This window comes from Microcaecilia unicolor, chromosome 14 (genome assembly GCF_901765095.1).
Source record: "Microcaecilia unicolor chromosome 14, aMicUni1.1, whole genome shotgun sequence".
Classification (NCBI taxonomy): Eukaryota; Metazoa; Chordata; class Amphibia; order Gymnophiona; family Siphonopidae; genus Microcaecilia; species Microcaecilia unicolor.
Genome location: NC_044044.1, coordinates 7,942,641 through 8,013,989, shown reverse-complemented (window position 1 = coordinate 8,013,989; position 71,349 = coordinate 7,942,641). Strand labels below are relative to the sequence as shown.

At 44.0% G+C, this 71,349-nt stretch overlaps 1 protein-coding gene across 1 annotated transcript; it reads right to left on the bottom strand.

Moving 5' to 3' along the window:
• Positions 1 to 17,125: 17,125 nt before the first annotated feature.
• On the bottom strand, positions 17,126 to 56,110 carry LOC115458255 (vomeronasal type-2 receptor 26-like). The gene is made up of 5 exons (XM_030188117.1): positions 55,787 to 56,110; positions 50,992 to 51,807; positions 33,431 to 33,658; positions 30,436 to 30,559; positions 17,126 to 18,042 (listed from the first exon to the last, which is right to left on the bottom strand). The coding sequence occupies exons 1-5, from the start codon at positions 56,108 to 56,110 to the stop codon at positions 17,126 to 17,128; spliced, it is 2,409 nt and encodes an 802-aa protein (XP_030043977.1).
• Between the last annotated feature and the right edge of the window lie 15,239 nt (positions 56,111 to 71,349).

Here is a 71,349-nt window from a genome sequence, read left to right as displayed (position 1 = left end):
CACTGTCTTTTAGTATTTTTTCACATGCCTTGTAAAGTGTCTGCATGAGTTTGTGTACACTGATGTCCACATCCATCTGGATTGATTTGTTGACTCCTGAGGCAGGTGCCCTCATGTCGAAACACAGATCTGCATCGAATCCGCCTTGAGTGAATTACTTCAAAAAGGCAGTAAATAAATCCTAATAAACAAAATGAAATAATAAAGATGCTTTTTGCCCTTGAGTTGGAATTGTATTGGTCCTCCCCTACTTTTGTGTTTGCTTTGTTAGGGGTCTTTTACTATGCCACGGCACTGTTTTTAGCTCGTAGTAGAAATCAGCTGGTGTTAAACACTGAGATGCCCATAGAAATATAATGGGCATCCTGGTGTTTACTGTAAGCTAAAAATACTACCATGGCTTAGTAAAAGTGCCCCTTAGATAATAACTATCCAGACATTTAAAAAAAACTGTGAAGCAGTTAAGAGGAAGGTGAGAAAACTGGTATGGGATTTGTATCAAAAGACATTAGAGAAAATAGTTGAAAGACCTGAATATGTATGCAGTGGTTCACAAACCTGGTCCTGGAGGCACCCCAGCCAGGTTTTCAGGATATCCACAATGAATATTTATGAGAGAGATTTGTATGCAGTGGAGGCAGTGCATGCAGATCTCCCTCATGAATATTCATTGTGGATATACTGAAAACCTGGCTGGGGTGCCTCCAGGACCAAGTTTGGGAACCACTGCCCTAGAGGAAAGAAGGGATAGGGGAGATATGGTACATGTGTTTAAAAACTTAAGGTTTTAGTATACAAACAAATCTTTTTTAGAGATGGATAAGTAGAAGAATTAGAGGACATGAATTGAAGTTGTAGGATGGTAGACTTCAGATTAACAAGATTTGAACAAAGTAGGAGCTAACACTTACGGAACTATGAGTAGTAAGTACAAAAGTGAGGTGCATCCAAAGAGCATATCAGAGTCTTTATTGTAAACAAGCTGGAAAATGACCTGACACGGCCGTGTTTCGGCACTAAAGGCCTGCCTCAGGGGTCAGGTAAATCTATATAAAACATGAACATGAAACAATAATCAAAGGAGATATACAAACTTATGATATATTAATGTTTAGATAATTGAATAAATAAATAACAATTATTTAAAGAATGCATTAAATAACACTTAAATGACGCAATTAAAAATTCACTTAAATGAAGTTAAAAAACAGTGCTATAAAACATAGCATTAAAAATTAAAAACAAATATATACAATTTGTTTGAATAAATTATGTAGTAAAATGTATAAATGTATGGATGAAGGAAATAATAGGTATTAATAGAAACCTTTATAGAAAATGTAAAAGTTGCACCTTTAATGTTGAGGTGAAACATTTAACAAAAGAATATTGTCAACATCCAAGTCATTGAATCTAGATGAGAACATAAAAATAACTGCATAAAACAGCATTTTAAACAAGCTATATAAGTTATATTTAGAGTGAACAATAAAAAAGTATGGCATCTCTAAGTGGTGTGGATAACATAAATGATGCACTGACTAATATAAAACAAAGTTAAAGCTTAAACGTTGTTCCTAGTGGTACTAGCTTATACACAATTAATATGAGGAAGTGCTACTGTAAAGGCAATGGTTTAATAGAAAGAATAATGTCGAATTATGTATTGGCTAAAGCTTGCCTAAAAAAGTGATGATTAAGTAAATATACTACTACTACTACTACTACTTAGTATTTCTATAGCGCTGCCAGGGTTACGCAGCGCTGTACAAGTTTAAACATGGGGAAGGACAGTCCCTGCTCAAGAGAGCTTACAATCTAAAGGTAACAAACTATGTAGTCGGTGTAGGTAACATGAATGGGGAGGTGGTTAGGCGCCAAAAGCAAGGGAGAAGAGATGGGCTTTGAGTAAGGACTTGAAAATGGGCAGGGAGGGCGCATGGCGTATGGGCTCGGGAAGTCTGTTCCAGGCATAAGGTGATGCGAGGCAGAAGGGGCGGAGTCTGGAGTTAGCGGTGGTGGAGAAGGGTACAGATAGGAGTGATTTGTCCTGAGAGCGGAGGTTACGGTTGGGAACATACGGGGAGAGGAGGGTAGAGAGGTAATGGGGGGCTGCAGATTGAGTGCATTTGAAGGTTAAAAGTAGAAGCTTGAACTGTATACGGCAGCGGATCGGGAGCCAGTGAAGTGACTTGAGGGGAGAGGGGTGATATGAGAGTATCGGTTCACGCGGTAGATAAGACGTGCGGCAGAATTTTGGACGGATTGAAGGGGGGATAGGTGGCTAAGCGGGAGACCAGCGAGAAGGTTGCAATAGTCAAGACAAGAGGTAACGAGCGAGTGGACGAGGGTTCGGGTGGTCTGTTCAGAGAGGAATGGGCGAATTTTGCTAATATTATAGAGGAAGAAGCGACAGGTCTTAGCTGTCTGCTGGATATGGGCAGAGAAGGAGAGGGAGGAGTCGAAAATGACTCCGAGATTGCGGGCTGAAGAGACGGGGAGGATGAGGGCGTTGTCAACAGAGATGGAAAGTGGGGGAAGAGGAGAGGAGGGTTTGGGTGGAAAGACAAGGAGCTCAGTCTTTGCCATGTTCAGTTTCAGATGCCGGTTGGACATCCAGGCAGCGATGTCTGAAAGGCAGGCCGAGACTTTGGCCTGGGTTTCGACGGTGATGTCGGGAGTGGAGAGGTAAAGCTGGGTGTCATCGGCATAGAGATGGTACTGGAAACCATGTGATGAGATCAGCGAGCCCAGGGAAGAGGTTTATATCGAGAAAAGAAGCGGTCCAAGGACAGATCCTTGAGGAACCCCAACAGAGAGCGGGATGGGGGTGGAAGAAGAGCCATTAGAAAATACTCTGAAGGTGCGTTGGGAAAGATACGAGGAGAACCAGGAGAGGATGGAGCCCTGGAACCTGAATGAGGACAGCGTGTCCAGAAGTAAATTATGATTGACGGTGTCAAAGGCGGCAGATAGGTCGAGGAGGATGAGGATGGAATAGTGACCTTTGGATTTGGCAAGGAACAGGTCATTGCAGACTTTAGAGAGTGCTGTTTCTGTCGAGTGTAGTGGGCGAAAGCCGGATTGAAGCGGATCGAGGACGGCCTGAGAGGAGAGGAAATCAAGGCAGCGGCTGTGGACAGCGCGTTCAAGTAATTTGGAGAGGAAGGGTAGAAGGGAGATGGGGCGGTAATTGGAGGGACAGGTGGGGGTCAAGTGATGGTTTTTTGAGAAGTGGTGTGACTACAGCGTGCTTGAAGGTGTCAGGGACAGTAGCAGTGGAGAGAGAGAGGTTGAGGATGTGACAGATTGAGGGGTTAACTGTAGGAGAGATGTTGGTAAGCAGATTGGTGGGAATGGGATCAGAGGAACAGGTGGTGCACTTAGAGGAAGAAAGAAGGCGAGCAGTTTCCTCTTCGGTGATCTCGGGGAAGAAGGAGAAGGAGGCCAGGTTAGGTTGGTTGAGGGAGTGGGTTAAGAAGTCACAGGGAGGAGAAGGCTTGGAAGTGAATTCGAGGTTTATCTTCTGCACTTTATCGTGGAAGTAGTCAGCTAGTGTTTGAGGAGAGAGTGAGGGGGGTGGGAGCGGAGGGCACCTTAAGTAGGGAGTTGAGGGTGGCGAAGAGGCGATGAGGGTTGGAGCTAAGAGAATTGGTTAATTGAGAATAGTATTCCTGTTTGGCAAGGAATAGGGAGGACTGGAAGGAGGATAGCATGAATTTGTAATGGGTGAATTCTGACAGGGTGCGAGATTTCCTCCAGAGTCGTTCAGCAGATCGGGTGCAATAGCGGAGGTAATGGATGCAAGGGGTTAACCAGGGCTGAGGATTAATGCGCTTAGTGGGGCGAGAGACAGATGGTGCTAGGGTATCCAGAGCAGTGGAGAGAATTTCATTGTAGGTAGAGACAGCCGTGTCGACAGATTCAGAAGACGAGATGGAAGGGAAGAGATTGGAGATGTGAGAGGATAGGGTAGGGGGGTCGACAGCTTGGAGATTCCTGAAGGCAGTGGTTATAGTTGGGCGAGGTTGAGGGGGAGGATGATGAAGTGTGAGGGTGATTAGGTGATGATCTGAGATAGGAAGGACTGAGGTGCAGAAATTGGAAGGTGAGCAGGAAGAGAAGAGAACGAGGTCGAGACAATGGCCATCACGGTGAGTAGGGGTGGTCGAGCATAGTCGGAGGTTAAAGGAGGATATCAGAGTGAGGAATTTAGAAGCGTAGGAGTTGGATGGGTTGTCAACGTGAATGTTAAAATCAGCAAGAATGAGGGATGGAGATGCGTGATCAAGAAAGACGGTGAGCCAAGCGTCGAAGTCAGTAAGGAATGAAGAGAGGGGCTTATCAGGGGGGCGGTAAATGACTGCAACTCTGAGTGGTAATGGGTAGAATAGCCGGATGGAGTGTGCTTCAATGGACGAGAAGCAGTGAGACTGCGGTAGGAGGAGGGATTGGAAACTACAGGAGGGCGAGAGAAGTAGCCCGATGCCTCCACCGCGGCCATCTGGGCGGGGAGTGTGGGAGAAGAGATAACCTCTATGACAAAGGGCTGCGACTGAGGCAGAGTCATCAGGGGAGAGCCAGGTTTCAGTTAGGGCGAGCAGTTGAAGGGAACGAGAGATGAAGAGATCATGGGTGAAGGGCAGTTTGTTGCAGACGGAGTGGGCATTCCACAAGGCACATGAGAAGGGGAGGGAAGGGGGGGGGGAGGAGGGGAATAGAGACGAGATTGGAGACATCACGGAATCGTTTGCATGGATAGGAGAACAGGTGAGGGGGGCCTGGATTAGGATTAATGTCTCCCGCGGATAGCAGGAGGAGGAGCAGGAGAGTGCGGAGGAGGGTGGGGGAGGTTGGGCGATGAAGGTGACGAAGACGGGGTGCACTCAGGAGGAATGGTGAAGGGTTAATGGCAGGAAGGAGGTGTTGAAGATTAAGGGCTAGGAAGGAGGAGGGGGACAAGAGAGATGGTGAGGTGGTGAGGGATTGGGGTGAATAGGGTATTGCCGAAGCGGGCAGGGCGGGAGGGAACACAGGTGGGCAATGAGTTCCAGCGGTAGACAGCAGTAAGGGGAGGGGAAAAAGATTAGGAAGGGACAGGGCAAGGAAGAGGATGTGGACAGGGGTCATAAGTAGTGATTGCGGTGTAACAGGTGTAAGTGTAGTGACTGGGGTGAGAAGCAGATAGATAGAGCGGAGATCTGGAGGCTTGGAATTGGAGGGGTAGATGGACTGGAGAGCAGGTAAGTCAATGGCTGACAAGTTAGCAGGCAGGCAAATGAGGCAGTGGCTGCCAAGCTTGCAGGCGGGCTGGAGCAAGCCGGTGCGGATGGACAGGGACGAGCCAGGAGAGGCTGGGGGGCAGGTAAGTCAATGGCTGACAAGTTAGCAGGTAGGCAAGTAAATCAATGGGTGACAAGCTAGCAGGCAGGTTGAGGCATGCTGGAGCCGATGGACAGTAACGAGCAGGGAGATGCTGGAGAGCAGGTAAGACAAGGGCTGACAAGTTAGCAGGCAGGCAGGTAAGTCAATGGCTGACAAGCTAGCAGGCGGGCTGGAGCATACTGATGCAGAAGGACAGGAACGAGCAGGGAGAAACTGGAGAGCAGGTAAGTCAATGGCTAATGAGTTGGCAAGCTAGCAGGCAGGCAAGTAAGTCAATGGCTGACAAGCTAGCAGGTGGGCTGGAACAAGCTGGTGCAGATGAATAGGAATGAGCAGGGAGAAGCTGGAGCAAGCAGGCTGGAGCAGATGGACTGAAACAAGCAGGGAGAAGCAGGTTCAGGTGGATTGGAACACGCTGGAGCAGATGTACTGGAGCAGGCAGGCTGGAGCAGGTGTACCGGAGCAAGTAGGCTGGAGCAGATGGGCTGGAACAAGCAGGGAGAAGCTGGAGCAGGTGGACTGGAGCACTGGAGCAAGCAGGGGAAGCTGGATTGGTGGACTGGAACAAGCTGGGATCGATCGGACTGGAACAAGATGGGCTCAGGCGGACTGGAACAAGATGGGCTCAGGTGGACTGGAACAAGATGGGCCCAGGCAGACTGGAACAAGCTGGGATCAGGCGGACTGGAACAAGCTGGGCTCAGGCGGACTGGAACAAGCTGGGATCAGGCGGACCGGAACAAGCTGGGATCAGGCGGACCGGAACAAGCTGGGATCAGGCAGCTGGACTGGAACACGCTAGGGCAGCTGGACTGGAGCAAGCAGGCCGAAGCAGATGAACCGGATCAAGCAGGGAGGAAGCTGGATCAGCAGACTGGAACAAGCTGGGACCGTCAGACTGGAGCAAGCAAGCAGAGAGAAGCTGGCTCTGGTGGACCAGGGAAAGCTAGAGCAGCTGGGCTGCTCTCAGAGCAGCCGATCTGGGCTGCCCTCAAGCAGCAGAGCAATCAGGGCGCTTGTGGAAGACAGCCTCGCGCCACCCCAACAGCCCAGTCAGGAAGACTCGTGGTGCAGGCAGGCGAACTCACTCCGACTCCCAGCCGACACGGTCCCGGGCAGTTCCTGCCGGGGAGCGCGACGGCCGAGGGTGAGCTTTTGGATCGGCGAACTCAGTGCCAACCTCCGGGTCTTTTGCTGTCGTAATTCCCTCTCTGACACGCCTATTGGGATCGCTTCGGCGGCTTGATGGTGCAGCGCGCCTCACGCTAGGCCTACTCGACGGCCTCCGTTCGGTGCTGCGCTGGTCCTCCGGGGAGCATGGCGGCGGCGTGAGAGCTTCGGAGCTCGTGTCGCAGGTTCACCTGTTGCTCGATTGTGGCAGTGAGGTGGTGAGGAGCACTGGGAAGCCGAGCTTCGGTAATTCTCTGATAGAGCTCCTTATGCGGGCGCAATGGGGTTTTTGATGATCTCTCTGGTGCACCGGAATTGGATCGCGGGAGCACAGCCTCATGGCGGTCTCCCGTTTAGGCCGTTGGTTAGTGAAGTCGATCGGCCTCGGTTCAGCTGGATTTCAGTCCAGTCGGGGATGGGTCGAGGTCTCGAGGTGGGTAGGCAGCTGCAATCAGCCTCGGGTTTCGTTCTTCCGTGTTGGAGTTCCGTGAGGCCGTCGCAGTCCAGGCTTCAGGCTTCAGGAGCTCGTTACTGAGCTTCTTCCATGTCGGCCATCTTGAACATCTTGACTAAGTAAATATATGTCTTCCTGCAAAACGCAATGAATGAAAAATGTGTGTGAGGTAATTTGGCTAAGTCACAAAATTCAAAAAATGACACCAAAATGAAGTGGTGTCAACAAACAGGTGCATGCTGCAATATACATAATTTATTGACCATCATGTGTAGGTTTAGAATATGTCCCTCCAAGAAAGGAAAGACCTGAGTAAGAAAACTTTGCCGAGTCAGCTGTTTAAAAAGATGTGCTAAGGATATCTACTAGACGAACAGTGACATGCTATGGGATATAGGGCAATGAGTAAAAATGAAAGTAGTGGCTTGCAGAAAATCTTCTGCAAAGATAATACTGACATGCTGTAGAAGCAACGTTGGGAACAAGTAGAGACAAAGGAACTATCTTGACAGTCTTAAAGAGGTGTGTGTGTGTGTTAGGGCTGTATTGAAAAGTGACAGGAAAAACTGAAAGCTACTAGGAGTGCTGAACCTCAAAACAGCATGGCAACATCAGGGAAAAGATGGTGATAAAAGATCCAAAGAGCACTTACCCTCAATGATACACAAATGTTGGAAACAGAATTCTGGGCTTGATGGACCTTCGATCTGTTCCAGTATGGCAATATTTATGTACTTATGTATATGTACATATGTAACTACATGAGTTGTGCCTGCCTATTTCTAAGTTGTTATGCTAATAGTTTATTGACTTCATTCCCTTCTTCAAAGAAAAACTCTCTTTGTCACCAGCATGTCATAAACTACCTTGACCTGCCCATAGATCTTTCAGTTGTTACCAGCAGTGAGTTAACTCCCTCACTGTAGAATTTAAGTTTTGATGGCATACTGCATTTCTAGTTTCCTGCTGTCCCACAGAATAAATCTCTTCTGATAAAGGCTTTGAAACTATACCAAACTAAACCCAGTGTTGCTTCTGGGATGATATTGCTTTGAAAAATTTCAGGAATTTCTTTATGGAAATCTTGTACTAGATCCTCATTACCCAGTAAGTTCTCATTCAGTCTCCAAAAATCAAGTTTACTGTCAGTGTCAAGCCCTCTACATTTTCATCCATATAGTGGAATAATCTGACCGTATAATAGTGTCAATCCCCAAATATCCTCCTTAGCATTAACCTCTTACCCAATAAAATGTAGTCAACGTGGGAAAAAGAACTGTATGGAATAGAATGAAAAGGTATGTTGCTACTACTACTACTACTACTATTTAGCATTTCTATAGCGCTACAAGGCATACGCAGCGCTGCACAAACATAGAAGAAAGACAGTCCCTGCTCAAAGAGCTTACAATCTAATAGGTAATAGATGTTGCCTATATCTATCATGGAAAATTCTCCATACATTCACCATTCCTAGATTCTGAAAGAAATGTTTAAAAGCTAAATGATTCATTTTCCTATAATGTACCTATGCAGTAAAGTCTAGTTGTGGATTCAGCATAACAAGCCAATTGTTGCTTAAAGGTGTTGTGGTCCACTGTACTGCCAACAGAACAGGCCCCTAGAAATAGGAATCTCAAATATGTTGACAGCAGTTTTTATTCTGGGAGACTTCAACATCTGATACTTGTCAATGCAGTCATAAGTACATCAATAATGCCACACTGGGAAAAGACCAAAGGTCCATCGAGCCCAGCATCCTGTCCATGACAGCGGCCAATCCAGGCCAAGGGCACCTGGCGAGCTTCGTCCTCTTTCTTCCCTCCCCTCCATCCATATGCTTCTCCTTCCTCTCTCTTCCCTCTCCTCCATCCTTGTCCAGCATTATTCCTCTACTCCCCCATCCATGTCCAGCATTTATCCTCTCTCCCCTCCACCCATGTGCATCTCCTCATCTGTCTTCCCTCCCCTCCATCCATGTCCGGCATTTCTCCTCTCCCCTCCATGTGCATCTACTTCCTCTGTCTTTCCTCCACTCCATGTCCAGTCCAGCATTTCTCCTTTTCCCCTGCCCTCCATCTATGTGCATCTCCTTCCTGTCTTCCCTCTCCTCCATACATGTCCTGCATTTCTCCTGCCCTCCCCTCCATCCATGTCCAGTCGACCCCTACCAGTGGAGACTCGCTGCCAGTGAGGCTGGTCACACAAAACAGAGAGCTTTTGATGTTTAAGCCACTTTTGGGGTAGTTCTGGAGGTTCCCCAGCAGGGAGGAACCACATGGTTTCTTCCTTATTTTGAATGCGGTACAGTTGTCCATACTTACTAAACTGTAAACCAAAAGGGAATTGCCACTGACATTGCACACCTTCTTCCCACAGATGTGCAGTAAGAGCACACAACTCACCTCTGGGTTGCAAAATCACAGCAGTTATATCTTATTAAATAGAGATCTCATAGGAATCCCACACAATCGTAGTACTTCCCCTGGCTTTGCGCAGAGTGACTTTCTTCTTCTTGTAGCTCTGGAAACAAGCTACAATATCGGGACCACAGGTTATAACAGCAACTGTGGTTTTCAAGATCTTCAATTTTTTCAGAAAGATCATCAACATTTCTCCCATTTGTCAAGATCAACCATGGCATCCGCCTGTTCCTCCAACCTTGATTCGGCCTCTTCAATGCGATGGCTCAGCTCTGATATCTCTCCTCACAGGTTTGCACCCAGGGCTGTTAGTTCTTCCTGAATGGCCTTAAGGTTGGCTGTTATATCTTTAAGCCAGCTGTGAACTTCCATCATCAGGTTCTCATCTTTCTCAGTACCTGAGTCAATGTTCAGATTAGGTTGGCATATTGGTAGAACGCATGGTCTTCCATTGTGTAGTATTAAGGTAGACAAACTATGAGAGATCTGCCAATGCTTATTGATGCTCATTCCACCAGAGAGGCAGATGCTGTTGCTTAGCTGTGGATTAGGAGGAGAATACAGAGATTTTCTTTTATTTGGGTGAGCATATTAGGAGTTGACCCTGGAGCTGGAAGCAGAAGGGCCTAGGGGCTAGAGGCTGAAAACTTGAACTAGAGGTCATGAATTGAGGTTACAGGATGGTTGACTTAGGAGTAATGTCAGGAAGTACATGTTCACAGAGAGTGTGGTAGATGCCTGAAATGCCCTGTTTGGGAGAGGTGGTAGAGATTAAAAAAGGTGGTAGAGATTAAAAAAAAAAACAACAACAACAACAACAACAACAACAGTGATGGAATTAAAAAATGCAGGAGATAAATACAAAGGATCCCTAGTTGGAGAAAGGATGGCATCAGAACAAAACTTAGCATTGCTTAGGCTGGTACTACAGTAGTTGGGAAGTATGGCCAGTGCTGAACTAACTTCTACTGACCATCAAACATAGCAAAACAGGGCAGATTTCTATGGTCTATGCGATTACATACACTGGCGCTATTAAACCCCCTTGCAGCAGCTCATAGGTTTGCTTGCTGTTCCGCGCAGAGGGAGCAGCAGGGATGGAACGAGCGGACTCGGTCAACAGGCGCGCGGCACCCCCCAGCGGCGTGCACCCAGGGCGGACCGCCCCCCCCCCCCGCTCCCCCCCTTGATATGCCACTGCACATTGAAACTGAGTTTGCTTGGGATAATGTGAGATAAAATGTAGAAAACCTTTTTAAAAACCCCAAACCCGAGGGAATGGATCCTCAGAAGCTTAGCTGAGATTAGGTGGCAGAGCCGGTGGTTGGGAGGCGAGGATATTGCTGGGCAGACTTATACGGTCCGTCCCAGAGCCGGTGGTTGGGAGGTGGGGATAGTGCTGGGCAGACTTATACGGTCTGAGCCCTGAAGAGTACAGGTACAAATCAAAGTAGGGTATACACAAAAAGTAGCACATATGAGTTTATCTTGTTGGGCAGACTGGATGGACCGTGCAGGTCTTTTTCTGCCATCATGTGTTACCTGTTAAGGCACTACCTATCCAGCTGGATGGTGATGGCACAATTGAAAACAAGTTTGGTTGCGTGAAGACTAACTCAAAATAACCTGTTCTGTAGCTGAAAATGTGATCATACCTTGCCTCTGTGGTTATGTTCCATTAATTTGTTAAACGATCAACTGGCTATCTTGAAAGGATTATACAACCTTTGGATGCATGACTAGGGACACAAACATACACTTATTTATTCAATATCACAATTCCTGCTCTAGAGCCACATAACAACCTTTAAGGATGGATAGTGTTCACAATTAACATATAGAGATAAGAGATTTCTATTCTGGCACAGTATAAGTCATAACAAGAACAAAACATAAGAAAACCTATAGACTGCATTAGGGGCTTCTAGCACATTTAGTTATATATAAGCAAAACTGATCTGCATGAAATAAAATATTTATTTTTCTTTTGAGTTTTAAAACCAGTCCGTAATTTCTAACAATCTTATGCTAGCCTCCTCTGGAGAAGAGCCAGTCAAATTTAGGGCAGCACGGGGGCTCGACCCTTCTCTGGAGAGGAACCAATCAAATGTACCATGCCCCCTGTGACGTGATGTTACCATCCTCCTCTGGACAAGAACCAATCAAATTTTTAGCACGCCCCCTGTGACGTGACGTTACCGTCCGCCTCTGGACAAGAACCAATCAAATTTTGGCCAGTACGGGGGCTCCCACTGGTCACGCCCCCTGTGACGTCACGTTACCTTCCTTTGGAGAAGAACCAGTCAAATTTACACCAGTACGGGGGCTCGCCCCTTTTAAGGTGCACGAGATTTTGCGGAAATAGGAGGGTGAGGGAGAATAATCAGTAATCTGCAGCGTTAATTTCCATAAACAGAAAACAAAAAAACAAAACAAATCGGAGGATACATGTAAAATGTTCATATCTCAACGACTGCCAAAAAAAATCTGATGTTTGAAAAATGTTTTGATCGAATCCGGGAAGATCCCGAGGATCCCGCTGTATCCGTTTTTTACCTCTTGCCGGGGGAAACTTTTGAGAGTGCTCTGGAACTGAAGGAAGTCTTGTGAGAGGAACAGGCTTTCAGAGAGACCAAGAGATGCCCTAGGAAACCTTCTTACAACATAAACAGAAGGGAAGGGTGAGGGGGAAATGCTGCACTTGGATAGGAGGGCAGGGAAGGATGAGGGGGAAATATCATAGTAACATAGTAGGTGATGGCAGAAAAAGACCTGTACGGTCCATCCAGTCTGCCCAAAAAGATAAACTCATATGTGCTACTTTATTTGCATACCTGACCTTGATTTGTATCTGCCATTTTCAGGGCACAGACCGTAGAAGTATGCCTAGAGTTACCATATGGCTCCAGAAAAGGGAGGACACATTGATCCAGTCCAGGTTTTGCTTCCATTGAAAGCAATGAAAGTAAAACCCAGACTGGTTCAATCTGTCCTCCTTTTTCTGGAGCCATATGGTAACCCTATTAGCCCCGCCTCCTAACCACCGGTGCTGCAATCCAATCTCTGCTAAGCTTCTGAGGATCCATTTCTTTATTCCTTCATGTTTAACCCACACATTTTTGAATTCCGTTACCGTTTTCATCTCCACCACCTCCCTCGGGAGGGCATTCCAAGAAAACACCAATCTCTGTGAAAAAATACTTCCTGACATTTTTCTTGAGTCTGCCCCCCTTGAAACTCATTTAGATAGGAGGGCAGGGAGAGGGGGAAATGCACATGGATGGAATGGAAGGAAAGGAAGGAAGAGAATGAAAGGCTGCATTTAAAAGGAAGAGAAGAGGAGAGACTGCAAATAAAGGGAAGGTAAGAGTGAAAGCTAGATAGATTTGAGAAGGAGATAGAAGAAAGCTGAATATGAAAGATCAGTGTCAAAGCGACATAAGGCAGGAAGTGAAGAAGAAAGGAGGCCCTGGAAACAGAGTTTAGAGCGCAGACATAGGAAAACAGAACCCGAGATTGGGAACAAGATGATTAGAATAATAAAATCTACAGACAACAAAGGTAGGAAAAATGATTTTATTTTCAGTGTAGTGATTGAATTATGTTGGTGTGGAAAGTTTACATTGATGGCTTTAGTTTGCACTGTACAGGAGAACATACTGTATATTTCTTTCTATTTCTTTGGTGTTGCAGACATGCAGTGTCTGGTATTTCTGCTTTCAGTTTTTGTCTGCATGCTTTCTTGTGGTTCCCTATTTTGTATTATGTGAGAGACATGTTCTGCATCTGCAACTGAGGTGACGGATTCTGCTGGCCTGTGGTGTCTGTGCAGGAATCTATAACAGTCCATCTTGTCCAGTTTCTCAGTAGCAGGTTATATTGGTGCTCTAGAGCCTGTTTTCATAAGTGGGTAGGGTACAGGGCTCTTATGACTTGGTAAATTTCCTGTATAGGTTTTGAGTGCCTTTTTGCAGGGTGTTGTGTTATTTCTCAAAGTGTCTGGCCTGTTTGAAAAATAAAAATGCTCAGGACTAGTGGGATCACCACTTCTGTTGGAGCAGTGCAGGACATACCCAGCCAGTTGGGTTTTACACAATGAATATGCATGAGCGAGATTTTCATACAATGCCTACTTGGTATACAAATCTATCTCATCCATCTTCATTGTAGATATCCCAAAAACCTGAATGACTGGGTATGCCCCAAGGACTGGGTTGAGAAGCCCTGCGGTAGAGTCACCTCACAAACAAAATGCCATGCACTTTAAACAAGTATCTGGCAGTGGAAGGAGCGTGTGCTGTTCCTGAGTTGATTATCATAATTTGAATATTTTTTGTGTGGTCAGTTGTAAGGGGATAGATTCATTGTGGTGGAATATGAAGTTTGTGATACAGAATTGGAGCTTCAAGGTTTATATTGAGATTCTGACAATTCCTGTAAGGAATCCAAACTACACACCCATACAGACCCTTTGCAATACTTGCCATTATATCCTCCCCCCCCCCCCCCCCCCCCTCGGGACTTTGCAACACAGCCTGGATGGGTAGGCTGTTGGAATTCAATACTGTGTACACAATTTGATTCTTTTTTTTCCCCTCCCCCATCTCATATTCAGTTTGAACTAGGTCATGGAAGCATCTTTCGTATCATAAGAGACTCTGCTTAAACAGCAAAGTTAGAAGAGTGGAACGCTTGTGGCTATTCAGGCACAAGTTGATTTTGAATCCTCAGAAAGCTATGGCTGGTTGGATCATGGGTAGGCTTTCCAAACCTCAGTTACCCCTGCTTCTTTAACATCTCAAAAAAGATATAGTGGAATTAGAAAAGGTGCAGAGAAGGGTGACGAAAATGATAAAGGGGATGGGACAACTTCCCTATGAGGAAAGGCTGAAGCGGCTAGGTTTCTTCAGCTTGGAGAAAAGACAGCTGAATTTAGATATGATATAGGTCTATAAAATAATGAGTGGAATGGAAAGGGTAGACGTGAATCATTTGTTCACTCTTTCCAAAAATACTAGGACCAGGGGGCATGTGATAAATCTACAAAGTAGTACATTTAGAACAAATTTAGAACTCAATATCTGGAATTCATTGCCAGAGAATGCATTAAAGGCAGTTAGCTTAGCAGGGTTTAACAAAGGTTTGGGTGGCTTCCTAAAGAAAAAGTCCATAGATCATTATTAAAATGGACTTGGGGAAAATCCACTGCTTATGTCTGGGATAAGCAGCATAAAATGTTTTGCACTTTTTGGGGATCTTTCCTGGTATTTGTGACCTGGATTGGCCTCTGTTGGAAACAGGATGCTGGGCTTGATGGATCTTTGGTTTATCCCAGTATGGCAATACTTATGCATTTCAACTACTCCCATGAACTCATTTTGTTATTTAGGTGTTATTGTAGACTCTGAACTTTCATTTTAAAATCAAGTATCGAGTGTCATAAGAACTAGTTTTCTAGCCCTATGCCATTTCCATTTCCTTCACTGCATTTTGAACCCTTAAACTCTCCATACCTTGGTCCATGCCTTTGCCTTATTATGTATTGATTATTGCAACAATATATATGCTGGAGTAGTCCAGTGTCATATTAAGGGTATACAGATGTTCCAATATACTGCAGCTTATCTGTTATGTGGTGTGAAATGTTTTGATAATGCTTCCCCTGTTTTTCAGTCTACAGTAACTCCCATTTCTTGTTAGGTTTCAATTTAAGATTCTTTGCTGGATACACAAGGTTTACCACTCAGGAATACTATATTACTATTCTCACCGCCTGGTATTACCTCCACCTTGTTGTGCTCGTTTGGAGTTTACCAGGAAATCTGGTTTTCTTCCTTACCCCGCAGTTATGGAATGAATTAGTCTTTCACCATGGCAAGCTATAATTTCCCAAACCTCATAAAGTACCGCAAGCTGCTGCAAGAGGTCACAGCAGCCAATTTGGAAGGGTGTTGCAAGGGGCAGGAGTGAGAGTTGTCCTTCTGCCCGAAGAGACCACTGGAGAGCCATCAGGAATACAGTTAAGCATGAGGGGGCTACCTAGATAGCTTGGTGGTTGGGGGTGGGTGGACTAATTTCTTGCCAAGGGCTGGGTGAGGGGCCGGGAATGAGAGGGCTTTGTCAGGATGGGTGGTAGTGGACTCAGGGGACCAGATTTAAAAATTAAAGCTATGCAGGTGACAATCCAGTATTCAGTGCCAGTACCCGCATCGCTGAGCAGCTTAATTTAAGACAGCTTTGGAGCTGACATAAGTTAGACCACTGAGTGATGAGGGTAGCAGCACTGTATGGGTATTTTCCTGCTATCTCACCTTTGCTGGTTGGAGGCCTCTGTAAGCCTGAACCATCTTTTGCTGAGCTACTATGGATTCTACAGTCTGTGCCCTGAATACAACAGAAACCAGCTTTCTACAAAGGAAAATTACTTTTTGGCACAGCTGTGCTCTTAACTTTATCAAGGACATATGTCTACATGCATTGGCCACCCACCTTGCCTCCCTAGAGCATCCAGAGCAGTGAACGTCTCTCAGGAACAGTGTCTCTGGAAACAACTGTGAACAATGGAGGAGAGATTGCTACAATCAGGCTCATGACTGATAAGTAATTTTAGCTGGATGCTCACAAGCCCTCTTTGTCATGTTCATGGGTTATCTGCTGGACAGATATATGCAATTGGTGATTAGTCCATGTGTCACCTGACTGAGAACAGGGCCAAGGAAGGGGGAGGAGAAAGAAATCAGAATTTCAGGAGGAGAGAAGATAAGAAGATTGGATGGTGGTCTCTCAGAGGAGTTAGAAACCTGTTGGCTTGAACACCAGTGAATTAAATTCCTTGTGATAAAAGCTAACAAGGTTAGTTCAGTTGCGGCTCTGTGGATTTCCCAAAGACTGTGTAACCAGTGCATAGAGCAAAGACAATGAACTTTATTCCTGAACAGGGGTGGGCTCGCAGGTACCCTGCTGGAGTCTCAAAGGAGGAATCAGATTCACCAGCGGAAGTCTGGAACCTATGGCCTGTAAAGGGTGAGAGAAGCAGGATTTTCCTTCCTATAGTACAGGGGTAGTTAGTTTATGGTTGTGGCCTGTAAATGATTAGTTATAAGAGGACCTGTGGTCTTTAGCCTAATTTTGCTGCCAAGTATGTAATCTTATAAGAATATATTACGGGTGTGTAATTCTCATAATCTTCATAATATTTTTGTGTAATACTCAGTCCATAGAGCACAGTATATTTTGGTAGTGTACAGAATTTTGTAACCTGGTTTGCATTTTATCATATTATTATTTTTCTATCTATGATAAATGATGTATTTCCATTTTGGCATTATTCCTTTCATTGGTACAGCCTGTCAGCAGTGCTTAGGGTCCCACAAGAGGTACTGATCATATTCATAGCAAATGAGTCCAAAGTGATTACTACTAAGTGATTTTCTGTTGTCCACCTAAGTACCTCTATAGCACTGAATAATGCTGGCAACCATATAACCATGGGGACCATCCTTGTGTCACCCCCTTGTACCACCCCTGACCTGACCACATTTTTGGTGAACGAGCAGAGATGATATTCAGTGGCACTACCCAGTTTAGTGTCTCTGAATATCAGCAGTTGGGCGGCTCAGAATGATTTAAGCAAGCTGGAGCCTATTTGGCTTGCTTAAATCGCTCTGAACATCAGGTCCAATGTCTTTACAATTTAACTTTGTTTTGAAGTTTTTTTTTTCCCAATTAAATGATCCCTTGTGTTCAGGTCAGGCCTCAGCAGAATAATGTAGCACTTAGGGATAAATATACAGCCCAGTAGCCCAGCATTGGAAGCCAGAATGGCAAATATCTCTACAGCCACCATGTATTTGCCTTTGGTACTCTGATATGCTGGGATAAAGGACACCCAAACACTGCAGAATAACAGCATACTGAAAGTGATATGCTGAGCCTCATTGAAATTGTCAGGCAACTTCCTAACCAGGAAAGCCACAAAAAAACTCAGAAGAGCCAAAAAACCAATGTATCCAATCACACTATAAAATGCAGTGGTGGATCCTTCATTACACTGTAAAATCATCTTCCCTTTTTCAGACTGTGTGTCATAGCCTGGGAATGGAGGAGAAATAAGCAGCCATGTAGTGCATAAAACAATTTCACCCAACGAGCAGATAAAGACTAGGTAGGTGGAGACTCTTGTCCCAACCCACTTGTTTAACCTGCTGCTTGGCTTAGTGGCTTTGAAGGCAAAGAGAACCGTGATAGTTTTTGCCAGCACAGAAGAAACTGCAATTGTAAAAATAATCCCAAAAGACACTTGTCGAAGCAGACAGGTCACTCTTCCAGCAGGGCCAATAAATAACATGGAGCAGAGGAAAGACAGAATGAGGGAGATGAGGAGGATGTAACTGAGATCCCGGTTATTGGCCCTCACAACAGGAGTGTCTCGGTTTTTAATAAAGATTCCAAAAATCATAGCTGTGATGATGGAGAAGAGAATAGCAATGGAAGCCAAAACTGTTCCCAAAGGATCATCATAGGACAGGAATTCTACAACTCTGAGGAGACACTGATCCTTCTTCTCACTCGGCCATTGATCTTCAGGGCACTTTACACAGTTCTCTGCATCTATGGAAGATAATACATATTAACTTTTACTGTCTAAATATTTACATATGATCCATTCAGATATTTTAAGAAAAGGGCAAGACTAGTGTAGATGTACAATGATATTGCTGTGTGAAAATTGAATAAAAATTTAAACATACTTTAGTCTCTATAATCTGTAAATCAGCCTTTCTGTTTAATCATGCTTTTGGAGCTTCTGTAGAGTTTAGCTTTATTTCTCTATTTTGTTTTGCTGGTGATGCTGGAGGAGTAGGCTTTCTTCCTTCTATCTGCTCTTCTCTGCTGTAGAAATTTTCACAAGCTCAAACTTGTTTTTTATCTGTGGTCATAGACCTGATCAGTGAAAGTTCAACTCCTCCACATGTTACATCAGCTGGAATGGACCATAGAAACAGGTCTAGCAAAAGGTCTATTCAAATGACTCACCTAAGGGTGAGAACTTCTTGCATCTACTTCCTTTTGATTATATAAATATTTTGTCATTTAACAATATTCAAAAACATACTAACTACCAGGCTTGAATATTGACCCAACAGAGTTTATTCCTCACTTTCCAAATGTAATACCTGGCAGTCTTTTCATCTGCAATGTCTACTGGTACTTTTGTACCCATGCCCACCACAAGGGAACTGATTAGGGATGTGCATTTATTTAATGTTAAATGAGAAATATAAATGACATTTCCCATGTCATCTCTAACCAGAAAAAATAGGACCAACACAAAGAAAGTTCATTTTGTTTTCTTGTAGTGTTACTAGTTGCCAGGCATGAGCCAGCCTCAAACTAGTGACCATTGAGTTGGAAGCGCTGTCTCCCAGAAGAAGTTTTTTCTGCCTTTTTAGCCTCTGACTGTGTCCTGCATTTATGGAAATCTTATTTCCTCTTTCCTAATTGCCACAGATGACAGGCTTGGGTATTTTTTAGTCACCGCTCGGCTTCTTTGCTGCTTCTACAGTCTTGTTTTCTTATCCATCTATGGATTTGGTTCCATTTTTTGCCTTGCTTCCTGATACCTCAGGATTCTAGCTTCTTGTTAGGCTCTTTCAGTAATCCTTGTTTGCCATTTTTTTTCTTAGATTCACATCTGGGAGGTACAGGGACATTCAAGCATACCTTGAGCAATCCTAGATTTTGTCTTGGTGTTGTCTAGTTTACAAACCTGAGAATGTTCTGTCTATTAGCTGCCCACACCCTGTCTAGGGACTCTCTGAATGAACCAGCTAAAGTAATGGTATTGATAGATTGTTCAATCACCTAATTAAAAAAATCTAATAGAAGGACTCTGCTAAATCTGAGTATCTGTGAATAGCTTAAACAGCGATGTCAAGTTACCCGATTCCAGGAAGGAGACTTTTTGGACAGTCTTGGTTTTAAATGTCAGCAATCAATAAGGGAAACAGGTGGAAACACAACTTCAAGAGATCATTCGCCAGACGTATCTCTCTCTTGGCTTCTTTCAGTTTCCTCCGGTATGCCTTTCCGGGTTCGGCTTCTTGAGTTTTGGTGTATTTCATGAACGCCAACTCTTTAGCCTTTATTTTCTCGGCCACTTGCTTGGAGAACCATATCGGTTTCCTTTTTCTCTTGCTTTTATTTACTCTCCTTACGTAAAGCTTGTGGCTCTATTTCTAGCTTTTTTCAGCCTGGACCACTGTCCTTCCACTTCTTGTTCGTTCTCCCAGCCTATCAGTTCCTTCCTCAGGTATTCCCCCATTTTACTAAAATCAGCACGCTTGAAATCTAAGACTTTGAGTTTTGAGTGGCCACCCTCCACTTCAGCTGTCATATCGAACCAAACCGTTTGATGGTCACTGCCGCCCAGGTGGGAACCCACTCGGACATTTGATACACTATCCCCATTTGTGAGCACCAGATCCAGCGTCGCTCCCTCCCTTGTGGGTTCCGTCACCATTTGTCTGAGCAGAGCACTTTGTAAAGCATCCACTATCTCTCTACTTCTTTCCGATTTCAACAGGGATATATATATATATATTTTTTTAACAAGGATTGGTGTACAGTCTCCCTCCTTGAACTGCTCCAGACACTTAGTCCAAAGAATTTTATTTTCCCATGTTCCTAGCACTGTATGACACGGGGATTGTATTCTGGAACCCTTGTTTAAAAATATATATATATATCCCTGTTGAATTCTTAGAACTACAATCCTGAATTGTGTGAAATTCACCATTTTTATTATACTATCAGAGACTTTTACCAAGCTTACTCCATATCTTGGTTATCCATTTCAGAACTTCTGTGAAACTATCTCAAAGAATATAAAGAGTGCTATTAACTCCTTTGCATGGAAACCTTTTATAACTTTTCAAGAAATTTCTGAGCTTTTCTTTGAAAAAATTGATGGCACTCCAAGCCATTAGCAGAGCTGCCAAACTGTCCAGCTCCAAGAGGGAGATTTTTGATCAGTCCTGGCTATTTGACAAGCCTATCATGTTGTATTATGGGACCTGCAGCATGTATTTCAATGGGTAGAATCAGGAAATATAAATCCCAAACATCTTTGGGGTGCAAGTTCAGAACTAGAATAGGCTAAAAAAATCTCCATCCTGAAAGTGGTAACTTGATAGCTCTGCTTTAAAAATATTCCTTATGAGGTGTCTTAAGTGATTCCTAGCATACCCAGAGGAGGGATGTTTTTACAGACTAGGCCCAGGTGGACTTTATTTGCCAGCTTCTCAAGCGAAAAAAAAAGTCATGCTGGGTTACTTCCTTGTTGAATGAGAACAGCCCACTTCTGTACAACCTAAAAGACTTTGTAACTGCCATGATCCTCATGTTTGGGGTGACCTCAAGTGCTCCAAAGATTCAAAATATGTGACTTTAAGTTGTGTTTCAAAGCCAGTTCCCTCTAAGACTCCTGGTATTGCAGTCCACATTGTACCAACCATTGTTTCAGTGTATCCTGCTTTCAAGACTTCAACTCCTAGTATTCCTATCCAGAGGCTACAGCTATATTTGCTTCAGTGCAATAGGGCTTGAAGCGAATGTAATTGTTTCTGGTCTGATACTACACAAATAGAATCCTTGTTAGGAGCCATGTAGGGGGTGATATATTGCCTGATGCTTGTGCCAGGCAGGTCAATGGAAGTTGAGATTGGTCGGATGATGCTCTTAGGTGGGTATGGCTTGACATCTGGATTTGGGGGTTTTATCAGAGGGTTTGTCTCAAAATGTAAAGGGTTGCATATGTGTTTGCATGCCAAGTGGTGCTTAGATGGCAACTCTGGCTGTATCAAATAAGGCCAGTGCTAGGCTGGCTTCTTTGATCTGAGTCCTGCATACAGCAATCCAGTTTAGGATGGGTTGAAGAGAGCTTTGACGGAAACTCCAGTAATTTGGAATGTGAGGACAGTGCCAGGCAGACTTTTACGGTCTGTGTTCCGCAAATGACAAAGATTCGGAAAGGCTGGAGTGTGCTTTTATGACAACTCTAGTTGATATCCATAAATACATATTTTACAGTATATTCACTTTGGATGGTTGTTCAGTCATTGTTGTCTCGTTTCAATTATTGTAACCTTTCTTTGATCGGCTGCTCTAAAACTTTACTTAATCAATTACAGAACACTGCAGTTAGGCTTATCTATGGTTTAACTGGATCTGACTCAGGGCATAGATATTAGTCCCTGTTACATTGGTTGCCCGTTAAGACACAGATTGATCCATCCATACTGATGATCCATCTCCCTTATCTATCTGAGCTATGACAAGAGATCCTCCGGACTGTTTAAGCATATTAGACATGAGCTTCCTAGATTTATTCCCATGAAGATACAGTTGCTACTTATAATACTTTATTGATGTCATCGCCCTATCATGCAAAAGCTCATTTAGAGATGTTTGAAGGGCGAGCAGGGAATTACGTATTTGAGCAGTCGGATTCTTCCCATACTGAATTTGTAGTTTAATTAACTGTTTTTCTATCCTCAAGATTTCTCTATCCCTAGCTTTGCGTTTAAAGGAGGAACATGTCAAAATCTCCCCCCACAACACTGCTTTAGCCACCTCCCAATATAATAGCAGTTGATATATGTGATCCTCATTATGAAATTGATAATCCACCCACTTATGAAGTAACTGTGCTCGAAACAGGGTAATCCCAAGGACTGTAGGGGTTTTCTCAATCATTGTGAGATAATTTTTGAACTCCAGTCTCGAGACTTTCCTTCCAATAGAACCCGGATAGCTTATATTATGTTATTGTTGTCCGGGTAAGCTTTAGCCTGGGCGTCCCCTCTTTGGGAGAAGAACGATCCGGTGCTTCATGATCTCCTCAGTTTCCTGGACCAATTTAAATGAGTGTTCGAAGAGCCTGGGAAAGTTACCTCTGCAACTTCGGCACTCTTGAGATTAAAGCAGGGAACGCAGACTTTGGGCGACTAGGCCATTCGGTTCCGCACTCTGGCTTCTGAGTTAACCTGGAATAATGAGAGTCTGGTTGCGACCTTCTGGCAGGGGTTGGCGCCCCAAATTAAGGATGAGATGGCTGGCCGTGACCTTCCTACCGGGTTGGATGATCTGATTAGACTCTGCACTACGATTGATATTCGATTCCAAGAGCGTAGCCGAAAACGACGTTCCTTAGAAAGGGTGGGGATTAAAACATCTAGCCCTCAGTGTGTGCCACCGACTGTTAGTGGCCAGGAGGCCTCTCCCCTACCACCCGCAGAACCTATGCAATTAGGACATACTTCCTTCACGATTTAAGAGAAACAGAGGCGTTGGATCCTCAACCTTTGCCTTTCTTGTGGTGATACTGGACACTATGCGGCCAGGTGCCCACTTAAACCTGCACCCTTGGATCAGGGTCTGAAGGCAGGCACTATAGTAAACCTATCTTCTGGCATTCTTCGTACCCAATTCCTAGTGCCAGCAGTGATCGATCTTGGTCACAGAAGAGGAAACTGCCCATCTTCTCTCCTCGAAATGCACCACCTGTTCCTCAGATCCCATCTCCACCAACTTACTTAACACCATCTCTCCTACTATCACCCCCCCCCCCCCATCTGTCATATCCTCAACCTCTCTCTCTCTCCACTGCAACTGTCCAGGACACCTTCAAGCATGCTGAAGTCACACCACTCCTCAAAAAAAATCACTAGACCCTACCTGTCCCTCCAACTACCGCCCCATTTCCCTCCTACCCTTCCTCTCCAAGATACTTGAATGCGCCGTTCACAGCCGTTGCCTTGATTTCCTCTCCTCTCATGCCATCCTCGATCCGCTTCAATCCGGCTTTCGCCCCCTACACTCGATAGAAACGGCACTATCTAAAGTCTGCAATGACCTGTTCCTCGCCAAATCCAAAGGTCACTACTCCATCCTCATCCTCCTCGACCTATCCGCCGCTTTTGACACTGTCAATCACAACTTACTTCTTGACACACTGTCCTCTTTTGGGTTCCAGGGCTCTGTCCTCTCCTGGTTCTCCTCTTATCTCTCCCATCATACCTTCAGAGTACACTTCTCCACCCCTATCCCGCTCTCTGTTGGAGTTCCTCAGGGATCTGTCCTTGGACCCCTTCTTTTTTCAATCTACACCTCTTCCCTGGGCTCGCTGATCTCATCTCATGGTTTCTACTATCATCTTTATGCTGATGATACCCAGTTATATCTCTCCACACCAGACATCACTGCGGAAAACCAGGCCAAAGTATCGGCCTGCTTATCCGACATTGCTGCCTGGATGTCCAACCGCCACCTGAAACTGAACATGGCCTAGACCGAACTTATTGTCTTCCCACCCAAACCCACTTCTCCTCTCCCTTCACTCTCTATCTCAGTTGATAACACCCTCATCGTCCCCGTCTCATCTGCCCGCAACCTCGGTGTCATCTTCGACTCCTCCCTCTCCTTCTCTGCGCATATCCAGCAGCTAGCCAAGACCTGTCGCTTCTTCCTCTATAACATTAGCAAAATTCACCCTTTCCTCTCTGAGCACACCACCCGAACTCTCATCCACTCTCTCATTACCTCTCGCCTTGACTACTGCAACCTACTCCTCACTGGCCTCCCACTTAGCCATCTATTCCCCCTTCAGTCCGTTCAGAACTCTGCTGCATGTCTTATCTTCCGTCTCGAACGATATACTCATATCACCCCTCTCCTCAAGTCACTTCACTGGCTTCCGATCAGGTACCGCATACAGTTCAAGCTTCTCCTACTAACCTACAAATGCACTCGATCTGCAGCCCCTCCTTACCTCTCTGCCCTCATCTCCCCTTACGTTCCTCCCCGTAACCTCCGCTCTCATGACAAATCCCTCCTTTCAGTACCCTTCACCACCGCCAACTCCAGGCTCCGCCCTTTCTGCCTCGCCTCACCCCATGCTTGGAACAAACTCCCTGAGCCCATACGCCAGGCCCCCTCCCTGACCATTTTCAAATCATTGCTCAAAGCCCACCTCTTCAATGTCGCCTTCGGCACCTAACCACTACACCTCTACTCAGGAAATCTAGACTGCCCCAACTTGACATTTCATCCTTTAGATTGTAAGCTCCTTTGAGCAGGGACCGTCCTTCTTTGTTAATTTGTACAGCGCTGCGTAACCCTAGTAGCACTCTAGAAATGTTAAGTAGTAGTAGTAGCATACCGAAGTTTTTCTGGACTCCGGGGCCGGTGGGAACTTTATAGCCGAGTCCCTGGTCCATCAATTTAACATCTCAATACAAGAATTACCTAAGACCATCCCGCTCTTTTTAGTGTATGGGCGCATTCAAGGTTATGTAAGCACCCAGACGGGCCCGGTGAGCTTGTGTAGTGGTGGTCACAGAGAAAACATTTCCCTATACGTCCTCCAGTCAGCCATGCAACCCATTGTGTTGGGTCTACCTTGGCTACAGAGACACAATCCGATCCTAGACTGGGAAAAGGGTGAGATCTTGGACTGGGATGAGTCATGCAGGGAACTTTGTCGGGGGTTCCTGATGTCGGGGGTACTGACAGTGAACAGCAGGACCAAGAATCTGATGCTTGGACAGATATTAATGACTCACAGTCCCAGGACTCTGATGCTGCTGCAGTTGGTCTGAACTGCGTTTACATTTTACCCCAGATCAGTCAGTTCCAAGCTGGAGCCCGCAAGGTGTCCAACCCCCAGATTCCCTCCAACGGGGGCTCTAAGAAGATGCCTCGAGGCGGGTTGTCTCGCTCCTTATCTCGAAGACACAGCTCAGGTCTTAAGGTTCAGGACAGTCCTGATATTCGGAGATCTACGGGCTTGCAGTGTAATTCACAGCAAACCATGGCCTGTAGCCCTACTTTAGTGCTGGGTACTCGATCCGACTCTGTTGACAAAGTCCAGCCTGGTCCTCGACCGACCATCTCACGACCCGCACCTAGTACTGTGGTCGTGGATCATTCGCCTAAACTCACCAGCAGATATCCATGGAAACCTAGAACCTCCGAGAAGTACGGGGAGGCCTTGAGGGGGAGGTACTGTTACGATTTTGCCCATGTTTCAGGCTCTCATTCATCTCGCCCCCTGCTGGCGAGACCTGGTGGCTGCTGAGGACTAACTACTTGCCATTTCCCATGTTCGAGAAGTCAGTCCGGTCCGGGTTATCCAGCCTTCCAGACTGGCTTGGGATTTTTGGAACTAAGCAGCACCCTTACCTGGTGAACTCCCTTGTTGTTTGCCTTTATTAACCACCTGGAAGCTTTCTAGTTTGCCTTGCAGCAGAGGTCCTCAGTGGAGTCTTAGACTGTGAGAGTTTTGTTGCAGTGCTACCTTGCTACTTTTCATGTCAGCTAGACTTTGTCTGTTTTCTGATTTATCCTACTGCTTGCTGCCTGCCCCAGACCCAGCTTGTTCACTGGCTTATTCTTCTGCTGCTGTCTGCCCAAGACCTTGTTTGATTCGTGGACGTTTCTCCTGCTCGCTGCCTGTGCTTCTGTTCCAGTCCAGTCCTGCCCTGTTCGGTAAGTCCTGCTGGCCGCCTGCAGCCAGGGGCTCAACTCCTGGTGAATAGCGGCTAAGCGCAGGTGAAGACTAGGGTTCCTGCTTTGCCTGGTCCAGCTAGTTGCCTTTGCTGCTACTCCTGTCCAGCTACTCCAGTCCGGTCTGTGTCTTGCTGCCTGTTGGAGGGGTTCTCCTGCCACTGCCGGCCATCGGTAGTGGTCCAAGGGCTCACTGTGACAGGCGTGGAAGCGTGACACTTGAATATGATGTCAGTCATAAATCCAAATCTAGGGTATAAATCTTGCCTAACTTGTTTAAAGTCCATGTTGGCATTCTGATACTCTCTTGAGGTTGTGAGAAATTCTTCTTCTTTAAAAAAGTGGAGTTAGAGAGTATGTAATTTTTGTCCACTACTCATATTATTGAATATGTCAGCAATGTATTTTTAAAATTGTAAATTCTAAAAGTAAAATATTAATAATTGCTTTTTCACATGAAGCTCCAAATCTGAGTCACACCAGGAATAGGTACAGTGTCTCGATTTCATTGCTTGGTTCTCGTGTCTATTGCAGAATGATGTCCACGAAGCATCCAAGACTGAACGTATTTTGTTGGCCCAACTATTTTGATGAACATCAGTGCTGATATTGTGGTTACCAACAAAGAAAATCTTGATGGAGTCACAATAAGGTTCATCTGTGAAAAACCTCGCTCACACTCACTTGAGGAAATTGGAATGGTGTCAAGATTAAGCTTTAAACGCAATAATTTATCTGGAATTGTTTTTTCACTCAGATATTCTCGGAGTCCGTGAATCATCTCCCTTTCATTCAGGTGGAACCTTTTGAATAAATTTCTTATTTCTGTTTCACAAAATGTTAAATGCTTCTGGATGTCCTCTTGCCACTGTTTGGGATCAAGCACTTTGACCCATTTAGGTAGATCAGCTTCTTCATCATCAAGCAATCTGTTTGCTATAAAGATTTTCAGGTTTTCATAAAATGCATCTGGACAGATTGGAGGGTCATCTTTCCTATCTTTTCGGTGGAGGGCAGTCCCTTTGAATATGAGACTACTGGCAGCAGTAATTGATGTTTTGTAGTAAGGTCCAGGATTTTGTGTTCTCTCTTCACAAATTTGAATGAGACTTTTAATTTTGTTGTTTGCTCTGTACAGGTCCATATTACATTCTTGTAGATCTAGGCTTAGTTCAGATAGGATTAATGTGTGATGCACTTCAAGAACTAAGTCTAACACACATTCTACAGATGTAATTTTCCTTTGTAGACCATCATACATGCTTCTGTCTTTACTACTACTACTATTTAGCATTTCTATAGCGCTACAAGGCATATGCAGCTCTGCACAAACATAGAAAGACAGTCCCTGCTCAAAGAGCTTACAATCTAATAGACAAAAAATAAAGTAAGCAAATCGAATCAATTAATGTGTACAGGAAGGAGGAGAGGAGGGTAGGTGGAGGCAAGTGGTTACGAGTCAAAAGCAATGTTAAAGAGGTGGGCTTTCAGTCTAGATTTAAAGGTGGCCAAGGATGGGGCAAGACGTAGGGGCTCAGGAAGTTTATTCCAGGCATAGGGTGCAGCGAGACAGAAAGCGCGAAGTCTGGAGTTGGCAGTAGTGGAGAAGGGAACAGATAAGAAGGATTTATCCATGGAGCGGAGTGCACGGGAAGGGGTGTAGGGAAGGACGAGTGTGGAGAGATACTGGGGAGCAGCAGAGTGAGTACATTTATAGGTTAGTAGAAGAAGTTTGAACAGGATGCGAAAACTGATAGGGAGTCAGTGAAGCGACTTGAGGAGAGGGGTAGTATGACTAAAGCGACTCTGGTACAATTGTTCTTAGCTTCTTCACATATTGCAGAAACAGATCGAAAACTAGACACTACCCAGCGAGTGTTTAAAATCTGACCAATTTTCAAAAGCTGAATATCTAGTGGCTTACATTATACCGTAAAGGTATTATGTAAGCCACATTGAGCCTGCAAATAGGTGGGAAAATGTGGGGTACAAATGTAACAAATAATAATAATAGTGTATTTGCACACAATTGTAATTCTCTACCATTTTTCAGCGAAGCATGGTACAGCACATATAGCTTATCAATGAATGATTTGAATCTATTTATTCCTTAAACTGCTTTTACAGCATCATGGACTCACAATTCTAATTTGTGCTTAGCACAATTCCATACAAGAACTGAAGGAAATTTGTCTTTTAGCATTTTTTAACTCCACCATGAGCCCCCAACGTTACATTTGCTCCATCACAAGCAACAGAAACCAAATAATCCTGCAGGTATTCCTCTGTCATACCAATAGACTTGAGATTATGAAGCAAAGAGCTGAAAATTCCTTTTGCTGTTATATCTGGTAATTCAATCAAATCAAGAAATAAATATACTGGTGCAGGCATTCCGCAATCTGTGATAAATACCCGGACCTATACAATCAATGTGGATTTTTGACTAAGGGTTGTTCCTTCCATCAATTATTAATGATATTTTACTTTTAGAATTTACAATTTTTTGAAACAAGTTTTTTCTCATTCCACTACTAATATGATGAACAATGTTGATGCATGCATTTGTAGAGTGACGTATGTGGCCCATGTCAAGACCTTTAAGTTCCTGTACATCTATTTCAGCTTCAACATTTTTAAAGGACTGGTTCTTCTTTACCACTTTGTAAGCTGAGTGAAAGATTTTGGCAATTATCTCTTTCTCACGACCAATAGATTTTATACATACGTTCTCTAGCACCTCTTTGTTGGCTTCTGCCACCAATTTCAAAGCAGCTTTATGAGATGAACTTTCCTTGTGGTCAGATAATTTCTTACGTAGGGATGTTAGCTGCTGCTGTTGTGTTTCACCAAAATAAGTGATTTCATTATTGGCCCACTCTTTTGATATTTTTATTCCCATCTTTTTCTCAATACCAAGAATTCCAACTTTTTGACATGGCTTACAACCAAGTTTTTTTTATTTTGTATAGAGAGCCAATCATATTTTTGGCAAAATTCATTCTTTTGTTCTAAAGTCCAACAAGTAGGCCAATGATTGTCATTATTTTGTTGTGCAATACAAGACGATGATGAAGCAAGTACTTCAGGCTCATTGATTTCGTCTTCATTATCGACTAATTTCCTTTTAGTAGGTATAGGAGATGAAAAGTAACTTATGATTTTTGTCATCATAAACAATTTCTGTAGGCTGTTACAGCTCCAATACACCCAAATGACACAAACCAGACTAGCACTCAGACTGGGAAATAGCAGAAAAGTCTTGTCAAATCTGAACCACACATGTAATCAAAATCTTAGAACCTAACAAACCTCACATGTCATAAAGGCACTAAACTCTGATTCTGGACAAAGGTTCTATTTTTGTTGGACAGTCCATAAAGACACTATCTTCCACTACTTAACAAAATACTCCCTATCCATTCCCATATGCCAGCATCAGCTCTTCCCTTCAAAAAAATATAAACAGGATGGAGTCAGACCAAAGGGCAACTACTAAAATGGTCAGCATGCAAACCACCTGGGCAGGACAAAGCACTAAGGCAAGAACCAGGTAAGGCAGGGCTGGAGCTGTAGACCAGCAGGGTTGTAACTGAAGCTGAAGACAAGCAGGGTTGAAGCAAGCAGGTCTGGAACTGAAGATCAGGTCAGGAAAAGCAGGTCAAATGAAATAGGAGACAACATAAGTCCAGGCATTTACAACTAGGCAGGATACCTGGTGACCTGGAATGAGGCTTGGAATGCACTTCAGAACATAGCAGGGGCACCAGGGAGAGGCTAGAATACTGGGACATCAGACTGAGTCTTGGATAATCTCTGGAAGGAGGCGTGAAAAACAGGGAAATGGTAGCAAATGTATCATTGCAAGAGTAACATACTGCCAGGGAGATAGTCTGGAGAAGCTGTGGAGCCCGACTACCAGAAGGAAAGGTGAGTTGGGACATGGGGGTAGGGCCATGACATCCCTGGGTCAAAGGCCTCCTGGTGCTTGCTAGTATCTTCATCAAGAATTCCTTCTTGATGCTGTAGAAGCCCAATGATTGTTGTAGTCCTCCAAACATGTCTTCTACCTGGGATGTGCCTCTGAAAGAATGAAAAGGAATCTACACATAGAAAAACATTGCTGATGATGGAGGAGTGGCCTATTGGTTAGGGTGGTGGACTTTGGTACTGAGGAACTGAGTTCAATTCCCACTTCAGGCACAGGCAGCTCCTTGTGACTTTGGGCAAGTCACTTAACCCTCCATTGCCCCATGTAAGCCACATTGAGCCTGCCATGAGTGGGAAAGCACAGGGTACAAATGTAACAAAAATAAAATTGATAACTCAATTCAGGATATCTCCTGCATGTGAGCATGTGTACCTCTATTTATATACATTAATTTGATCAGGGTAGATATCCCATGTTTATGAAATGATATGGTGTATTTTATTTACCCAATGTGTTGGAGAATTCTCCATCAGAGCAAGGGACACAGTCAAAGCAGCAACCCATCTTCCCAGGTGGAAGAATTTTTCTGTATCCAGGAACACAGCTTTCAGAGCACACAGAGCGGGGAGTCTGAGGAAAAGAAGAATGAGAGAAATATTGTTATATTCCATATTCAGTAGATGACTTTCTGTGATTTTTTGCTTCTAGATCTTATCTACTGACTGTAAAATCATCATATTTTCCCCTTTTTTAAAAGGAAAGAAAAAAACATACCCAGGCTACCACACAACCACAATCATTTCTGTGCAAAAGATACTTTATACACTGTAGTGACAACTCTATAACTGGGTGCCACATATTAGGTAGCCCAATGGTGCATGCTGAGTACCAACTCTATAATGGCATCTGGTTGCCAAGATGATAGTATAGAATACTAACCGAAACCAACATTTTTTTTACCAACATTACTACTACTACTACTATTTAGCATTTCTATAGCGCTACAAGGCGTACACAGCGCTGCACAAACATAGAAGAAAGACAGTCCCTGCTCAAAGAGCTTACAATCTAATAGACAAAAAATAAATAAAGTAAGCAAATCAAATCAATTAATGTGAACGGGAAGGAAGAGAGGAGGGTAGGTGGAGGCGAGTGGTTACAAGTGGTTACGAGTCAAAAGCAATGTTAAAGAGGTGGGCTTTCAGTCTAGATTTAAAGGTGGCCAAGGATGGGGCAAGACGTAGGGGCTCAGGAAGTTTATACCAGGCGTAGGGTGCAGCGAGACAGAAGGCGCGAAGTCTGGAGTTGGCAGTAGTGGAGAAGGGAACAGATAAGAAGGATTTATCCATGGAGCGGAGTGCACGGGAAGGGGTGTAGGAAAGGACGAGTGTGGAGAGATACTGGGGAGCAGCAGAGTGAATACATTTATAGGTTAGTAGAAGAAGTTTGAACAGGATGCGAAAACGGATAGGGAGCCAGTGAAGGGTCTTGAGGAGAGGGGTAGTATGAGTAAAGCGACCCTGGCGGAAGATGAGACGGGCAGCAGAGTTTTGAACCGACTGGAGAGGGGAGAGGTGACTAAGTGGGAGGCCAGCAAGAAGCAGATTGCAGTAGTCTAAACGAGAGGTGACAAGCCATTCACATGGTATAACTGATGTTATGTAAATAGAGCAGATGTTTTATTTAACTTACTTTATTCCATAAATTATGCACAAAGGGGTCCTTTTACAGAAGGGTGATAGGGGTAGTGCCGGTTTGGCTCACGGTGATTTCAGTTCCTGCCATGTGCCAATTCTGGTACTAGAAAATATTTTTTAATATTCTAGTTCCAGGGCGATACCTAGCAGTAATCAAGCAGTGCACGCACAATTACTGAGAGCTACCGCTAGAGCTCCTACCGCCTTCTAAATATAATAGAATGACAGAATTGGGGCACCATTGGGGTACCTAAATAGGAGGCGGTATGGTATCCCCCAGGAAATGTGAAATTATAACAAAATAGTAGGGGGATCTACAATGAAAAGCATGAAAATTTCTCAATTGCTAAGAGGAAAAGGCCTCGAGAAGCCCCCAGCTAAAACATTGCTGTTAGGGGCTGGACTTCTTCATCATCGGCACAAAACCTCTACATCTATCTTTTTGTAGATAACACGCGGACCATAGACCCTGAAGCAGGTCCACAAAACGGTGGCCACCGTTGGTCGTGGCCGATGTGTTAGAAGAATCCGCACGATACAGCACCGGATAAAGATAAGTACAATCCGGTGTCTTTCAATTTCTAAGTTTAAAGTGAGAGAAAAAGAAAAAAGAAAATAAAAAAATAAAGAAGAAAGAATGACATCAAGATAGATGTAGAGGTTTTGGGCCGATGATGAAGTCCAGCCCCTAACAGCAATGTTTTAGCTGGGGGCTTCTCAAGGCCTTTTCCTCTTAACAATTGAGAAATTTTCATGCTTTTCATTGTAGATCCCCCTACTATTTTGTTATAGTTTCATATTTTAGAAGAGGGTGATCGCCTCCAGTTGAGATCTATAGCTTGTTATCCCCCAGGAAATGGCCATGCAGCACAACCATTTCCTTCCTTAAAACAAAAGAACAAAACCTTTTATTGGCAAAGGTAAAAGGGGGTTTCAGCATGGAATACACTGGGAGAGGTTAGAATAATGGGACATCAGACTAAGGCTTGGATAGTCTCTAGAAGGAGGCTAGAATGCTGGAATATCAGAATGAGGCTTGGATAGTCTCTGAAAGGAGGCTTGGAAACAGAGAAATAGGCAAAAGGGGTATCAATGCAAGAGGGATGCAGTGCCAGGAATGTGGTCTAGAGAAGCCATGGAAGCTGAGACCCAGTGGGAAAGGCGAGTTGGGACGCAGGGGCTCTTCCATGGCCATGCCACATATAAATGTTCCCAGGTGCACATCTCATTCTACAGTTCACTGTCCCCACCGCTCCACTACTCTAGCAACCTTCATGCTGTTCTAAAGGACCTGGCTGTAACATCTGAGGCTGTCATAGAGGCTGGTGAGTACTATTTGTATTCACATTTTGGGGGGCAATGGGAGGGGGTCAGTGACCACTGGGGCAGCAGGGGGTCATCACTTATTCTCTCCAGTGGTTGTCTGGTCATGTATGGCACCTTTTTGTGCCTTATTCATTCTAAAACCAGGTCTTGACCAAACTAGATTTTTGCCCTGGACCTTTTTTTTTTTTTTTTTTAATTTTTTTTTCATTGTGATGAAAAAATGTCCATGTGTTAGGTATGCCCTAATCCTGCCTTCAAAATATCCCCAACACATCTCCTTGTGATTTGGATACATTGAAGATGAGTTGCATAGATAAACGCTTGGAAATCCACTTTTGAAAATATTGATTTGGATGTTTTCGTGAGAAAAACGTCAAAATTTTGCTTTATGATGCTTCTTAAATATTTTTCTGTGTTGAAAATGATCCCCATCGTTTATTCCAAAAAAGAAAAAAAAAATCAATAGATATTGCCATGCCTGATTAAAGTGTGGATTCCATAAGATGGCACTTTGGTTGACAATGAGCTGCTTGCCCCCAGGAGCTGATTGATTGAAGCTTCCAACTTTGATGCTACCTATGGATCCGTCAGGGAGCAGGATCCAGTTTACAATGTCAAAGTAAGCTGGAACATTCCCTTTGTCATCAAAGAAAACCTCATGTCCATCATGAATTTTGAAGTGAACTTCCTTAATGTATTGGTTGAGCTACAAATGGAAAGAAATGGTAGAAAATGGTTATATAAGGTTGAAACTTGACAATTGGTATTAATACTCATTAGAATCAAACTTTTGCCAAATTAAGAAAATACTTAATGTGCCTGTATGTAACTCATACTGAATTACCACAAAAAAGTAGGGATAGGGAGATATAACATTTTTATTTTACATCATTTCTAGTGTCATTCATAGAATATTCAATTTGTTTCATGTTTTCTGGGCATTTTGGGGTCCTTTTACTAAGGTGACTGAAAAATGACCTGGAGTAGTGTAGTCGCAGGTTTTTCAGTGCACCTGTCAAAGAATGCCATTTTTAAAATTTTTGCCGAAAGTGGATGTGCGGCAAAATGAAAATTTTGCGTGTCCGTCAGACCTTAATGCCAGCCATTGATCTAGTAGTAAAGTCTCATGCGGTAACTAGGTGGTAATGACCTACATGCGTCAAATACCACTTGGCCAGTGTCCAATAAGAGCGTCCGAAAATAAAAATTATTTTTCGGAAGCACGTATTGGGCACGTGCCAAAAATGAAATTACTGCAAGAGCCACGCGGTAGCTGGATGATAACTCCATTTTGGTGCACGTTGGGCACGTGTAGACGTTTACACGGCTTAGTAAAAGGGCCCCTTTTTATAATACTACAGGAGCTATATCAACAAGAGTGTGTGTAGTTTTGTAAAAAGGGCACACATCTTTTGAAAGATTGCATACTTTTCTTGAGGAGCACACATTCTTCCTAAAGACTGTGCAGTATTTGCAAAGAGGATGCACTACTTCAGAAAGAGCATACACTCTTTTCCAAATAGTACACATATGTGCATACTCTTTGATAATAAGGAGCACTGTTTGCAAAGAATAGGTCCTTTTTACAAAGCGGCGGTAAGCCCAATGCAAGCTTACTGCTTACTAAAAAGGAACTACTGCCGGGCTACCACAGCAGCTTGGTGGTAGTTCCCACCCCCAGCGTGCTATCATATCCGGCGCTACAAAAATGTATTTAGTTTTGTAATGCCGGTGTGTACTCGGTAGTAATCGGGCAGTTTTGCATCCTGCCCAGTTACCATTGGTTAGCACGGGATCCTGTATCTCCAACTCAATGGGTGGCAGTAAGGGCTGCCCATCCTCCAAATTGGCCATGTGGCAAGTGCTTCTTTCTTTAAAAAAAGAAAGACCTACCTTTTACCCACTGTGGTAAAAGGGGGCCTTGGCGTGCGTCAAAAACACAGACTACCCCCTTTTGCCGCAGCTTGGTAAAAGGGGCCCAATATGTACTATTATTATCAAAGGGAAAAAATCCCAGAAACATCTTTTTCCTTTTTTTTTTTATTTGCTAATTTGTGTTTGTTAACAATATTCAATGACATAGGATATGTCATTGACATTTCTTATGTTCTAAACAACAGCCAATCCCTTCTAAAAGATATAGGTTACATCCTAAATAAGGGTCTGTTTGCTAAGGTGCACTAGCGCTTTTAGCACATGCTAAAATTAGCTCACACTAAATGCTAGAGGCACCCATATATTCTTATGGGCATCTCTAGCGTTAGCACGCCTATAGAGCGGTTTAGTAAACAGGGTCCTAAATATTTGACAAAGAGGGGCATTTTCCAAAGGGACATCCAAGTTGCGATTTGGACGTCCTTGCAAAACGGCGAAATCCAGTGGCAGGGAAACCCGTAATTTCGAAACAAGACGGACACCCATCTTTCATTTTGAAAATACCGTCAGGGATGTCCAAATCCTTAAATTTGGACATTCCGATTTGGACGTCCCTAGACATGGACGATTCTGACTTTCGGCGATTTTCGAAACCAAAGACATCCATGTCAAAAATGACCAAATGCAAGCCATTTGGTCATGGGAGGAACCAGCATTTGTAGTGCACTGGTCCCCCTGACATGCCAGGACAGCAATCAGGCACCCTAGGGGGCACTGCAGTGGACTTCATAAATTGCTCCTAGGTACATAGCTCTTTACTATTAGGACTGGGTAGTGAGCCCTTGTGCCACGAGTGAGCACGGTGGATGAAGAGCAGCGCCGCACTCGGTCAGGCAGCCGGACAACCCCTAGCTTCATCTGGGAAGCTACCACCGTTCCCCAGGAGTTGAGCCCCCAGGTGCAGGTGGCCACCAGGACTTCGGGATCCGGATGGGGTTGGGCAGCCACTGACCTGGCTAGTGATAAGAACAGGCGTAACTTGGCGGGTAGGCAGGTACAGTCCAGAGATCAAGGCAGGCAGCACTACAGTGGGTAATCAGGTATGGGCCAAGGGTCCAGGCAGGCAGCAACACAGCGGGTAATCAGGTCCGGTCCAAAGGTCAAGGCAGGCGTCGATACAGCAGGTAGTCAGGTTTGGTCCAAAGATCAAGGCAGGCAGCAAAACAGCGGGTAATCAGGTCCGGTCCAAAGGTCAAGGCAGGCAGTGAAACGGCGGGTAGTCAGGTTTGGTCCAAAGGTCAAAGCAGGTAAAGCTAGGGTTACCATATGGCTTCAGAAAAAGGAGGTCACATTGATCCAGTCCGGGATTTGCTTCCATTGAAAGCAATGGAAGTAAACCCAGACTGGCTCAATCTGTCCTCCTTTTTCTGGAGCCATATGGTAACCCTAGGTAAAGCAGACGAGTAGTAGGGAAGCACACGAAACAAGCACCAAACCTCTAACAAGACAGAAGCCAGAGCAAAGATGGTGTCACAGGCCAGCTCTTAAATAGGCCTCCAATCAGAGGATCCTGGTCTCAGCTGAGAGGTGAGACATCTCATAGGGCACGCGCAAAAGACATTCAAGATGGCTGCCCCCTGATGAACTACCTAAGATGGCTGCTCCTCAAATGATCCTTCCAAGATGGCTGCCCCTCAGATGATCTTCCCAAAATGGTTGCTGCTCAGATGATCCTGCCAATATGGCCGTTGCCAGAAGAACAAGGTAGGATGCAACATTTACCTTGTGTGCTGTCCTCCCCAAACTCCCCCAAACCCCACTACCCCCAACTGTACACCACTACCATACAGGGCTGCCGGGGCTGGGCCCGGGACAAGGCCACCCCCGGGCCTTCTCCCACCTGAGGTCGCCGCCCACCTGAAGTCGGCGGGCCCACCTCCACCCGCTACCGGGCACGGAACTAACCTTAAGCCTCCTTCTTTCACTTTGCGCAAACAGCAGCAGGGCAGACCTCTCCAGTGGTAATTATGGATACACAAAAATACATTGAAGAGGGACACAGACAGCTCTCAGACAACAAATACTACAGGAAACTAACTGAGGACCCCACACAGGATTATACAAAGCAGCTAAAAGATCTTATCAGAACATTTCCTACACAAGCACAGTCACATCTGAAGAAACTCATACCAAACCAGCCTTCTGTGGGCACATTCTACATGTTACCCAAAATCCACAAACCTGGAAACCCGGGCAGACCAATCATATCAGGTATTGGCACGCTCATGGAGGAAATATCTGGACTCATAGAGGGAATTCTGAAACTTCTCATGCACAAAACTAACAGCTTCATACAAGACACCACAGACTTTCTGAATAAATTGAAAAATATCAAACAATTACCACCAAACACCCTTCTGGTCACGATGGATGTAGAATCACTATACAGCAACATTCCACATGCGGATGGCATAGCTGCATGTGGAAGACTCCTAAAAAAATCCATACTGGACCATCAATACTCACCAGAAACTATTACAAAATTAATCAAATTCATTTTAACTCACAACTACTTCCACTTTAACAATGATATCTATCTACAAATAATGGGCACTGCAATGGGCACCAGGACAGCACCCCAATATGCCAACCTTTTTATGGCTGAGCTGGAAGAGACATTCTGAATACATACCAGACCAAACCTCTAAAATACTACCGGTACATCGTTGACATTTTTATGATTTGGACGGAGGGGGAAGAAACTGAAACAATTTTACTATTCCTTCAATACATACCATCCTACAATCAGATTCAAAATTGACTACTCCCCAGAAAAAGTCAATTTTTTGGACACCACAGTCTTAATCAGTGATGGCTGTATACAAACATCTATATACAAGAAACCCACAGACAGATGCAGCTACCATCCTTCACATACAAAAAGATCCATCATTTACAGCCAAGCCACAAGATACCACCGTATCTGCTCGGACCCAGAGGATAGAGACAGACACCTTGAAACCCTGACTGCATCCTTCAAACAGAAAGGCTACAACCCCAAAATAATCTCCAAGAATATTGCCTCCTCCCTCCAAACACCCAGGGAAAATCTGCTACAGTACAAAGAAAAAAAAGCCACAGACAGAATCTCCTTGTAGTGACATACAACCCAGAGCTGGAGAAACTGAGGAAAACCACTACTTCAGGAAGATGAATTACTGAAAGATATATTCCCATCCCCACCAGTGCTGGCCTTCCGACAGCCACCAATTTAAAACACAAGCTGATCAGAAGTAAACTTCCAACACAGACGGAAAAAAGAAAAGGGCACGTTTCCGTGTAACGCAGCCAGCTGCAAACTATGCCAAAACATTTCACAAGACCCCACAGTCATTCACAAAGGAAAAATATTCAACATAAAGGACTATTTTACATGCTCATCTTCCAATGTGGTATATATCATTCAGTGTAAAAAATGTAACGAAGGATGCTATATTGGAGAAACAGGCCAGATGCTTAAGACAAGATTCAATCTGCACAGACATCACATGAAAATAGCCGGTGCCAGTCAGGCCCCCATCCCTGTGGGCCAACACTTCACAAGACCAGAACACTGCACCAGTGATTTCACAGTAAGAATACTGAAAGGTAATTTTAAACAATACAGGAACGTAAGACCTTTGAAATAAGAATGATTGAATATTTTGGACACCCAACAAACAGGACTTAATAAGGATCTGGGTTTTCTAACTCATTATAAAACATAAAGCTGTATTTCTCTGTTTATTTCTCTGTTTATTACCTACTAACACCCATTCTGTTAGAATATCAATGAAATGCTTTGATGTCCCCATGCATACCCCCACCCTCCCACTCTGTCAGACTGTCAAAGTAATGCTTTGATGTTTCTCTCATATATACTATCTGCTACCACATTTGCTTATTTCCGATCTGAGGAAGAAGGGCAACCTTCGAAAGCTAATCAAGAAATGTATTAAGTTATGTCCAATAAAAAAGGTATCATTTTATTTTATTTTCCATGTTTTATTTTGTTTGATTTCTATTGATAATTTATCTTTAAAATCAAGCAAGGATCCAGAAGGATGGAGGGTGGACAATGTAATGCCGATTTTTTTTTTTTTTTTAAAGATTCCAGAGGAAAACTGGGAAATTATAGACTGGTGAACCTGATGTCGGTGCCGGGCAAAATGGTAGAGACTATTGTAAAGAACAAAATTGCAGAGCATAATAAGCATAGATTAATGAGGAAAAGTCAATATGAATTTAGTGAAGGGAAATCTTCAGGATTATTTTCGAAAGAGAAGGACACCCATCTTTGACACAAAAGGATGTAAAAAGAATTGAAGCGGTGCAAAGAAAAGCTACAAGAATGGTATGGGATTTGCGTTGCAAGACGTATGAGGAGAGACTTGCTGACCTAAACATGTATACTCTGGAGGAAAGGAGAAACAGGGGTGAAATGATACAGACGTTCAAATATTAATCCGCAAACAAATCTTTTCTGGAGCTGTGAAGGCAGTAGATTGAGAGGACATGAAATGAGATTGAAGGGGGGCAGACTCAAGAAAAATGTCAGGAAGTATTTTTTCACGGAGAGAGTAGTGGATGCTTGGAATGCCCTCCCGCGGGAGGTGGTAGAGGAGAAAACGATAACGGAATTCAAACATGCGTGGGATAAACATAAAGGAATCCTGTTCAGAAGGAATGGATCCTCAGGAGCTTAGCCAAGATTGGGTGCTAGAGCCGGTGGTGGGAGGCGGGGCTGGTGGTTGGGAGGCGGGGATAGTGCTGGGCAGACTTATACGGTCTGTGCCCTGAAGAGGACAGGTACAAATCAAAGTAGGGTATACACAAAAAGTAGCATATACGAGTTGGTCTTGTTGGGCAGACTGGATGGACCGTGCGGGTCTTTTTCTGCTGTCATCTACTATGTTACTATGTAAATCGGAAGATGGGCGTCCTTCTCACAAGGTTGCCCAAATCGGCATAATCGAATGCCAATTTTGGGCGTCCCCAACTACTTTCCTTTGGGGGGATGACCAAAGTTCACGGGGACATGTCAGAAGCGTAGCGAAGGCGGAACTTGGGCGTGCCTAACACATGGGTGTCCTCAACAACACAATGGAAAAAAAATTGCATCCCTGACGAGCATTTGGACGACTTTACCTGGTCCAGTTTTTCTTATGACCAAGGCACAAAAAGGTGCCCGAACTGACCAGATGACCACCAGAGGGAATTGGGGATGACCTCCCCTTACTCCCCCAGTGGTCACTAACCCCCTCCCATCCTCAAAAAAGAACTTTACAAATATTTTGTGCTAGCCTCTATGCCAGCCTCAATGTCTTACTCCGGTCCATCGCAGCAGTATGCATGTCCCTGGAGCAATTTTAGTGGGCACAGTGCACTTCAGGCAGGTGGACCCAGGCCCACCCCCCCCCCTACCTGTTACACTTATGGTAGTAAACGTGAGCCCTCCAAAACCCACCAGAAACCCACTGTACCCACATCTAGGTGCCCCCCTTCACCTGCAAGGGCTATGGTAGTGGTGTACAGTTGTGGGTAGTGGGTTTTGGGGGGGGGGGCTCAGCACACAAGGTAAGGGAGCTATGTACTTGGGAGCAATTTATGAAGTCCACTGCAGTGCCCCCTAGGGTGCCCGGTTGGTGTCCTGGCATGTCAGGGGAACCAGTGCAGTATGAATGCTGGCTCCTCCCACAACCAAAGGGCTTGCATTTGGTCATTTCTGAGATGGGCGTCCTTAGTTTCCATTATCGCCAAAAATCAAAAAACGATCAAGTCTAAGGACGCCCATCTCTAGGGATGACCTAAATGTCAGATTTGGGCGTCCCCGACCGTATTATCGAAGCAAAAGATGGATGCTCATCTTGTTTCGATAATACAAGTTTCCCCGCCCCTAACTTGGGTGTCCCTTTCGATCATGCCCCTCCTTGCCTCATCAGTCTATTACATTTCTTGATGAGGTGAACAAACATGTGGATAAAAGTGAGCCAACTGATATTTTGTATCTGGATTTTCAAAAGGCTTTTGACAAAGTACCTCATGAAAGACTCCAGAGGAAATTGGAGAGTAATGGCATAGGAGGTAGTGTTCTATTGTGGATATTTTGTATCTGGATTTTCAAAAGGTGTTTGACAAAGTACCTCGAGAAAGGTTCCAGAAGACAAGTCAAGACCCAAAGTCAAGGGATAAGAGGTAGTGGGTTAAAACTGGTTAAAAGATAGAAAACCGAAAGTAGGGGTTATATGCTCAGTATTCTCAATGGAGAAGGGTAGATAGTGGGGTTCCCCATGGGTCTGTGCTGGGATTGCTGCTTTTTAATATATTTATAAATGATCTAGAGATGGAAGTAACTAATGAGGTAATTAAATTTGCTGACGACACAAACACAACGTTATTGAATCGCAAGAGGATTGAGAACAATTACAAGAGGACCTTACGAGACTGGGAGACTGGACGACTGGGCATCTAAATGGAAAATAACTTTTAATGTGAGCAAGTGCAAAGTGATGCATGTGGGAAAGAGGAACCCAAACTATAGCTACGTAATGCAAGGTTCCACATTAGGAATCACCGACCAAGAAAGGGATCTCGGCGTTGTTGTTGATGATACAATGAAATCCTCTGCTCAGTGTGCTGCGGCAGCTAAGAAAGCAAATAGAATGTTAGTTATTATTAGGAAAGGAATGGAAAACAGAAGTGGGTACATTATAATACCTTTTTATCAGTCCATGGTGCAACAATATTGTGTTCAGTTCTAGTCACCGCATCTCATAAAAGATATAGTGGAATTAGAAAAGGTACGGAGAAGGGCGACAAAAATGTTAAAGGGATGGGACGACTTCTCTATGAGGAAATACTAAAGCGGCTAGGGCTTTTTAGCCTGGAGAAAAGACGGCTGAGGGGAGATATTGTAGAGGTCTATAAAATAAATTGTGGAATGGAACTGGTAGATGTGAATCACTTGATTACACTATCCAAAATACTTGGACTAGGGGGCATGCAATGAAGCTACAAAGTAGTACATTTAAAACGAATAGGAAAAAATATTTCTTCACTCAACGTGTACTTAAACTCGAATTCATTGCCAGAGAATGTAGTAAAAGCATTTACCTTAGCGGGGTTTAAAAATAGTGTGGATAGCTTCCTAAAGGAAAAGTCCTTAGACCATTAATAAAATGGACTTGGGGAAAATCCACTGCTTATTTCTAGAATAAGCAGCATAAATCTCCACTACCCAAGCTGCAAAGGACTCAAATACAAATCAACCTAAGCATCCAGCTTCCCCTATATAAGCACACAACTATGGAATGCATTACCAAACGCCGTGAAAACAACATATGACCACCTAAACTTCCGGAAACTACTAAAAACTTACCTGTTCAAAAAGACATACCATAACGATCCAACTTAAATGCCTCAACTCCATAACGCAACAAAACCTGGACATAAATTAACTCTTCCTCCTTATGATTCCTCAATCTGTCTGTCACACATGAACTTTACCATAACCTCACTCTGTATTTGTTCATACCGATATTGGCGATCGCCTCTATGGTACTATGTAAGCCACATTGAGCCTGCAAATAGGTGGGAAAATGTTGGATACAAATGTAACAAATAAATAAAATCTATTGTACTGTTTTGGGATCTTGCCAGGTACCTGGATTAGTCACTGTTGGAAATAGGATGCTGGGCTTGATGGACCTTCGGTCTGTCCCAGTATGGCAATACTTATGTATTTTTATGTAGGCCAAATTTTAATTTCAGCCCTTCTAAGCAGCTAGAAAAACAGGCATGGAAAAAACAATAGCCACCACCGTTATTTCTTTGATCATTGTTGTTTAGGTAGTATGGCAAACCCATACAGTTCACAAAAGTCACTCAGTATACAGTCTTTCCCGTCCACCTATTTACTTTCAGAGCCTGGCACCACTGCTGCTCTTTTTCCCCCTTTCAATAAAGTTTATTTCTTGTCAGCTGTTCAGGAACAGTCCACAGATGGTGTATCTCCCAATCCACAGGTCTTGGATTTGCAAGTTCAATCTTCTACTGATAAAGATGTATTTAAAGATCTTTCAGCGCTTTTGGAAAATTCTTTTTCAGAAACTACTAAGCATGGAACTTTGCTTGTTGCATTTGTTTTTGGACAAGGCTTAAATTTAGTTACATAAGTACATAAGTAATGCCACACTGGGAAAAGACCAAGGGTCCATCGAGCCCAGCATCCTGTCCACGACAGCGGCCAATCCAGGCCAAGGGCACCTGGCAAGCTTCCCAAACGTACAAACATTCTATACATGTTATTCCTGGAATTTTGGAGTTTTCCAAGTCCATTTAGTAGTGGTTTATGGACTTGTTCTTTAGGAAATCGTCTAACCCCTTTTTAAACTCTGCCAAGCTAATCACCTTCACCACGTTCTCCAGCAACGAATTCCAGAGTTTAATTATACATTGGGTGAAGAAACATTTTCTTTGATTTGTTTTTTTTAAGTTATTTATTTAAATTTTCAAATTTACATCAAGGAGATACACTTGATATAGAAAGCAATTTCTTCAATAGAGCAAAAGAAAAAATTAACATTTCAATATTACATGAAATCTTAAAGATGCTCAAGTCCACATTAGACTAGATCCAAGAAATCAAATATAGAGGTTTCAATATAAACAATTCAAATTATATGATAAGTTAGGAGTGCAGTGAATTAAATTTTATTGTGCTCTTTCCGTTTGCTTTGAGGCTATGAAAGCTGATAGTTGAGGAGGTTCCAGGAAAATGTATTTAGTTGTATTGTATCTCACAATACACTTGCATGGGAATCTTAGATAGAATGAGCCGCCAAGTGCAAGGACTGCTGACTTCAGCAACAAAAATTGTTTTCTCTTAGTCTGAGTCTGTCTGCATACATCTGGAAACATTAATATCTTTTTTCCTAGGAAAAGCTTTTCTTTATGTTTAAAGAACAACCGGAAGAGCTAGTTTTTATCAGGTAATAATGCAACTGTGGCCACCAAAGTAGCCACAGTTGCTTGCTCTGAATCCGAAGATTCTAGGAAGTCTGTAAGATTCATTTGGCTCCTTTCCTGTTGCTCAATCGTTGTTCGTTGATGAAGGTAGTATACTTGCGTGAGTGGTGGCAATCGATCAACAGGAATCTCTAAATTTTCCTTTAAATATCTTTTTAGCATTTCAAGTGGTGACACCATTTTTAATTTAGGAAAATTAATAAATCTTAAATTTAGCACTCTCATATAATTGTCATGTATTTCAGAACGATATCTCAAGTTTGTAACATCTTTGACTATAGTATCTTGTACAGTCTCTAAATGAGTTATCTTGTTTTCCACCTTCTCAACACATTTTTCCATTGATTCTACTTTAGCTTCTTTTTCAGTCATTCTTTGTTCCAAAGCTATAGTTTTTAAAGACTGCTTATTAGATTGTAATAGGAAAAAGCTATGGGACTGAGAAATCAAGTCCCATAGTGAGTCTAATGTTACCTCGGTCGATTTTCTCAAGTACTCCGGGAGCTCACCCGTTTGAAAATCTTGGTTTTCTCTCTGTTCAGAGCCTCTCTCCTCTGCAATTGATCCACCAGGGCTGCGTGTTCCGTGGAACTCCACAGATTCCACCACTCTCGTCCTTCCGACAGATCTCCAAACACTCCTCCAGCGTCAGCGCCCCTGGCAAGTTGAGTCATGGAGCCCGTCGCCTCTACAGAAGGAGAGCTGGTCCACTGGGGCTGCGGAGGCGGAGCACGAACGTTGGAGCTCAAGCTGACTTCAAGTCCGGTGTGGGTAGACATTCCCTCCGCTCCATCTGCCCCTCACCAAGGAACCGCCCACCGACGCCAGTCTCTCGCTGCTGTGAAGGTCCCAAAAAGTGGTCCATCGGACCTAAAGGTAAAGTGGTAGGCGTCTGGGGAGTTCTTGCAGATGCTTTACCAAGTCGTTTTGGCATATTAGCTAAAGGTTGCTCTAGGACTTTCAGCGTCCTAACTAGTTACTGCCATCTTGGATCTATCTCTCCGATTTGTTTTAAATTTACTACACTGTAGTTTCATCGCATGCCCCCTAGTCCTAGTATTTTTGGAAAGCGTGAACAGACGCTTCACATCCACCTGTTCCACTCCACTCATTATTTTATATACCTCTATCATGTCTCCCCTAGCCTCCTTAGTCTTTCTTCATAGGGAAGTCATCCCATCCCCGCTATCATTTTAGTCGCCTTTTGCTGCACCTTTTCCAATTCCACTATATCTTTCTTGAGATGGGCGACCAGAATTGAACACAATACTCAAGGTGCGGTCACACCATGGAGCGATATAACGGCATTATAACATCCTCACACCTGTTTCCATACCTTTCCTAATAATACCCAATATTCTATTCGCTTTCCGAGCCGCAGCAGCACACTGAGCAGAAGGTTTCAGTGTATTATCGACGACGACACCCAGATCCCTTTCTTGGTCCGTAACTCCTAACGCGGAACCTTGCATGACGTAGCTATAATTCGGGTTCTTTTTTCCCACATGCAACACCTTGCACTTGCTCACATTAAACGTCATCTGCCATTTAGCTGCCCAGTCTCCCAGTCTCGTAAGGTCCTTCTGTAATTTTTCACAATCCTGTCGTGAGTTAGCGACTTTGAATAACTTTGTGTCATCAGCAAATTTAATTACCTCGCTAGTTACTCCCATCTCTAAATCATTTATAAATATATTAAAAAGCAGCAGTCCTAGCACTGACCCCTGATGAACCCCACTAACTACCCTTCTCCATTGTGAATACTGCTCATTTAACCCCACTCTCTGTTTCCTATCCTTCAACCAGTTTTTAATCCACAATAGGACTTTTCCTCCTATCCCATGACCCTCCAATTTCCTCTGTAGCCTTTCATGAGGTACCTTGTCAAAAGCCTTTTGAAAATCCAGATACACAATATCAACCGGAATTCTGGTGTTCTTATTATCAAGCCGGTAGTGGGAGGCGGGGCTGGAGGTTGGGAGGCGGGGATAGTGCGGGGCAGACTTATATGGTCTGTGCCAGAGCCAGTGGTGGGAGGCGGGACTGGAGGTTGGGAGGCAGGGATAGCGCTGGGCAGACTTATACGGTCTGTGCCAGAGCCGGTGGTTGGGAGTCAGGGCTGGTGGTTGGGAGGCGGGGATAGTGCTGGGCAGACTTATACAGTCTGTGCCCTGAAGAGCACAGGTACAAATCAAAGTAGGGTATACACAAAAGTAGCACACATGAGTTGTCTTGTTGGGCAGACTGGATGGACCGTGCAGGTCTTTTTCTGCCGTCATCTACTATGTTACTATGTTATTGTCAAGGAATATGGTTATACCCAGATGTGAGTAAAACTACACAAGAAAGATGAGAGGAATTCCTAGTGATGAGAGATGAAATTAAAACGTTGGGAACTTCTTTTTTACTAGCATACCCGCAAAGGTGTGTGGTAAAATACTTGGATTTGAGATTAGTATTTTTTGCCACAGAACATATTTGATCTGGGAAATTATAGACCGGTGAGTCTGACGTTGGTACCGGGCAAAATGGTAGAGGCTATTATTAAGAATAAAATTACAGAGCACATACAAAAACATGGGCTGATGAGACAAAGTCAGCACGGATTTAGTGAAGGGAAGTCTTGCCTCACCAATCTACTGCATTTTTTTGAGGGGGTGAACAAGCATGTGGACAATGGGGAGCCGGTGGATATTGTGTATCTGGATTTTCAAAAGGCATTTGACAAAGTGCATCATGAAAGACTCCAGAGGAAACTGGAGAGTCATGGGATCAGAGGTAGGGTATTACTATGGATTAACAACTGGTTGAAAGATAGGAAGCAGAGAGTAAGACTGAATGGTCAGTATTCTCAGTGGAGAAGGGTAGTTAGTGGGGTCCCTCAGGGGTCTGTGCTGGGACCGCTGCTTTTTAACATATTTATAAATGACCTAGAGATGGGAGTAACTAGTGAGGTAATTAAATTCGCAGATGACACAAAATTATTCCGGGTTGTCAAGTCGTAGGAGGAATATTAAAGATTACAGGAGGACCTCGCGAGACTGGGAGATTGGGCGGGCAAGTGGCAGATGAAGTTCAATGGAGGATTGGGCGTGCAAGTGGCAGATGAAGTTCAATGTTGACAAGTGCAAAGTGATGCATGTGGGTAAAAGGAACCCGAATTACAGCTATGTCATGCAAGGTTCCGCGTTAGGAGTCACAGACCTAGAAAGGGATCTGGGAGTCATCGTTGATAAGACGTTAAAAACTTCTGCTCAGTGTGCTGTGGCAGTTAAGAAAGCGCACAGAATGTTGAGTATTATTAGGAAAGGGATAGAAAACAAACACAAAGGCGTTATAATGCCATTGTTTCGCTCTATGGTGCGACCACTTCTCGAATATTGTGTCCAATTCTGGTCGCCGCATCTCAAAAAAATATATAAAGGAATTAGAGAAGGTGCAGAGAAGGGCGACGAAAATGATAAGGGAAATGGAACGACTTCCCTATGAGGAAAGGCTGAGAAGATTGGGGCTCCACCTTGGAGAAAAGGCGGCTGAGGGGTGATATGATAGAAGTCTACAAGATAATGAGCGGAGTAGAGCGGACAGATGTGAAGCATTTGTTTACACTTTCAAACAACAACAAAACCAGGGGACACAAGATGAAGCTAGAATATGGTAGATTTAAAACAAATAGGAGAAAGTTTTTTCTTTACTCAGCGTGTAGTTAGACTCTGAAACCCGTTGCCAGAAAATGTAGTGACAGCATCTGGCCTTAAGGAATTTAAAGGGTGTTTGGCAGATTCCTGAGGGGAAAAGTCCATTGAACATTATTAAGAATTAAGTTCTTTTTTTTGGGGGGGGGGGGGGCGGTTTGCTGGGTTCTTGAAGCCTGGATTGGCCACTGTTGGAGACAGGATGCTGGGCTTCATGGACCCTTGGTCTTTTCCCTGTATGGCGGTGCTTATGCTTATGTACTTATGTACTTATTATGATGTAAAGAAGGTATCCAGTGGTACAGTATCCAGCTTATAATTGAAAAAGAAAAACGCCTATATTGCGACCCAAATCGGGAGATAGACATTTATCTCACAAAAACGAATAAAGCGGTATAATCGAAAGCCGAATTTGGACGTTTTCAACTGCACTCCGTCGCGGATGCGGACAAAGGTGATGGGGGCGTGTCAAAGGCGTGGTGAAGGCGGAACTGGGGCGTGGTTATCGGCCGATCAGAGATAGGCGCCTTTCGCCGATAATGATTGACCTGACTCTGTCTTCCTTAACTATTCACAATGTAACCCATAATCGTATTGTAACAAACTGTATTTCCATCATTTAGCAATGTATTGTAAGCCACACTGAGCCCGCAAATAGGTGGGAAAATGTGGGATACAAATGCAATTAAATAAATAAAAAAAATAAATAATGGAAAATAAATATGCGTTTTTAGCGAGAATTTAGGGCACTTTTCCTGGACCCTGTTTTTCCACGAATAGGGCCCCAAAAAGTGCCCTAAATGACCAGATGACCACTGGAGGGAGTCGGGGATGACCTCCCCTGACTCCCCCAGTGGTCACAAACCCCCTCCCACCACAAAAATATGCCGTTTCACAACTTTTTATGTTCACCCTCAAATGTCATACCCACCTCCCTGGCAGCAGTATGCAGGTCACTGGAGCAGTTATTAGGGGGTGCAGTGGACGTCAGGCAGGTAGACCCAGGCCCATCCCCCCCCCACCTGTTACACTTGTGCTGGTAAATGGGAGCCCTCCACACCGCCCCCCAAACCCACTGTACCCACATGTAGGTGCCCCCCTTCACCCCTTAGGGCTATAGTAATGGTGTAGACTTGTGGGTGGTGGGTTTTGAGGGGGATTTGGGGGGCTCAACACCCAAGGGAAGGGTGCTATGCACCTGGGAGCTCTTTTACCTTTTTATTTGTTTCTGTAAAAGTGCCCCCTAGGGTGCCCGGTTGGTGTCCTGGCATGTGAGGGGGACCAGTGCACTATGAATCCTGGCCCCTCCCACGAACAAATGCCTTGGATTTATTCGTTTTTGAGCTGGGCGCTTTCATTTTCCATTATCGCTGAAAAACAAAAACGCCCAGCTCACAAATTGTCGAATAAAACATGGACGTCTATTTTTTCCCAAAATACGGTTCGGTCCACCCCTTCACGGACCCGTTCTCGGAGATAAACGCCCATGGAGATAGACGTTTTCGTTCGATTATGCCCCTCCACATCTTCAAAATTAGCTTTATGTATAAGCTGTTTGATTATTTTGGCTAAGCCTTTTCTGCAATTCTATTTTGTTTTATTTTAGGCCTCCTTATCTATGGGTCCCCGCCCCCCTCCATTTGGGGGGGGGGGGGGATAAGGAAGGGTTTTATACCTCTCAATTTGTAAAGGAGATAGATGATGGTTAATGTTTTTGTCTTTTTCAATGAGTAAATTGTTTTCCTGTGTTTCCTCTTGTTAATTTTTCCTTGTTTTCTTGTTCAAGTGTTTTGAACTTCTAATAATGTTTGAAATATATAAATAAATAATAATTTTATAAGGCAAAAATACAATTTCAACAGCACCTAGAAGAAGCAGCCACTGGGGCTGTTGGGAAACCCAGCTTAACTTCTGACGATGTACCAACAAACTGTGTCATGCTGCCCTGTTTCAGCTGGGGCATTTTCTCTGCTGTTGTAGTTCAGCTAGTTACCACTCTCCCTCTCCCAGCTGATGCAGCACAGATAGGTCAGAGGGCTTCCCTTCTCTCATTATGGCTCCTGGAAACTACCTCCTTTTACCAAGTGGTGGTATGCCCAATACGGGCTTACCGCTCACTATACAGGAAGTACCACTGGACTACAGCAGCAGTGCAGCAGTACTTCCCACCCCTACCGTGCCGTCACTTCTGGCGCTACAAAAATATATTTATTTTTGTAGTGATGGAGTGTACCCAGCGGTAATTGGGCAGCTGGTTACTACCGGATTAACTTGGGAGCCCTTTATGCCACCTCAATGGGTGGTGGTAAATGCTGTCCCCTGAAATGGCTGTGTAGCTAGTACTTTACTTCATCCCACCATTTCCTGTAGGAAAGTGAGACTTTCCTTTTACCAGCTGAGGTAAAAGGGGGCCTTGGCACATGTGTAAAACACGCGCCGATGCCAGCGCCGGCCCCCTTTTCCCGTAGCTTGGTAGAAGGGGCCCCTAGTGACTCCTCCCTAGGACTTCAGTTTAGCAGGATGGTTGGCAGCCTAGTTGCCCCTCTTCCCAACTGTCAGAAACATATTTTCCTGGTTTTCCCATGAGCATTCTCATGCGACTTTACTAGGTGAGGATTTTTATTCTTAACCTTTGGAAATTCCCTCCTGGGAACAAGCAAACATGTCTAGGAAGAATTCTCTCCCTCCATCCCAGCCTGCTTTCAGACCCAGTCTATTATTAGGTGCAAATTAAAAGCCCTATTTACTAAGCTACACTGTAGATGTGTAACATTTTAGCGCATGCTAAAAATCAGCGTGCACTAATGCTAGAGACACCCATATATTTCTATGGGTGTCTCTAGCATTAGCTTATGCTAAAAAGTTAGTGCACCTACAGTGCAGCTTAGTAAACAGGACCCTAAAACTTTTTAGCTATATTCAGCTACTCCCCAAAGGACATATTTCTCCTTTAACTGTTATGGGCTTGCCATATTTCCCAGGGATTTCCTACAATCCAGGTGTGGCATTGCTGACACTCCAAAGGTGTCACACTATCTATAAATCTATATCTACATTTTTTAGCTATAAGAATGAGAATTAAAATGCAATACCCTTTTGGTGTAATCTGAATAATTTACTACTCCATCTAGAAATAATTCCTTCCTTACTTTTCTTCTAATTTACCCCAACTTCATATGGTTTGAGAGGAGGAATATAATTGGGTTTCGTACGGTTTTATTTTACTCAAGCTAGTTCAGTTCTTCAATCTGAATCTTGAACATCTACTATATTACAATGTTCCTTATTTGCTAAATTTTATCCTCAAAGTGATGAAACTGGGAATATAAGTCTTACTAAAGCAGACCTAAGAAATATTACAGTACAGAATAATATTTACTCAAACACAATTGGAAATATTTACTTGCCATGGCTGGAATTCCAATTTTATATCTCCCACAGTTTGACTCTTGGCTGTGTACATGTTGTGCAAAGCGTGAGCCAGGACATAGACAGAGGTGTAGAGACTATAAGTTAAATGAAAATTATCCACATCAAACTGAATATGTGCGAGGTTAGACAGCATCTCCTGCCCTGTGCATTTGGATAAATTGGACAATGGATCACAATTGAATGCATGCTTCCATAGAAGCTGCAGGAAAGAGGGTTCTGGGAATGTGGATGGGTGGATATTGTACAGGAAATCTTTGAAACCTGGGATCTCTCCTTTAGCAATGGTAAATGCTAGAGAGCCATTGAATGTGATGCAAGCTGCAATCGTGCCTGGGATATTTATCTTTGCAAGGGAAGAGGTGGCAGTGGCAGCAGAGATGATCCACACTTTGTTGACAATTTTACGCCACTCTGCATATATGCAAAATTCCACTGCCAAGTGACTGGTAGTGCTGTAGAGAATAACCACATTGGCTGATGAGTTGTAGACCATGTTAATAATCTGTGTAAGTCTGGTGCTCTCTTGCCAAGAAATGTCACGGACATTGGGTATCGCTTCTATGAAAGCTACACAGTTGCCACTCCTGATAATCTCCCTTTTCAGTTCTTCACAGCCTCTCCGGTCACTCTCATTATTTGAGGTGAGAATCCCCACCCAGTTCCATCTAAAGAAGTTCAGGAGCTGAATCATACCCTGATACTGAGAATGATCATTCGGGACCGTGCGATAAAGGAATGGGAACTCCATACGGTTATTGAAGAGCAGATCCATTGCTCCATAACTGATCTGTGATTAAAATAAAGCAGAAACAAAGGAGCTGTTGATCTTTTATTTGTTTTAGCTCTTGATGCTACTGTTTGGGTGCTACACACAATTTTTCAACTGAAGCAGACAGCCATGTTATTGAAGTCATCACTCAGCTAAGAAGATGCCTTCAAAAGTAGAAAACAAGACTTTTGTTTTGCTTCAATTTGTGAAAGATCACTGAGAAGCTAACAAGTGGGAAAAATCAAGAAACTGCATTGAACAATTTTTATAAAGTTATAGTCTCAAAGGCAACTCGTAAATGTAGTAGGGTAGTCCAATAAAAAGTGAACTATCAAATCAAGTATACTATTCATTTCCTAGACAATACTGCAGCTATTTCTCTCTCTCTCTCTCTCTCTATCAACTATCTATCTATCTAATAAGGCTAAAATAAGGAGTTGTCCTGCCATCCATGAAATAAAGAGTCATATTAGCAAAAGCATTCCTTCTTCTGCTGAAACTTCTTGGATGGGAAGACTGGATATTCCAGATGGTCTTTATCTGCTGTCATGATCTTATGTCTCATTTTAGGCACCTTCCTCTTTGGTGGTCTTATAATAGCTCTGTCAGGATTTAAAATGGTTCTAAACCAAGGTGATAAGTTAGCGCAACTCTCACAATCTCAGCAAAATATCAACCAGCAAAAAATACCAGCATTAATAAAGGCCTGCAAGACAAGGACAGGACAAAGTAGACAAAAGTACAGCAAACCATAGAGGTTAAAAACTGAGACAGGCTCTTCCTGTACCTGTGGATATCTATAAATTCCTGTAAGTTTGGATATTGCATCTGATGTCGCTGAAGAGAGACTTCCAATGACACCAGCCAACTGACCATGCTGGTGACAACTGTATCCAGGAATAGGATTCTCTTTCCCTGATAAGATAATCGAAGCTGCACACAGTGAAATAATTGCCTCGGTGCATGAGTCAGTTATTTGGAATCCCAAGGTAATGTTGGGCAATATGTTCGGATTGTGGTTGATCTCCTCAATGGCATAGTAAAAGATCAAGAGATGCCGATAGTAACGTAATTGATAGCTGTAAGCATAATTTTCATATGTTTAATATATATTCAAGTGTTTGATAATTTTGTAATTCAATTAGGGGGTCTTTTACTTAGGTGCACAGGCATTTTTAGCGTGTGTTAAAAATAGGTAGGTGCTAAACGCTAAAGACTCCCATAGGAATACATTGGTATCTTTACATTTAACACGCACCTATCTTTAATGCATGCTAAAAAGGTCAGTGTGCCTAAGTAAAAGTCCCTCTTAGATATTCAAATGCATCATAATCATTACCTACTGTGCCATTTCTTATCTTATATAATGAAATCCCATAGCCTGAAGAAGTAATTTTATTTTAAATAAAGTGTTTCAGTGTGTAAAGTTGAAGAGGTAACTCTATAAGAAGCCAGCTGAAGCTAGGCTGCATGTACTCACATATGTGAACAGAATAGTGAAAATAATTCGGCTGCATGCTATTTTGTAAGTCTATTCATAGTTTCAATACAGCATTTTTCCTTTACCAGAAGATTTATATCTATATGTATGTACTAAATTGTCTGGATTGTAAGCCACATTGATCCTGACCTCTGTCTGGGATAATGTGGGATACAAATGTCATTATAAATAAATACATAGTTTGCAGGTGGCCATTCATATGGATGAAGTCTGCACAGAGTGTGGGCAGGGTGCACGTGTTCTTAACTAATGGAATATTGTAACTCATTTGAGTATCTCCTGCATTAAGCTCTAGGGCTGGCATAAGTGCTTGTGTCAGAACACATATACATCTATATACTAGCACTTTATACGTAGAAAGTAGGCACCTACTTTCCTTTATAGAGGAAGCTCCACATAGGATCCCTTTTGCTATCTAAGGGGTCCTTTTACTAAACTGTGATAAGGGCCCTGAGCTAACAGTGGGAGTTGTTTTTACTGTGCACTGTGGCCCCTTTTACTGCAGTGGGTAAAAAGGCTGCAAAAAAACGTGCCTATGCGATAAGATTGCTCTTACTGTGTGGTCATGCGGGGGAGGGGGGAAGAGCACTTTCTGCCACCCATTGCGGTGCTGTACGATTACCTTTGGGTAGCGTTGAGCTAACAAATTGGGTCTGATTTTTCCCTAGTGTGGGACATGGCATGCTCTATGGCTGGAACTACCACCCGTGCCTGCGTCGGGCCAGCGGTTGCTCCAAATTGGTGCACGGTAAACCCGCTTAGCAACAGGGGCCCTAAATGAAGGCATCCATTATATAATTGTTCTGATGGAGTGAATTTATAATAATGCAGGAAGTTAAAATACGTTAAAAGGCATCTATATGTTCAGTCTATTTTCCTTTCTAAAGTACTGGTATAAGTGATCAAAATCACACTTGAACTTAACATGTTGACATTTACACCAGCTCTATATCTATGAAAATGTATAAAGGTCACAAGTATTCTTGTACTGTTTATTTAAGGTTTTCTCTGTCAATTATGCTAGTATTTCATAAAGGCAACCAGGAACCTACTTGTCTCTATAAAATTAGCTCGAAAGAGGAGCATTTTGGCTGCCTTAATCTAAGCTCTTATAAAATGAACCTCTTTGGTAAGGGTCCTCAAATCCAGTCCTCAGGGTTCACAACCCAGCTTAGTCTTCAGGATTTCCATACTGAATATAGTGATGTGGTAGCCATGCTAGTCCACTTTTAAAGGTAATAAATAGAAATAAAACAAAGAGAAAAGAAAAGAAAATAAGATGATACCATTTTTTATTAGTTACCTTCAAAAGCAAATCAAAAAATGTATTGTTAGTCCAATGAAAAAGGTATCATCTTGTTTTATTTTCTCTGTTTTGTTTTATTTCTATTTATAACACTCTGAATAGGAAATAGATCTCATACATATTAATTGTGGAAATCCTGAAAACCAGGCTTGGTTGTGAACCTAGAGGACTGGATTTGAGAACCCCTACTATAGAGGCTAATTTTATAAGGAAGAGCCTAGATTAAGGCAGCCAAAATGCACCTCTTTTGAGCTTATTTGTGATGTGATCTATGATGCGACTTGGCTGTCATCGCCCGCCAACTCCCAATTACTGGTTCAAAGTGGATAACAAAAGTTAAGACAGAATGAAGAGGACAGTTTAACAATAGCATTTTTGAAATAGATAAGTCTTACAATTCTTATGAAAACTCAATTAAGTTGATGTTGTTCTAAGAGAAACAGTCAAGGAACACCAGAATTAACAACCTGGCAAGAAAAAGAGGGTTCTAGTGTTAAAAAAAAAAATTAACTCCAAATAGCAATAGAAAATAAAGAAGAAGAAGAGTCTTTCCTGATCTAGAGAATGAAGGAGACGATGGAAACACAAACAAATAACCAGGACAAGAACTATCAAATATCCTATAAATTAAACAGGCTAACTTAAAATTAGGTACTTGCTTGTCTTTATAAAATACTAGCATGACCGTGATAATGCCTTGAATCTCTAGCCAACCAAGGGCGGGGCGGTGGGGGTGGTCTGCTCTGAGAGCAGGCAGTAAGTGGGTACATGCAGCATTTGCACAACTGTTGGCTCTCCCAGTTCCCTGCACCCTCTGATGTTACTTCCTATTCTGGGGAAGGGGGACCAGCACAGCCGCGCAAAAGCTGTATACACCCCTAGGTAGTGAGAATGATACACTTCGGTGGGAAGGTGAGTTTCTTAATCTGGTCAGCAACCTCCTCAACCTCTCCAAAACGTTTATCCCCCTAGCAAGGGGCATCCACCAACCTCTGCCGAACGGATTGTTCCAAATCATAAACCAGCAGCCGTGAGAGTCTGCGCAATGCTATACTTTGGACTGAGATCCTGGATGCCACAACAAAAGTGCCCAAGAACTTTCGACACAAATGCTGCTGCTTGACCAACTGGCGAAAAGGCTCGGCTTACTCCAGAGGGAGCAACTCGACCAATTCTGACAGCTGTCTCACTGAGTTTTGCAAGAAAATGTTGATGACGAGCTGGTATGACTGTATTCGGGAGATCAGCATTGAGGCCTGGTACATCTTCCTCTCAAAAGAATTCAGAGTAGTTTCTCTGCCTGGGGGATCTGAGGCATAGTCCTTAGTACTCCTGGCCTTTTTGAGAGTGGATTCCACCATCAAAGAATGGTGAGGCAACTGAGGCCTTATCAACCCAGGCTCACTGTGGATCTTATACTGGGTGTCAGTCTTATTGGGCACAACAGAGACTGACAGAAAGGGACGGCTAGTTCCTGATGAGGACTTCCTTGAATACCTCATGGAGAGGAGCATCACAGCCTCCTTAGGAGGATATGTGTAGTCCAGGACCTCAAGCATCTTGGCCTTGGGCTCATCCTGCACTTCCAAAGAAAATGGAATGGCCATTTCTTTGACGGAAGATGGGAAAGAAAGCCTCTCAGGTGGTGGTGAGGGCTCATAGAGGATCCAGTAAGACTCATCTAGGATCCTCCTCAGAGTCCCATGAGTGCTCCTTCTCAGTGTCGGACAGAATCTCCCCATGGGATGTCCGAGACCGAATCTTCCTTGATGCCGAGGAGCCATGTCCTCAATAGTGGCATCGAGAAGCCAGCTCCTTCCTCGACTCTGGTGAAGTTTGCTCCATCAACGTCGAAAGGTACCAGCTTGGATGGCAGTCAACACCAGGAACTGGATGTGGCACCGGCATCAAAAATGGCACCACAGTTTGAGGGCCAGGCAGAGCTGCAGTGGAAGGTATGGCAGTCGCAAAAACCCCTGATACCAATGCACATCACTGCATAAGGCCATCCAGCAGCTCAGGGAGAAAGGTCCGGATGCGCTCATCGAGGGCTGACACTGGGAAAAAGTTGGGATGCCAGCTGGGGCGCAGGCTGCAGAACCACTGGGGCTGATAAGGGAGCAGGATCCCAGCTGCTTGGAGACAATCGCATCAGCACCTCCTGTATGGAGGGAAAGCGGTCCTCCTGGCACCAACATTTCTTGGGTGCTGAGTACTTCGGTGCTCCGGAGCTCCCAGCACCATGTATCGAGGGTGACCTATGTCTGTGCTTCTTGGCCTTTGCCTAAAAGTACATCACAGTAACATAACATAGTAAATGATGGCAGATAAAGACCTGTACGGTCCATCCAGGCTCCTCGGTGCCGACGAGGAAAACGTCGAATCCTCACGTTGTCTCTGGGCCGGGTCTGACAATAGACAGTCCTGGGTAGCCTGCATAGCAGGAGGCCTCCAGACAGTTGAAGACCCACTTGACACCTCGCTGCTTCCAGTGTTTACAGGTCTTGAAGCAGCCATGCTTACTGAGGCTCTTGTTGCCGGTGAGATGCTCAATGTTGATGCTGACGTCAAGGAACCGGACCTGGCTCCAAAAATCTTCTCTCATTGAGCATCTTGGGAAAACTGGGTCCTCTTTTTCATGTGAAGACAGAGAACACAACAGGGCCCAAGACACTGCAGACATCAAGAATGGGTGTCCTTCCTCAAGATGGTCCAGATGGGTACAGCGCTTGAAACAACTAGGAGTTTTCGTGGACATGGATGGGAAAACCTTGCCAGCCAAATCAAATGACTCGGTGCCTGAAAAAGGGGCAAAAGCACGAAAAAAAGAAGGGAAGAACTCGACCAGAGTCAGGGCCTAAAAGTGGCCCGTGATGTTGAAAAATAAAGGAAACTTAAACTTAGGCAAAACATGCTAAGAAAATAAAGGGCAGGGTTTAAAAGTTTCAAAAGAAAAACCCACAATGAAATAACAAAAGTAAACACTCAAAACAAGCTCTTAGACCAGACGTGTGAGGAGAGACCGAAAAAAACCACAGCTGCTCCTCAGGTGGAAAAAAAGAATTAAGGGGACCGTGTTCACGCAGGCACTTGAGTGTGCGCAGTAAAGCACGGCTTGCGCTTCACAAAGGTTTAACTTTTTACTTTGGCATAAATACTGGACTGGGCGACGTGGATTGGTGTCTACCCACTTTTGAGAATATGCAAGCCTGCTCGTCCTTGGAGAATGATTCAACACCTCTTGTATATTTATACTGCCAAATTCAAAGTTCTGATCGAAACCCATAAAGGGCCAGATTCTATAAATGGCGTCTGAACTCTAGGTGCGGTTTATAGAATAGCACTAAGTGCTTTTTCTGCATGCATCTAAAGTTAGGCATGGTTTAAATATTATTATTATTAGCATTTGTATAGCGCTACCAGATGCATGCAGCACTGAACACCTGACACAAAGAGACAGTCCCTGCTCTAAAGAGTTTACAATCTAAATAGGTGCATGCCCCTAAATACTACAACAATGTGCATAAATTTGAGTAAAGCCCCAAAATGTCCACACTCCTCCCATGGTCACGTCACCTTTTCAGCTATGCATGTTGGAATTTACATGTGCTTCTTTTTAGAGTATGCCTAAAAAGAACTACTACTACTACTACTACTTAGCATTTCTATAGCGCTGCCAGGGTTATGCAGCGCTGTACAAGTTTAAACACGGGGAGGGACAGTCCCTGCTCAAGAGAGCTTACAATCTAACAGTAACAGAAGCATATGTAAATTCCAATTGTTGCCAATGGTGATAATTTGGTTGTTATTGGACAGTTATTATCACTGATTTATTTTATTATGTAGATTTTGCTCTCACCTTTTTCAGTAGTAGCTCAAGGTGAGTTACATTCAGGTACACTGGATATTTCTGTCCCAGGAGAGCTCACAATCTAAGTTTGTACCTGAGGCAATGGAGGGTTAAGTGACTTGCCCAAGATCACAAGCAGCAGCAGTGGGATTTAAACTGGCCACCTCAGGATTGCAAGAATGCTGCCTTAACCACTAGGCCACTCCTTCACTCCACTGATTGACTTGTTTCTCAATTAAGGTGTGCACATAAATTGGGTGTGTACCCAATTTAACACACACTACTCACCATGCTTCACATTAGTCTTCATAACTACCTTTCCAATTTATTGATTCCTTATGTCCCAACCAGATCTCTCCACTCACACTTTGACAATCTCATGACCATTCAACTTCCCTGTACTGCTTCAATTAACTTGGCACTCAGGGTCCCTTTTACTAAAGGGTTACCATGCAGCAACCCTGAACTACCACCGGCCCAACGTGAACGTTGGAGGTAGTTTTGGCTTCAGCGTGTGCCATTTCCGGCACTACAGAAAATAATTTTATAGCATGGACATGGTGCTAACCTGGCTGTTACTGCTGGGATACCATGGGAGCTCTTACCGCCACCTCAATGTGTGGCAGTAGGGGCTCCCACCTGCATGGCTATGTTAAGTGAGCAAAAGGGTCCAGGCACATGGCAAAATGGCCCCTGTCACTACCGCAGGACTCTAGGGCCATTTTTACCACAGTTTGGTAAAAGGACCACTTAATTTTTTATGTCTTGGTTTCTTTATGAAAGCCCACTGGTGGCAGAGCAAGGTATTACACTTATGTAAAAAAAAATTGTTATGAAGTTTCCCCAATGAACTCTATGCCAAAACAGAGACTTTAACAATAAACATAAGTTTTATTATCAAGCAATTTAATAAACTAACAGCAGGTTTTATCCATTTTCCTTTTTTATAAGATTCTCAGCTTAACCTTCATGAACTTACCAAGAACATTTTCAACTTTTTCAAAATAGCATCAGATAAGTATTTTATTTTAGAAATAATATAAAATTAAACCAGTAAGCTAGCTGATTCAGTTAGTTAACCTTTGCGAAAGATAATTTAAGTTGATTTTTGTTTTATAGGTATGACTTCAATGATGGATCCCAAAACAGGTATTATTATTATTTTTCCTCTTAGACTTTCCTCTCTACTCTTTATTATTGTTTTTTCAGTTCTTTTTCTCTTTATTTTATAGGCTCTCAGTTCAGGAACTTAGCTGAATGTCATACTTTCTTTGATACTTCTTTCTTCATCTTTCTTTTCTGGGTACTTTTCTCCTTTCCGAAGTTGCCAGCAGGTCCAGGAGTACCTACTACTCTGACTTACAAAAACTATGGGTCCCTTTTACAAAGGTGCACAGGCACCTACGTACATCTGACGCACATCACATTGATACTACCGCCCGGCTACTGCATGCCCCATGTGGTAATTCCATTTTTGGAGCAAATCCAAAACATACGCTTACCTGGCAGTAATCAGCAGTTGGTGTGTACTGGATACTTACTGCCTGGTTAGCACGTGAGACCTTACACTAAGTCAATGGGTGGCCTTAAGGTCTCAGACCAAAAATGGACGTGTGCTTATTTTCATTTTTCCGCACATCCATTTTCTGGCACATTAAAAAAAAATCCCTTTTTTCCAGGAGTGCTCAGGAAATGGACCGACACGCGTCCAAAACATGTGCCTATACCAGCACAGGCCACTTTTAGGCATGCCTTAGTAAAAGGGCCCCTAAGGACCCTGTTTACTAAGCCACGCTGTAGGCACGCCAACATTTTAGTATGCGCTGTAACAATAGAGACACTTACTATATTCCTAGGGGTATCTCTAGCATTAGCACCTGCTAGTTTTAGCACAACAGGGTCCTAAAAGAACAAAGCCTAACATCCCTAATAAAAATAAATTACTTGTCATACAGAAGTGTTTCAAAATAATTGTTAGCTTTTGTTCACTAGCTACCCAAAAGAAAAATAAATTAATTAGCCAGACTGAGCTTTCGTGCACATGGGCTTTTAGAACTGTTTTGATGGAATTGGCTGCTTCTTGGGCTTAATTTTTAGGAAGAAACTGAAGGTACAGTATGACCTATTTACAAACCTTCATTTTTAAATAATGGCATTAATGATATTCATACAGATATCTGCTTTCATTTCAATCTCTTTTTTATTGGATTCTGTACATGTATTTATATTGGATTCTCTGGAATTTAGTTCAGGCTTTAAATTGAGTTTGAACTAGATGATCGATCCCAGGGCTATGACTATCAAGGTGTTTGTCATCTGATTGGTTTTATGAATACTATTTATACTTGTTTTAACTTTTTAAGATGATATCCACTGGCTTATTGTAATCAGTTGTACAAATTGGTTTAATTTGATTACCTTACTGCTGGGCGAGCAGGGGGGTTGGCTGGAGGTGTCCTGGGTTGTCATGGAGATATTTAACCATGAGGACTTCCTGCACATGAGCAGTTCATACTATAGAGACTTGCACTGAGACCTGAGATTTTAAAAGTGCTAATTATAAGTTTTAAAAATATTTGCATTACATCTAATTGCAGAATTTAGGTGCTAGGAGATGGGACTGGTATGCTATGTACTCAAATTTGTTTAAATCATATGCAAATTAGTCCGTTTTGGGGAGGTTCTCATTTGCATATTTATAGGTAAAAATTGTTTGAAATGTTTACAGCCTTAATGTTAGGGCATGGCTCTGATAAAAAATGTGAAGTTTGATCCAAAAACGAAGGGTTTAGCTAGTGTTTTTGACTAAAAATTCCCATTAGAGTGTCTGTATGTTAATCTGCATTCAAATAGAGCTCTCTGATTGGATGAGCAGCTCCTGTTAGACAATCTGCCCGGGAATAGAGAGGAGAGAACAACTGAAGATTTGGCCAAGACAGACATCATGCAGCTTTGAGCTCGGTGTGTATGAATGGAAAGAAAGAATTGTTGTTTGATCTAAGTTGACTGAAATTATAAAAGAGTGGCTGATTATGTGGTAAATGAGAAAATATGAGTGAAAAGAGAGTGGTGATTTACAAGTTTGAGGTTTCTCTACTGAGAAAAGGATCTGAATATTTCAGGATTACTTGAAGTTTATGAAGAATAGAAAAGGGTGAATTTCAGTGTAAGAGTGCTTAAATCATATAAGCTATATAAAAGCTAAGTAGATTTAAGTGCCTGTAAGCAAGGAAACCTTAATATTTGATCTATGAGTGTGTGAGGGAGAGAGAGAGAGAGAGAGAGAGAGAGAGATTCAGTTGTAATCCTCCATTTTAGGAACTTCAAAAGGGAAGATGTGCTCTCATCTACAAAGGGCTATAGATTTGCAATTTAATAATTTGAGTCAGGAAAATTAGTGTAGGAAATTTGGTTATTTTATTTTCTTTAGCTTAGTACAGTTCAGGTTCCTGCTGTAGGTAGGCAAATCCATATTTCCACACACACTGCAGGGAGGCAGTATTTCTCCTTTTATTTTATTTTTAGATTAAGTTTAGGAAGAAGAATCTGGAAGACGACTGTTAAAGGAGAAATCTCTTGAAGACTGCAACTGGAAGTTTCCTTAAGCTAAGTACATGAAAGAAAGTAAACCAGAAAATTGAGGAAGAGAGAGAGACAATTCACACTTTTTCTGAAACTCCTGTTTACCACACAAGTGAACTGACATTTAATTTTGAAAATAAAGAAAGAAGGAGAACATAGTAACATAGTAGATGACGGCAGAAAAAGACCTGCATGGTCCATCCAGTCTGCCCAACAAGATAAACTCATATGTGCTACTTTTTGTGTATACCTTACCTTGATTTGTACCTGTCCTTTTCAGGGCACAGACTGTGTAAGTCTGCCCAGCACTATCCCCGCCTCCCAACCACCAGCCCCGCCTCCCACCACCGGCTCTGGCACAGACCGTATAAGTCTGCCCAGCACTATCCCTGCCTCCCGTCACCAGCTGTGCCACCCAATCTCGGCTAAGCTCCTTAGGATCTATTCCTTCTGAACAGGATTCCTTTATGTTTATCCCACGCGTGCTTGAATTCTGTTACTGTTTTCATTTCCACCACCTCCCGCGGGAGGGCATTCCAAGCATCCACTACTCTCTCCGTGAAAAAATACTTCCTGACATTTTTCTTGAGTCTGCCCCCCTTCAATCTCATTTCATGTCCTCTTGTTCTACCTCCTTCACATCTCCGGAAAAGGTTCGTTTGCGGATTAATACTTTTCAAATATTTGAACATCTGTATCATATCACCCCTGTTTCTCCTTTCTTCCAGAGTATACATGTTCAGGTCATCAAGTCTCTCCTCATATGTCTTGTAACGCAAATCCCTTACCATTCTCGTAGCTTTTCTTTGCACCGCTTCAATTCTTTTTACATCCTTAGCATGATACGGCCTCCAAAACTGAACACAATACTCCAGGTGGGGCCTCACCAACTACTTATACAGGGGCATCAACACCCCCTTTCTTCTGCCTGTCACACCTATCTCTATACAGCCTAACAATCTTCTAGCTACGGCCACCGCCTTGTCACACTGTTTCGTCGCCTTCAGATCCTCAGATACTATCACCCCAAGATCCCTCTCCCCGTCCGTTCCTATCAGACTCTCCCCGCCTAACACACACGTCTCCCGAGGATTTCTATTCCCTAAGTGCATCACTTTGCATTTCTTCGTGTTGAATTTTAATTGCCAAACCTTAGACCATTCTTCTAGCTTCCTCAGATCCTTTTTCATGTTTTCCACTCCCTCCCGGGTGTCCACTCTATTACAGATCTTAGTATCATCCGCAAATAGGCAAACTTTACCTTCTAACCCTTAGGCAATGTCACTCACAAATATATTGAACAGAATCTGTTCCAGCACCGATCCTTGAGGAACTCCACTACTCACCTTTCCCTCCACCGAGTGAATTCCATTCACCACCACCCTCTGGCTTCTGTCCGTCAACCAGTTCCTAATCCAGTTCACCACTTCGGGTCCTATCTTCAGCCCATCCAGTTTATTTAAGAGCCTCCTGTGGGGAACCGTGTCAAAAGCTTTGCTGAAATCTAAGTAGATTACGTCCATAGCTCATCCCTGATTCAATTCTCCTGTCACCCAATCAAAGAATTCAGTGAGATTCGTTTGGCACGATTTCCCTTTGGTAAAACCATGTTGTCTCGGATCTTGTAACTTATTGGCTTCCAGGAAATTCACTATCCTTTCCTTCAGCATCGCTTCCATTACTTTTCCAATAACTGAAATAAGGCTTACCGGCCTGTAGTTTGCAGCTTCTTCCCTATCACCACTTTTGTGAAGAGGGACCACCTCCGCCGTTCTCCAATCCCTTGGAACCTCTCCCGTCTGCAAGGATATATTAAACAAATCTTTAAGAGGACCCGCCAAAACCTCTCTGAGCTCCCTCAATATCCTGGGGTGGATCCCATCCGGTCCCATGGCTTTGTCCACCTTTAGCTTTTCAAGTTGTTCATACACACACTCTTCCGTGAATGGTGCTTTATCCACTTCAATCTCATTTGTACTTTTTGCACTCCATCGCGGTCCTTCTCCAGGATTTTCTTCTGTGAAAACAGAACAAAAGTATCTATTTAGCAAATTTGCTTTTTCTTCATCATTATCCACATATCGGTTCGCAGTATCTTTTAGTCTCACAATTCCCTTTTTAGTCATTCTTCTTTCACTAATATACCTGAAGAAATTTTTGTCACCCCTTCTTACATTTCTAGCCATTTGTTCTTCCGCTTGCGCTTTCGCCAGACGTATCTCTCCCTTGGCTTCTTTCATTTTCATCCGGTATTCCTCCTCGTGTTCCTTTTCTTGAGCTTTTTTATATTTCTGGAACGCCAACTCTTTAGCCTTTACTTTCTCAGCCACTTGCTTGGAGAACCGTATCGGTTTCCTTTTTCTCTTGCTTTTATTTACTTTCCTTACATAAAGGTTTGTGGCCCTATTTATAGCTTCCTTCAGCCTGGACCACTGTCCTTCCACTTACGAGAAGCCCATCATCTCCTTCCTCAGGTATTCCCCCATTTTACTAAAGTCAGCACGCTTGAAATTCAGGACTTTAAGTTTTGAGTGGACGCTCTCCACTTTAGCTGTAATATCAACCAAATCGTTTGATGGTCACTGCCGCCCAGGTGGGCACCCACTCGGATATTTGACACGCTATCCCCATTTGTGAGCACCAGATCCAGCGTCGCTCCCTCCCTCGTGGGTTCCGTCACCATTTGTCTGAGCAAACCGCTTTGGAAAGCATCCACGATCTCTCTACTTCTTTCCGATTCCGCAGACGGAACCTTCCAATCTACATCCGGCAGATTGAAATCTCCCAGCAACAGCACCTCACTCTTGTTTCCCAACTTTTGAATATCTGCGATCTGGTCTTTATCTAATTCCTCCAATTGTTTCGGAGGTCTGTAGACAACACCCACATGTACAGAGGTTCTATCCTCTCTTTTTAAGGTGATCCATATCGCTTCTTCCTTTCTCCAGGTCCCTGTCATTTCGGTCGCCATGATATCATTTCTCACATATAGAGCTACTCCTCCACCTTTACGATTCTCTCTATCCTTCCTAAATAGATTATAGCCTGGTATGTTTGCATCCCATTCATGGGAACCATTTAGCCACTTCTCTGTGATTGCAACAAGGTCTAAGTTTGCCTCCAACATCAGGTTTGAAGGTCATGAACTTTATTGCTTAGACTGCGAGCATTTGTGGCCATCGCTTTCCATGTACATTTCCTGGTATGTGCTTCAACATTTGTGATTTGGGGTTGTCTTTTATCTCTGGGTACCTTCATATCCTTTTGTTCCAAATTCATTTCTTTCTCTTCTGCCTCAGTTCTATTTTCAGGATCATCACCATGCTGTAATGGAGCAAAAGAATTCTGTAGGGGCAACACTTGTGAGGGCGGATGGAAATTAGAATAATTATACCACTATAAGACTAAGATTTGAAAGATTTTGGATAGTTGTTTACCTTATAAGTAAGCCCTGTAGGAAAGAAGCTTATAAAAATGTTTAAATGGATGTGGGACCACCGGCCCCAGGGCATCATCTTAAAACTCCTGTTGGCCGGACCCTGGGGCCTGGGCACATTACCAAATTCCGCTTGGCACTGGCTGATCGGGGGTAATGCACATGCACAGGTCATTCCTCTCGTAACAGTTGTAGAGTTCTAGGAGTCACTAATATCCGTCCATGCATCAGAGTCCTGGTCCGGCTGTTCACCGACCACACTATCGGTGTCAGGGAATAAACAAAGTTTTCGGCACGACTCGCCCCAGTCCACGATCTCACCCTTTCCCTAGTCCAGGACCAGATTATGTCTCTGTAGCCAGGGAAGACCCAAGATAATGGGCTGTACTGCTGAGGGAAGGACATAAAGAGAGATATCCTCCCTGTGATCGCCAATCTGTAAGCTCACGGGAACTGTTTGAGTGTTTACATATACTTGAATACTACCATACACTGAAAAAAGCGGAATGGTCTTAGGTAGTTCCTGTGTTGGAATGTTAAGTTGATGGACCAGAGACGCGGTTATGAAGCTTCCACCCGCCCCAGAGTCCAAAAAGACCAAAAAGACCCCAGTAGGCTCCTGACTGTGACCTAGGTCGAGTACCGCTGGCATTAGGAACTGGGTACGCAGAAGGTTAGAAGATTGGCTTATTACTGTGCCTGCAGTCAAACCTGGCCCTAAGGAACCGGGTTCTGTGGACAGTTGACCGTGTACTGTCCCGTCTCACCTCAATACAAGCAGAGATTGAGAGTCCGACGCCTCTGTTTTTCTTGAATCGTGAGAGGGGTATGACCTAATTGCATGGGTTCTGCTGGTGGTTGCGGGGGACCCTCCTACGGCCAAGGAGTCGGCGGTAAAACTGCATTTCTTGGCGTCTTCATACCTATCTTTTCTATGGCACGCCATTCTTTGCCACGCTCCTGGAAACGAATATCAATCATAGTACAGATCTTGATTAGCTCATCCAACCTGGTGGGAAGTTCACGTCCCGCCAGTTCATCCTGAATCTGTGGTGCCAGCCCTTGCCAAAAGGTTGCGATCAAACTTTCATTGTTCCAAGCGAATTCAGAGGCTAAGGTGCGAAACCTAATCGCATAGTCACCCAGGGTCTGTGTGCCTTGCTTGAGTCTCAATAGTGCAGAAGTTGCGGAAGTAACTTTCCCAGGTTCTTCAACAACTCATCTAAATTGCTTCAGGAACCCCTAGAGATCATGAAGCACTGGATCGTCCTTCTCCCAAATAGAGGAGGCTGAAGCTAATGCTTGACCGGACAACAGAGACATATTGTATGCTATCCGGGTTCTCTCTGTGGGGAAATCTTGGGACTGGAGCTCAAAAATGATTTCACACTGGTTGAGAAACCATCTACAGTCTCTGGGATTACCGTTATATCTCGGTGGTGATTTAAGACGGATACCTGTCGTGACCGAACCCCTAGCCGGTACCACATGTGCAAGGGGCAACGCCGAACCTTGCAGCGTTCCCGGTCCTGGGTACTTGTCCTGCACATATCTCTGTACTCGCTCCAGCCAGAGAGCCATATCCCTGGCGAGCCCCTATACATGTGAACTCAATTCATCAAAAAGTTTGCAGCAATGAGCAATTTGTCTCTGTAGCTCCCTAACAACGGGTGACTCTTCTGAGCTCATGGCCTTGCAATCTGTCACGCTTCTTGCAGAACCTCTGGGTTAGTGAGCCCTTGGACCACTGCCAATGGGCGGCAGCGGCAGGAGGAATCACCCAAACACAGCCAAGGCAGAACAGACGTACCAGCAGCTTCAAGACAGGAACTACCAGGTGAGGGCTACAGCTGAGACAATGCATTCTGGAGCAAGCAGGACAGGAAATTCAGCCCAAACTTCACCTCTACTTAGCCACTGTTCCTCAGGAGTTGAGCCCCAGAGTGCAGGTGGCTGACAGGACTTATCGGACAGGGCAGGACGGCAGAACTGCAGGAACAGCAGGTATTTCCAAGAAACACCCTGGGGTTCCAGGCAGGCAGCAAGCAACCAACGTGTCAGGTTCTCAGGTTCAGAGCCCGCGGGGCCGGGCTCTGGAGCAAACGTGAGCCCTTGGGCTGCTGACGAGGAGCGACAGCAGCAGGCAAAACCCACCAACCAACACTGGGTAAGCACACCGGCAGGGACTGCAGGCACTGCCCAGCGAACCGGAACACCTGGACTGGAATCCCCCGGACTGGAGGACACAGGACTGGAACACTGGACTGCAATCCCCCGGACTGGAACACACACCGGACCGGAACACACTGGACTGGAGCACACCAGACTGGAACACACACCGGACTGGAGCACACTGGACTGGTCCCCCGGACTGGAGGACACAGGACTGGAACACGGGACTGGAGCACGCTGGACTGGTCCGCACAGCTTCACCTGTGCTTAGCTACTAAGCCCCCCAGGAGTTGAGCTTCTGGGTTCGAGTAGCCGACAGGACTTACTGGATACCGGGTGACATAGGGACCAGGACTGGAAACAGAAGTGCTCCTAACCCTAAACTGATCTACGTGCTCCCAAGCCCTAAACCAGCAGGAGTGTTCCTAACAGTAAACTGACAAAAGGACTTCCTAAGCCCTATACTAAACAGGAGCTCCTAATCCCTGCTCAAGAAAGGAACTTCCTAAGCCCTAAACTAACAGAGCAGGGAACTAAACACAAAGCTAACACAGGTGCTACTAAGCACCAAGCTACAAGCAGAGCTTTACACTAATAAGCTGAACACAGAACTAACCAGCTACCTAAGCACTGCTCTAGCAAGCTAGATACAACTAACAAGGTGCTTTCCAAGCACTACTCTGGCAAGCAACCAGAAGAGCTCCTAGCACTAAAAGGGAAGACAGGGGAGCCACAAGGAAAAAGAAGGGAAGCTAACACATAAGCCAAAAGTGATTCTAAATCACCAAACACCAACAGCAAAGACTGCAATGCTCCCAATAGCACAATCCCAGAAGTACTTCTAACAGCAAACTCTGCAGTGTTCCTAACAACACCAAACCCTGAAGTACTTCTATCAACAACAGAGCTTCCAAAGCCCTACACACAGCAATGCTTCCAAAACCAAGAGGGAAAAGCAGGGGGACCAAACACACAAACACCAGTGCACACTGCACTAACACTAACCTGGACCTTAGCAAAAGCAAGCAGGGAAACTAGACACAGAGTCAGAAGTGCACACTGCACCACCCTACCTACAGCAAACACCACTGTTGCAAAGGCTCTGAAGGAAACAACACCACTTCCTTATCAAGGCCCTCCCTGATGATGTCACACTCCCGAGACCTAGGCAAAAGTACACTGACCCAGAGAGGCCCAACCCACACCAATGCAAAACCGTGAAACACTTGAAGCCAGTACACCCAAAGAGTGTTAGAGCAACTCAGACTACACCCACAGCTGCAGTGAAGAGACAATCAGAGCCCTGCTGCTGGAAGCTGCCAGCACAGAGAGACAGAGCCAGCTCAGAAAGGACAGACAAAGAAACAGAAGCCAGCTAAGAAGCTGACCCCCAGGAAAGAGGTAAGTTTGAGAGGGGTTCAGACCCCAATCATAACACAACGGAACCAGAAAACAAGCCGGGTCAGGCCGGGCAGCAGACAGAAGCAAAGGAAACTCCTCTGAAGACCTCTGTTGCAAGGCAAAGTAGAGACTTCCCTAGGTGGTTAATAAAGGCAGCATACAAGGGAGTTCACCAAGTACGGGTACTGCTTAGTTCAAAAAAACTCCCAAAACAATCTGGAAGCATATCTTCTGGAACATGGGAAACGGTAAGCCATCAGTTCCCAGCACCCACCAGGTCTAGCCACGGGGGGCCGAGGTGTCTGCAAGCAAGGAACCTGGGCACCACCGTGACAAAAGGTACTCCAGTGGAGGCATTCATCGACTTTCGCCTTTCACTTTGGGTTTCAGAAGACCTACCATCTTATCTCTCATTCTTACTGGTAGCCACGGATGGCACAGGACATTTGTCATTTTGTTTCCACCTGTCCCATTTGTGCCCAGAGTAAATCGTCCCATGGAAGGCCTTGGGGGCAACTGCAGCCCCTACCTGTGCCCCAACAGCCTTGGCAAGAGATATCGATGGACTTTATCAGTGGCTTACCATCTTCCCAGGGGAACACGGTTATCTGGGTGGTTATCGACTGGTTCTCTCGGATGGCCCATTTTGTAGCCATGAAAGCGCTACCCACGGCTTCCACCCTTGCCACCAGTTTCATCAGTCACATCTTTTGCCTGCATGGACTACCTCAGCGGATTGTCATCGATAGAGGTTTTATTTATTTATGGTTCATTTGTATGTATGTCATCGATAGAGGTTTTATTTATTTATGGTTCATTTGTATCCCACGTTTTCCCACACACAGTTCACATCCCGGTTTTGGAGGGCACTCTGTGAAACCTCTAAGAAAGAAACTATGCTGGCATCGCGTTAAAGATATGCACAATTGTTCATAAAATCGTTTACGGAGATGCTCCAACCTACATGCTAGACCTCGTGGACCTGCCACCCAGAAATGCTAAAAGATCTTCCCGCACCTTTCTCAACCTCCACTTCCCCAGCTGCAAAGGAGTAAAATACAAACTAACACACGCGACCGGCTTCTCCTATATGAGTACACAGCTGTGGAATGCACTTCCAACTCACTTGAAAGCGATTAACGAATTAACTAACTTCCGCAAATCTCTAAAGACTTATCTCTTTAACAAAGCCTACCACGAAAACACATAGCCAACATAACCTATCTACCTTTATTCAGAATATATTTCTCTATAATGGCTTGATTAAATCTTCTTATCTCTCCTGACTTCTTTGTAACAACAACTGTACTCTCTACCCTGGTATGGCGATGCCATAACAGGTCTCTGTAAGTGGAGGAGTGGCCTAGTGGTTAGGGTGGTGGACTTTGGTCCTGGGGAACTGAAGAACTGAGTTCGATTCCCACTTCAGGCACAGGCAGCTCCTTGTGACTCTGGGCAAGGCACTTAACCCTCCATTGCCCCATGTAAGCCACATTGAGCCTGCCATGAGTGGGAAAGCGCGGGGTACAAATGTAACAACAACAACAACATTGAGCCTGCAAATAGGTGGGAAAATGTGGGTTACAAGTGTAATAAATAAATAAAATAAAAATACCTTTGGTATCATGATGCTGTTCTCTTCTGCATATCATCCACAAACTAACGGGATGGCTGAAAGACTGAATCAGACCCTCAAGACCTTTCTGTGAGCCTACACTAACCATCACCAAGATGACTGGGCTTCTCTACTGCCCTGGGCCGAATTCACCTACAATACTAGTGTCCATTCCGCCTCTCAGACCTCTCCATGTTTTGTTGTGTTTGGATATCATCCACATTTGCCTTCACCCGTTCCTGTCACTCAGGTGCTTCCGCAACTACAGCCAACTCTTTCTACTTTTCAGGACACGTGAAGAGACGTCCAGGAGCATCTTCAGCAAGCCGCGGTTCGGGCAAAATGGTCTTTTGACCAAAGGAGACAAGTGGCTTCTATTTTTCAGCCGGGTCAGAAGGTATGACTTAGCACTAAACATCTGAGGCTTCAGTTGCCATCTTTCAAGTTTGCTCCAAGATTCATTGGGCCATTCCCGGTTTTGTCCCGGGTAGGGGCTATCACCTACCGACTCCGGTTACCCCGAAACCTTAGAATACACAATGCTTTTCACGTGTCTCTCTTAAAACCCTTCCTCATCTCCAGATGGCATCTGGACCTTAGTAAGGAGGTGATTTCTGAGGCAGAGCCCGATCCTGAGTACGAGGTGGAGGAAATACTGGATTCTAAGCATCATCGGAGACAACCTTTGTACTTACTC

What these genes read in the sequence shown, in the direction of transcription:
- LOC115458255 (XM_030188117.1), bottom strand. Translation starts at nt 56,110, where the DNA reads ATGCTCCTCTCCATGAGGTATTCAAGGAAGTCCTCATCAGGAACTAGC. An exon ending in ACATTTTCTTGCAAAACTCA is followed by an intron (nt 51,808 to 55,786) that starts GTGAGACAGCTG and finishes TTTTAATCACAG; the next exon opens with ATCAGTTATGGAGCAATGGA. An exon ending in TGGAATTCCAGCCATGGCAA is followed by an intron (nt 33,659 to 50,991) that starts GTAAATATTTCC and finishes TTCCATTTGTAG; the next exon opens with CTCAACCAATACATTAAGGA.